General features: G+C 43.9%; 4 protein-coding genes and 1 pseudogene across 4 annotated transcripts; 2 read left to right on the top strand and 3 right to left on the bottom strand.

Moving 5' to 3' along the window:
• Window positions 1–20,968: 20,968 nt before the first annotated feature.
• LOC136538124 (uncharacterized) lies at window positions 20,969–23,834 on the bottom strand. Its single transcript, XM_066530100.1, has 4 exons — window positions 23,114–23,834; window positions 22,893–23,018; window positions 21,644–22,461; window positions 20,969–21,553 (listed from the first exon to the last, which is right to left on the bottom strand). Exons 1-4 carry the CDS (start codon window positions 23,766–23,768, stop codon window positions 20,969–20,971), a joined length of 2,184 nt encoding a protein of 727 aa, XP_066386197.1. The 5' UTR covers window positions 23,769–23,834.
• Window positions 23,835–23,868: 34 nt separating this feature from the next.
• On the bottom strand, window positions 23,869–26,149 carry LOC136538122 (uncharacterized). The gene is made up of 4 exons (XM_066530099.1): window positions 26,106–26,149; window positions 25,756–25,951; window positions 25,591–25,677; window positions 23,869–24,255 (listed from the first exon to the last, which is right to left on the bottom strand). Exons 2-4 carry the CDS (start codon window positions 25,939–25,941, stop codon window positions 24,118–24,120), a joined length of 411 nt encoding a protein of 136 aa, XP_066386196.1. The 5' UTR covers window positions 25,942–25,951; window positions 26,106–26,149; the 3' UTR covers window positions 23,869–24,117.
• Window positions 26,150–26,276: 127 nt separating this feature from the next.
• Window positions 26,277–37,675, top strand: LOC136538121 (DEAD-box ATP-dependent RNA helicase 16-like). Its single transcript, XM_066530098.1, has 15 exons — window positions 26,277–26,599; window positions 27,135–27,299; window positions 31,041–31,130; window positions 31,243–31,371; window positions 32,032–32,132; window positions 32,523–32,637; window positions 32,920–33,051; window positions 33,799–33,864; window positions 34,424–34,657; window positions 35,107–35,202; window positions 35,326–35,463; window positions 36,332–36,414; window positions 36,716–36,753; window positions 36,844–37,064; window positions 37,381–37,675. The coding sequence occupies exons 1-15, from the start codon at window positions 26,375–26,377 to the stop codon at window positions 37,456–37,458; spliced, it is 1,911 nt and encodes a 636-aa protein (XP_066386195.1). The 5' UTR covers window positions 26,277–26,374; the 3' UTR covers window positions 37,459–37,675.
• Window positions 37,676–40,284: 2,609 nt separating this feature from the next.
• Window positions 40,285–45,300, top strand: LOC136538120 (ER membrane protein complex subunit 8/9 homolog). The gene is made up of 4 exons (XM_066530097.1): window positions 40,285–40,767; window positions 40,859–40,918; window positions 44,284–44,450; window positions 45,078–45,300. Exons 1-4 carry the CDS (start codon window positions 40,393–40,395, stop codon window positions 45,106–45,108), a joined length of 633 nt encoding a protein of 210 aa, XP_066386194.1. The 5' UTR covers window positions 40,285–40,392; the 3' UTR covers window positions 45,109–45,300.
• Window positions 45,301–45,500: 200 nt separating this feature from the next.
• On the bottom strand, window positions 45,501–63,844 carry LOC136538119 (transcription factor bHLH49-like; annotated as a pseudogene).
• Window positions 63,845–71,219: the final 7,375 nt, after the last annotated feature.

Genomic DNA, 71,219 nt, shown 5'->3' with positions numbered 1-71,219 from the left:
AAAGGAGATCTTTGTGGGGAACTTTCAGGGCACATATAAGCGCCTTGAGAACCCATGGAACCTCAAAAACTACTGATAGAAGGCCGATGAAACCCTCCGTGAGTACATCCAGCGCTTCTCCCAATAGTGCAATGAGCTACCTAACGTCGTCGACGTCGATGTTATAGGAGCTTTCCTGTCTAGGACTACCTACGAGTCTTTGGTTCGTAAGCTAGGACACAAGGGCCCGTGACCACCAAGGAACTCCTGGACATCGCCACTAGCCATGCCTCGGGAGAAGAAGTGGTTGGAGCGATCTTCGGTCATCTCAAGGGCAAGGCAAGGTGGGATGAGGGCGCTGGCGAAGGTGCCTCCAATCATTCTACCAAAAGGAAGAACAAGAAGCAACAGCGCGAGGACTCGCTCGTGGCCGCTGCTGGCCATAAGGATGGTTGGAAGCCCACGGAGGGCACTCCGAACCATTTCAAAAAACTACTCGAAGGGTTGTGCCCGAGCCATGCCTTCCTGGTTAAGCATCTATACAAGGACTACAACCTAATGAGGCGATTCTTATCTAAAGGATCCAACAAAGGGGAGCAGAGCAAGGACCTTGACCCCACCATGGATGACATCGAGGGGAAGGATGTCGGCTTTCTGACACTAGATGGCTGCCTCATGATCTTTGGAGGATTGGTGTCCTATGACTCCAAATGTCGTCAGAAGGTCACACGCTGCGAGGTCTATACAACCGAGCTGGCAACACTTGTGTTCCTCCGGTGGTCCGAGTCTGCCATAACCTTCGATCGGACTGACCACCCAGAGAGCGTCCCGCATCCATGGAGATATCCGCTCATGGTCGACCCAATCATTGACACGAAATGGCTCACCAAAATACTGATGGATGGAGGCAGTGGCCTCAACATCATGTATGCCAAGACGCTCGACAAAATGGGTATCGACCGGACACGCGTCCGCCCAACCTGAGCACCTTTCCATGGCATCTTGCCCAGAAAATAGGCCATGCCACTTGGGCAGATCGATCTGCCCGTTACCTTCGTGAATCCATCCAATTATAGGATAGAAACCCTCACCTTCGAGGTGGTCGAGTTCCCCAGAACCTTCCACACAATCATGGGATGTCCATGCTACATGAAGTTCATGGCCATCCTCAACTATACATACCTCAAGCTAAAAATACTAGGGCTTGGTGGGGTTATCACCATCAGCACGTCCTTCCAACGTGCCTATGAGTGCGAGGTCGAGTGCTGCGGTCACACCACAACAATCGTCGCCTTCGGAGAGCTCGCTGCCATAAAAAAAGAGGTCACTAAAGAAGCGCCCGACACCAAGAGGTCGACCGAGTTTTTCAAGCCTGCGGAGGGCACTAAAGAAGTCCTCATAGACCCTGAGAACACCAAGGGAAAAATGGTGCGCATTGGTACCACGCTCTCCTCCGAATAGGAAAGCGCACTCGTCAGCTTCCTCCGTGCCAACAGAGATATCTTCATGTGGAAACCCTTGGACATGCTAGGCATTTCAAGGGAAGTCGTCAAGCACACCTTGAAGATCCACCCAGACTCCAAGCCAGTAAAACAATGCTTGCGTAGCTTCGACAAGGGGAAACGTAGGACCATCGGCGAGGAGATCACAAAGTTTTTGGTGGCCGGATTCATCAAGGAAGTATACCACCCAGAGTGGTTAGCCAATCCTGTTCTTGTATGAAAGAAGAGTGGGAAATGCAGGATGTGTGTTGACTATATGGGTCTCAACAAAGCATGCCCAAAGGATCGATTTCCTTTACCACGCATAGACCAAATAGTTGACTCTATCTTGGGGTGCGAAATCCTCTGCTTCCTTGATGCGTACTCTAGGTACCATCAAATCACAATGAAAGAGTCCGACTAGCTCACGACATCTTTCATCACCCCTTCGGATTATTCTGCTACATCTCAATGTCGTTCGGTCTAAAGAACGTTGGGGCTACATACCAGTGTTGTATGCTCAAATGTTTTAGATACCTCATCGGGCGGACCGTTGAGGCCTATGTTGACGACATCGTAGTCAAGTCCAAACAGGTTGACCATCTTGTTGCTGATCTTGAGCAGACCTTTGCAAAACTCCAAGCAAACAACATCAAACTCAATCCCAAGAAGTGTGTTTTTGGGGTCCCGAGGGTCATGCTGCTCGGCTTCATCATGTCCGAGCGTGGCATCAAAGCCAACCTGAAGAAAATCTCAGCCATTATGAGGATGGGCCTGATTTAGAACATAAAGGGGGTACAGCGGGTTATGGGGTGCCTTGCTGTGCTCAGTCGCTTCATCTCACACCTCGATGAACAAGGTCTCCCCCTTTATCGACTCCTAAAGAAAGCCGATCACTTCGAATGGACATCCGAGGCCCAGGAAGCACTTGACATGGTTAAGCAGCACCTGACAAAGGCCCTGATCCTGATTCCTCCCACCAAGGAAGAATCCCTTCTGCTCTACATAGCAGCCACCACATAAGTGGTCAGCGCCGCCCTAGTAGTGGAGCGGGAAGAAGAGGGGCATGCTCTTAAAGTACAGCACCCTATGTACTTCATTAGTGAGGTACTATCAGACTCAAAGACCCACTATCCCCAAATCCAAAAGCTCTTGTACATCATCCTCATCATGAAGAGGAAGCTACACCACTACTTCGAATCACACCTGGTAATGGTTGTGACATCCTTCCCCCTTGGCATGGTCATCCAAAGCCAGGATGCCATGGGGAGAACCGCAAAATGGGCACTCAAGCTAATGGATCAAGACATTATGTATGCCCCTCAGATGGCCATCAAGTCCCAGGTGTTAGCTGATTTCATCATGGAATGGACCGAGGTCCAAATGCCACTAGTGGTCGTCGATCAAGAGTACTGGATGATGTACTTCAATGGATTGCTAATGAAGAAGGGCGCTGGCGTAGGGCTAGTCTTCATGTCGCCTCTTAGGGTACACATGAGGTACATGGTTTGTCTCTATTTCCCCTCCTCAAACAATGTGGCCAAATATGAGGCGCTCATCAACAGCCTGTGCATTGCCATTGAGTTAGGCGTCTGACGTCTTGATGTTTAGGGAGACTCCTAGCTAGTCATTGATCAAGTCATGAAGGAGTCAAGCTACCAAGATGCCAAGATGGCTACATACTGCTGAGAAGTCCAACGACTAGAAGACAAGTTCAATGGCCTCAAGGTCAATCACATCCTGAGGCGCCTCAATGAGGCAGCTGATGCGCTTACGAAGGTAGCATCCAATCAAGAGCCGGTGCCAACGGGTGTCTTCGCCAATGACCAACATAAGCCCTCGGTCTGCTATGAGGGGTCGGAATAGGTTGATGATGGTCCCCTAGATTTAGCCTTAGGGGCTAACCAACCGTCGGCTCTGTATGGCCCCGAAGTCATAGAGCTCAAAGAAGACCCAGCGATAGAGCTTGAACCTCTGGTCGACTGGAGGGTACTCTACCTCAACTACCTCCTCCATGACACACTGTCGATGGACAAGATGGAAGCTCGATGGCTCGCACGTCATGCCAAGTCCTTTGTTCTTATGGAGGGCAAACTCTACAAACAAAGCCACACCGAGATCCTGCAGCACTGCATCCCCATCGAACAGGGAAAGCGTTTGCTGAGCGATATCCATGGTAGGATCTATGCTCACCATGCTGCACCTAGAACCCTAGTCAAAAACATGTTCCGACAGGGCTTCTATTGGCCCACTACAGTAGCCGACGCCAAGCAGATCATGCGCACCTGCGAAGGTGCTAGTACTACGCTCGGCAGACTCATCTCTCGGCCCAAGCACTCTAGATGATCCCCATCACATGGCCATTCATAGTCTGGGGGCTCAATTTGGTTGGACCTATAAAGAAGGTGCTCTGGGGCTACACCCACTAGCTTGTCACCATAGACAAGTTTACAAAGTGGATAGAAGCTCGGCCGATCTCCGTGATCAAATCCGAGCAAGCCATGCTGTTCTTCCTCGACATCATCCATCGCTTTGGAGTTCTGAACTCCATCATCATGGACAATGGTACGTAGTTCATCAGAAAAAAAGTTCCTTCGATTCTACGATGAATACCACATCCAGGTCGATTGGGCCACCATCGCGCACCCCTAAACAAATGGGCAAGTCAAGCGCGCAAATGGCATGATCCTATAGGGCCTCAAGCCTAAGATCTTCAATCGGTTGAACAAATTCGGTGCACGGTGGGTCGCCGAGCTCCCTATGGTACTCTGGAGCCTAAGGACAACCCCCAGTCAAGCCACCGGCTACACGCCCTTCTTCATGGTCTATGGTTCCGAGGCCATCCTCCTAACTGACCTCGACTATGGAGAGCCAAGGATCAGGGAGTACAACGAACAGGGAGCCGAGGCATCCCACCAGGATGCCATGGACCAGCTGGATGAAGCTCATGATGTCACCCTCCTCTGCTTGGCCAAGCACCAATAGGCATTGCCGCAGCCAATGAGTGTGGGACCAAGCCTTCAACATTGGGGACTTGGGTCTCAGCCTCGTGTAGAGCAACAAGGACCACCACAAGCTCTCCCCACCCTAGGAGGGGTCGTACATCATTGTGGAAGTACTCTGGCTAGGTGCCTACAAGCTAAAAACCATCGACGATGAGGTCTTCACCAATGCCTAGAACATCGAGCAGCTATGTTGCTTTTAGCCCTAAATAAGTGCATACTTTCTCTTATCAGTTTTGTCATTGAAATCCCTGATCTTTTGTGACATCCAACCCCTACAAGTGCGAGGGGTCAGGCCTCACTCAAGGGCTGGTATGAGTATATTCATCCTTTGAACATTCTCTGTGCCTGCCCTCCTTTCTCACGGTAAATCCTAAGAGCCAGAAGTTTAGGAACAAGCTCTGAGTAAAACTAGGCAGACTGCGAGGCACCTATGCCCCAGTGGCTACGGCGCCTTTGGTCACCAGCATGATCAGAGCTAGCTCACCTACACTCCAAGCTTTTATGACCTTAACTATGGGAAGAGTTGGAATGCACCAAACCCCTTTTGCAAAAAGAGGGAGAAGAGCAAAAAAGTTGTCTGCTATAACAAAGAACTTGTCCGTTTTCGCACAAGTTCGTCGCTTGGCTTATCTGCCCAACTTAATTCTCATGCAGGATACTCTCATCCTCTTCTCCCGTAGGAAAATCTTGTCTCAATAGGAAACACAAGTCGATCGGACGGCTTGGCCACTACCGAGAAATGGGTCGATCGAACAACTCAAAACCGCCGCCAAGAAATAAGCACCCTTACTTGCTTACATTACATGTTAAATTTGTCACCAAGCCTCCAACCCCAGCAACGGCAGGGGATCAAACATTGTTCGGGGGCTAGCAAGAGAGTCTACTCGCTAGACATTTCTCTTTGCTCGACCCTCCTTACATTTAAAAATTGGAGATGCGGCGTGCGGGCATAAACTTTGAGTAAAACTGGGCGAATGGCTAGAACCCTACACCCCGGTGACTACGACGTTTTTGTTCACCAGTGTAATCGAAGCCTTTGTCCCTGCACTCCAAGCTTTAGCATCCACCTTCTTGAGAAGGGTTCGGAGGGGCCTACTTGCAGAATTTCCATCAAGAAAAAGCTATCAAGTCGCCTAAACTGATCAAACAGCTTGGATCACTGCCGAGAGATGGAAACAGAAAACTGGGATGCGCGTGCAGTCTATGCCGGCCCCATCATGAATGTCGGACCCGAGCCCCGCACGGACATATACGGTAAGAGCTCCTAGAACCCATCACTCATGCCATCGAGGTAACATTACCGACCCCCGCTATTTCTTTATGCTCATTCATTCAATCGTCCCGTACATCCAAACATTGCACATGCGATTGCTGCATCGCAACGCTTCGCATTACGTCATGAAGTGGTACTTATCTCGTTCAATATGAATGGCGATAGACCGAGGTTCGAAGGCCGGCCCACGAAGAACTTGAGGCCGCCTCACGTCAAACAAAGCTAGGGGAAAAACCAAGATGAGCCCCAGCAGCCTTGCCTGACCCCGCTCAGATGTGGACAGGGACATCTCGACCTTTCTCGTTCGATTCTAACCTTGAGCCAAACCCATAGAATCTCCATCGAGGAGAGGCCAATAGGCCATCTGAGCCTATCGAATGGCTCGAGCATCTGCCGAGGGCGGGTTAAAAAATAGTGAAATGCCACATGAGGGCTCTACCGACCCCATCAGCGAATGGCGGACCCAGATTCCACTCAAACATGCCTGTTAGCGAGCTCATTGAACGCGACACTCGAGCCATCAAGGCAAGTGTCGTTAGCTCAGCCCCTCCAATTGTGAAAACCGAGGATGGGGTGATGCATGAAATACGGCCGACCCCTATCAGACCCCAAGGGGCTCGGGGGCTCGAGCCACCCGATCCTAGATCGATGGGCTGAGGTTCGAAGGCTGCCCGCAAAGGCCTTGAGGCCGCCTCGCGTCAAACAAAGCCAGGGGAAAAAGCAGATGTGCCTCAGCATCTTGTGCCCGTCCCGCTTAGAAGCAGACAAGGCCGTCTCAACCTTCTCGTTCGATCCTAGCCTCTAGCTGAGCCCATAGAATCCCCATTGAGGGGGAATCTATTGGAAGATAGGTTAAGGAGCAATGGAATTCCCCCCAAGGGCTTTGCCGATCCCATCATAGGTTATAGAACCAGATTCCATCTGAACATCCCCATTAGCGAGCTCACCGAGCACATCACTCGAGCCATCGAGGCAAGTGACACTAACTTAACCCTCCGGGTTGTGGAAACCATGGATGGGGCGATGATCACAAAAATGAGCCGATCCTTGACCAAACCTCTACTATGCACGAGGACTCGAGGAAAGTTGGACTTATAAGGAGACTGAACGCATGGTCGTAGAACGATAGCTAAAATCCTAAGGAAGGGGTACGTGCGAATACAAGAGTAGTTTTGCTATCCTCTCTTCGGCCTTCAGTAACATTCGACCCCAGCAACCGCAAGGGGTCGGATCTCACTCGGGGGTTGATAAAGGTATAAAACACCCTTTTTTGAAATAGTCGTTGTGTTGGACTCTTTCTCATGTTAAGGTTAATGACAAGGTTTGTGGGAACGAATAACCGAGCATGCCTGGTCAGACTGCAAAAAACCCATGCCCCGATGGCTATGGTAACTTTGCTCACCAGCGTAATTGAAGTTTCCCTCTTACACACCTCAGGCCCTATGGTCTTAATGAGTGGAAGGGTTGGATTGCATGAGCCCCTTTTTGAATGCAAAAAGGAAAGAAAGCAAGTTCAATCAAACAAAACAAAATTACGAACTTATTTAAATGAAACAAAATTACGAATCTGTTTTAAGATACAAAAGAGCCGACACTTGTCCACAGATTACCGATAATGTCCATCAGATCTAGTTGACTAACTATCCCCTCTAGGGGAGAACTATCTCTTCAACTTTGTCCTCTAGGTTCCACACAATAGGAGCCACCGCCTTCTCTATTTTGCCCAGCTCGGAGGCTTCATAGCCAGGCACAAAGCCAAGGCTCATCGTCTCCAAGTCGATGCTCTCGGCGTAGTGGGAGTGGGCAACAACAAAGGCTTGGGTAATCCTAGAATGAAGAGCTTCCCTCTTGAGCTGGCGCACCCGCGCCGTGATATCTATGGCAGCAGAGGCCGCAAGCAAGCTAGTTCCCTCTAGTCGTGCCACCTCTAGGTCATCGAAGACCACCCCGATGGTGGCGTGTAGGAGATCGTGCTCATTGCTCTCCGCCTGAAGGATCCCCCGTGTCTTAGCAAGCTCTATGACTAGCCTGGTGGAGATGCTCTCAGCCACTAGCCTTTGGGCTACCATAGTTCTAAGATTGGCTCAGAGGGAGCTAACCCCATGACACGCCTCATCGCGCTCTTAGATGGCTTGGTCGCGCTCCTCGTGGGCCACATCGTGCTCTAAGCGGAGCCTCTTCATAGTCTGGCGTAGCATGTCTCGCTCCTTACGTAGTTGGTCTATCGCCTCGGTATCCAAGCTTGCCCTCTACTGTAGGGCCGCGGACCTTTTCTTGGCTCCTAGCTTGAGCTCTCACTCCTTCTCCACCTCGGCTAGGAGGTCAAGGACCCACTAGCGAGCCTTGGCATCCCTCTGGAGCAGCTCGTCCTACTCCTTTTGGACTTTGGTGGCCTCCTCCTCGTCTTGTTGTGCCCTTTTCGATAGTTCCTCAAAAGACTTCTCGACGTCCTCCGCGTCCTGGCGGGCCTCAGCCTCTGGCCATCGAAGATTGTCTACCTCCATAGTGAGGGGGTCAACTAGGCCACCCTCTGTCAGAGCTAGGCAGTCACATCCCTCTACAGCCATGTCTCATTGATGAGGTGATCCAAGTCCTCCTTATGTTCATGAAGGAACTAGGATTTTTTCTGGCTACAAGCAATAAGAGACTGAAAAAAGACGGTGGTCAGAACACAAAAATAGATGAAGAAAGAAGAGGACAGGAGGCAAGATTAAGTAAATACCTAGCCAATGGGAATGATGACAACACGCAGGGCGCCCCTGGCCTAGTTCAGAGTTGCTAGCACGACCATGATCCCCTCATTGAGACTCTCCTGCTCCATGCCCTCAGCGGCATCGTCGAGGGTGAAGAGTTCCGACGATGGGTCCTACGGACTCACCCACTGGAGCAGGGTCTCGTCCCATGCAGGCGGATGGCTGCCCCCTGATGTTAGGGCTAGGGACAACTCCCCGCCGGTCCCCTCGGCAACCACCGTGGTGTCCGGGGATCTCTCGGCCGTGACCCCCTCTGTCCTGCTCACGACGGGCGTTGTCTCTTAGCCCACAAGAAGCACGAGTCACGCTGCTGCCTCGGGTGCCGCCACCGCAGCTTTTGGCTGCGACCCATCTATCATAACCACCATCGCCTTTGCCTCCATTGGCGGGACCTCATTCGGCTATGCCGCACCTACCATGGTCGACGCAATGAGCGTGGTCGGTAGCTCCACCTGCTTCGACATCGGCAGCGGAATCGCTTCCATCGCTGGTTGCTCGGTGACCACCGAAGGCACGGGCACCACCATGGGCGGCGCCTGACCGGGCGATGAGGCTGTGACACCATCTCTGCTCTCGCCCTAAAATGGAAGCGACATCGGGCGATGGCCATCGTCTTGCCTGAAGGGTGACACTCTTCTTGGGTGCCAGAGCCAAAGAGCAGCCCTGTCTGAGGATGCTGCAAGAAACAAAAGGCATAAGTCATAATGAAAACATAGAAAATAGAGGATTTGGCGACTTACGTTGGCGCTATTGGGTGGTGGAGATGTTCGGGGGATGACCCCCAGTTCCCTGCTCCACCTCGTTTGGGCGGGACAGTTTTGAGCCTGTCCCCTGCTCCCGAGCCGAGGGGCTCGCCTCCCTCACATCTGGGGGCACGGCAGCGGAGCCACTCCCCTCTCTTAGCACCTTGGGTGCGGTGGCAGATCTGGCCACCCCCACCGGCTCTTGGGGCATAGTGATGGGTCCGCCCACTCCTGCTAGCACCTTAGGAGCGGCGGTAGATCTGCCCACCCCTGATGATTCCTGAGGCACGGTGGTGGGGCCACTCCCCCCCCACTGGCACCTCGGGCACGGTGGTAGATCCGCCCGCCCCCTGATATTTCTAAGAACGGGCCGATGGTCCGGCCCACCTCCTCCAGCCTCATGGCCACACCTTCCCTTGTGTAGTACGAGAAGGGTCCATGCATAGACGAATGGGTACCTATCAGCGTATCCTCGCTCCCTAGGTCATCCCACTCGGTGTCGGCTACTACCTCATCCTCTTCTTCTTCGTCATCGTCATCATCGCTGTTGATTTCCTCCCCATGCTCCCACGCACGCAGCTTTTGCTGTTTCTTCCTCCTCTCATCCTCCTTCGCCTTTCGCTGCCGCTCGGCCATGACGCGGTTGGCTGCCATCATGGTCGGATCCTTCGGTAGTGAAGCCGGGTGGTCTTGGAGGATGAGTCTCTTCGGCTGGTCCCCCTATTTCAAAATCAGCATCAAGGGGTCAGGAGTTCGATTAAAAAGGAGTCATGAGGAAAGAAAACTTACGAAGGCGATGTACCCTAGTTCCGGTCACATTGGGGGGGTGCCCCAGTACAGAATACACAAAATCAAGGACAGCGCCGATGTCGTCCCGCGAAAGCTCCATCGCCTCCTTGATGCGCTGCGCCACTTCAAAGGGGAGAGAGCTTCCTCAGTGAGTGCCATCCCATCAAGCACCACCCTAGGTGCCATCATGTGTAGGGGAAGCACACGCCTCATCAGCGGTGCCACTCTTCGCATGTGGTAGGTGCCGATGATCCTTGACCCCTTCATACCCCTCTCCTTTAGGATCCAGATGGCGGCGAGATGGTCCTATATTCTCTTCTTGACCTTCTCTGGGACTCCCCACTTCCTCTAAGATTTTGGGACCTCCTCGATGAGGCGCCTAGTGAACTCTAGCAAGAGGGCGGCTGTGTCGTTCCTGACCTAGAACCAATGCGAATGCCACCCCTTGTTGGAGGTCGACAGATGCATCGGCGGGTACTTGTTGACCCGGTTGTTGCGGAGCTGGATTTCGGCGCATCCCATCGGCATGTTCAGCTCTTGCCTCTTCTCTCACTTCTTTAGGAGGGTGACGACGAAGAAATACCACCATAGGTCGAAGTGGGGACTAATCCCCAGGAACCCCTCACACAGGGTGACAAACACCGTAATGTGCTGGATCCCATTGGGATTAAGGTGCTGTAGCTCCACCTTGTAGTAATGCAATAAACCCCGAAGGAACTTGTTGATGAGGACATCACTACTTCTCGCATACAAGCCAAGTAGAGGAGGAGGTCTAGCATGGGTATCCAATTCATCTTTTTCATGGTGGAAGCCAAGTCCAACTCAAGTTTGAGTCCGGCTCGGACTCTAGGACTAGTCTACCTTAAACTGGTCACCCAGGACGCATTCAGACTCCGTTTTTTATGATCCATATATGGTTGGAAATATAATTTGATAAGGAAGCCAATCCAAGTGGTTTCACATCAAAAGACCTTTGGAATCAACAGGAATCATCAAAACAAGTCAGCATCCAGAATCTGCTAGGGTGCTGCGACACCGTCTTTTGGTCAGTTGGACCGTGTATCGTGTTTGAGCCCATTAGGGGGTGCATCCAGGGGGGTGACGCCCAAGACTCTATAAATAGCAGTCATCGCTCTCCTTAGAGTTTGGGTTTTGTTTAGTTCTTAATTTTCTCATAAAACAGACATCGTTTTACTGCAACTATGCCGCCAATGCTGCTTGCTGTGAACCAAGGCTCCAGTTCTTGATCTTGTTCGCCTGTGGCGATTAGTCCTTTAGAATAAAGACTTAAACTCCTTCTTGATTTCATAAGCCTCATATTTATTTATAATTTTAGATTGTGTTCATCCTGTTCTTACTTGTGTTCTCGATTCGCTTGTAGGAAAGCCTTCTCGGCGAGGTCAATCGCGTTCGCGTGGTTGATAACCAACGGAGCAGTGGTGTAACGGTTGCGGGGGTCCAAATCAAACTTGATTCGAAGTCTAGATCATGAACGTCGAGTCTCCACTAATCAATGCTACTATACCTTTCGGAAGATCAGGCCTTGTCTACATTAAGTGGTATCAGAGACCTTGTTGCCCGTTAGGTATAACTTTATTTCCCCCTTTAGATTATTACTGTTTTTGTATTACCTATAGTCTACAAAAAGCCAAAAAAAATATACATCGTCACATATTCCCTGTCCTATAGCCTCATTGTGTCATGTAATTTCATCTCTGTTTTATGTTGTTGAGTTTGTGCCCTAGGTCAAGTTCTTGTTGCTGGTTTTAGATCGTTTTTTAGTCCAGTTTGTGTTTTCCCCTTTATTTTTCATCATAATCCGTGAACATCTCCAAGTCTTGTTGAGTTTCCTTTGTATTCATCAAACCCTAGTCTACGCCATCTTATTTGTTACACTTGTCTTCACTGTTTCCATCAAATCCTTGCTGCCGTGATCAATTTTGCGCGCATTGTTCCTGTTTTGTCCTCTAATTCGGAGTCCGTTCTTAAAACTGGTCTGGTTTTCGCATACGAACTCGGATTTCGACGTTCCATATATCAAAATCGATTAGAAATTTTTTTTGGATCCATCCATCCCCCATTTTATCAAGGTCGGAGATTTTTATTTTGGTCAAAAAGTGGTCACAAGATCCTCTTTTCGTGGTCATAAGGTTTTTGTCGATTTTGAGCACGTCTTCTGGAAATTCCACAGGCCACGTCTTTCACTTGTTTAAGCTCATATTTTCTGTGGTTACTTCTTTTGTGCTCCTAAGTGAAGAAAAAATATCAAAAAATAAAAAGAAAAAGTTAAAATTTCTCAAAAAAACAACGACAGCCCAAAAATAGAAAAAAGGGGCAAAAGTAGAACAATATCTAGAGAGGCATATAGAGAGCACCATTTAAGCTGTGTTTGCGTGTGCTGATTTCTACCTTGTTCTTAATCATATTCTTGCTGTCACATCACTTTATACATCTGGTACTTGAAATATGAGTAGACCAGCAACTAAGACAAGTACTTGAAATACTTATTCAGCTTTGCTATTCAGTTGTGAATTTTGTTATTTCTTGCTACTATATTGTGCCTGTCCAAGCTCCACTTTCTTCTAACCAGGTACAGGTTTGCCTTACAACTGTTACACTCAAGCTACAACGGTATCACAGTCACTGACCGATTGCACCGCCTGTTGCTTTGGTAAGAACACTTGTAAGACCATGGTAAGACGCTTGAGAATTGAGTATCTTATTTTTCCTTGTCCATAACCTAAGTAGTTGATAGGGATAATACTATTTATGTTGTCTTTTTCTTTCTACTAACCATGTTAGGAAAAGCTGGAGGTAGCGGCCAAGGAAACGAGGACGCACCTATAGATTTTAATGACTGTGTTTTTAAGAATGAGCTTCGTGCCGTTCTTGATGACAAGTTCAAGGAGATCCTTCAACAAATCACCAATTTGGCTAAGAGGATTGAAGATGTTGAACAACGACATCCTAAACCACGTCCTGAAGATGATGATGATGATCTCTCTGAGGAGGACGATGGCGACGCGGAGGCTGAAGCCGAAACTCAACGACGTGCTGAGGATGCACGTAACCGTAATCGGTTGAACTTTAACCGACGCGGTATGGGAGGTAACAACCAAGGTAATAATGATCCTTTCTCTAAAACCAAGTTTAAGATACCTCCTTTTTCTGGTTCTACTGATCTTGAAGCATATTTAGATTGGGAGATGTCTGTAGACAAAAAATTTAGCTCCCATTAAGTACCTGAAGAATATAGAGTTAGACTTGCTACTAGTGAGTTTATTAGTTTTGCTCTTTTCTGGTGGAATGATATTTGCAATAATGCTAATACTAATGCTCAAATACCTCAAACCTGGACTGTACTTAAACGATGAATAAAATCGAGATTTGTTCCTCCATACTATTAGCGTGATCTGCGATTAAAATAGCAATGTTTAAATCAAGGTAGTAAAACTGTTGAGGAATATTATCAGAAGCTTTTAATTGGTCTAGCACGTAGTAACATACAAGAGGATGATATGGATAAGTGTTCTAGATTTTTTGGAGGTTTACGTCGTGAAATACAGGATGTTCTTGACTATAAAGAATGGACTAGATTTTCCCAATTATATCATTATGCTATTAAAGCTGAAAGGGAAGTACAGGGATGACAACCTAGGCGTTCCACGACTCCATCCGTGACTCCATCTCCATCCATTCCTTCATGTCCAACCGAGGTGAGTAAATTCTCTAATGTGCAGACACCACCAGCGCCTGTAAAGAAGAGTTCTCCTATCACACCTCCTTCCAGTGGATCTGCTACACCTTCCTCTAGCAGCTCTTCTAAAGTTGTGTGCCACTGCTGCAATGGCATGGGACATATTGCTAAAGAATGCCCCAGCAAACACACATATATTACTACTGATGATGGTGGGTATGCTAGTGCTAGTGATGAAGAGAATGAATTTGCACTTGCAACTGATCTTTATGCAGATAAATTTGCGGATAGTACTGATGATCCCGATGAGGTAATTGATAGTGTGGCATGCACTGTAGACTACAAATCAATCCATGTTCAGCATGTTTTAAGTACACAAGTTGAGCCAGTAGACAAGCTACAACGCCATAATTTGTTTTAAATGTTCCTCATTATCAATAATTTTCGTGTTCGTGCTATAATTGATGGAGGGAGCAGCAATAACCTGGTAAGTTCTGAGCTTGTCAAGACTCTTGGTTTATCTACATGTGCTCTTCCACATTCATACCATGTTCAGTGGTTGAACAATAGTGGTAAGGTAAAGGTAACACAATCTGCTCGTGTGTATTTTTCTATCGGGTCATACCATGATTATGCTGATTTTGATGTCGTGCCTATGCAAGCTTGTTCACTTTTGTTAGGCCACCCTTGGCAATATGATAATAATGCTCTACATCATGGTAGGTAAAATAGATATACTTTTATATTCAAGGGAAAGACCATTGCTTTACTTCCTTTAACTCCTACTAAAATTGTGCAATATGAAAAGAAACGTGCTGAAAAGAAAAAGAAAGGCCATGATAAAGACTTTAGCAAACCAACAAATGAACCATCAAGTAACATAAAAGAAGTTTTATTTGCTCTTAAATTTGTTCTTGCTGATCATGATGAACCATGTTATGCTCTAACTTGTACATCGTCTATATGTCCACTTGGTCCTACTCCTAGTGCTATGCCTCTTGTTGGTACTAACCTTTTACAGAAGAAGGAGGATGAATTCCCAACAGGGAAGCCACCATGGCAACCGCCTTTGTGAAGGATGGGGCGCCAAGATGAACGTCTTTTTTTGGAACTATCGTTGCTGTCATCCAATGGAGGAGACGATCTACTTCAGTCGAGGACGACTTCAATTAAAGAAAGGAAGGATGATGAGGACATCACTACTTCATCACATACAAGCCAAGTAGAGGAGGAGGTCCAGCATGGGCGTCCAATTCATCTTTTTCATGGTGGAAGCCCAGTCCAACTCAAGTTCGAGTCCGGCTCGGACTCTAGGACCAGTCTGCCTTAAACTGGTCACCCAGGACGCATCTAGACTCCGTTTTCGATGATCCATATATGGTTGGAAAGCTAATTTGATAAGGAAGCCAATCCAAGTTGTTTCACATCAAAAGACCTTTGGAATCAACAGGAATTATCAAAACAAGTCAGTATCTAGAATCTGCTAGGGTGCTACGACACCGTCTTTTGGTCTGTTGGACCATGTATCGTGTTTGGGCCCATTAGGGGGCACATCTAGGGGGGGTGAGCCCAAGACTCTATAAATAGCAGCCGTCGCTCTCCTTAGGGTTTGGGTTTGTTTAGTTCTTGATTTCCTCGTGAAACAGACATCGTTTTGCTGTAACTGTGCCGCCAAGGCTACTTGCTGTGAACCAGGGCCCCAGTTCTTGATCTTGTTCGCCTGTGGCGATTAGTCCTTTCGAATAAAAACTTAAACTCCTTCTTGATTTCATAAGCCTCATATTTATTTGCAATTTCAGATTGCGTTCATCCCGTTCTTGCTTGTGTTCTCGATTCGCTTGTAGGAAAGCCTTCTCGGCGAGGTCAATCGTGTTCGCGTGGTTGATAACCAATAGAGCAGTGGTGTAACGGTTGTGGAGGTCTAAATCAAACTTGGTTCGAAGCCTAGATCATGAACGTTGAGTCTCCACCAATTGATGCTACCATACCTTTCAGAAGATCGGGCCTTGTCTACATTACTTGTGGGCGGAGGTGGCAAATCCTTGCTCGTGGAAAGTGAGCGAAGAACACAACGTAGCCTTCGAGCGGTAACGATGCGTCCTCATTGCCGAGTAGCCGCCACTCCTTGGCGGCAATCCATGCGCAAAGAAGGCCGCGGTGAACGAGGCCCTCTAGGCGCTGGAGGGTGATATCAGATCTGCACCATGGCTCCATCGAACGATTAGGGTGGGTGGATGCGAACTTAACGGCGGCTGAGATGCGGATGCGGGAGGCTTAGGTGATTGACGGCGGAGGTTATAGATGCAAAGGCAAGGAGGCAATGTATGAAACCCTGGGGGCGAACCCTTTGGTTTTATAGGGGCGACGGATGCGAGGAAGGCAACCGTCTACCTAGATCTTTGTGCCTGCCACGATTCGCCACCATGTCACCATGCAAGATATGCGCCCCCAATCCCTATCCTTTCCCTCCAAAGTCGCACCGGATGTTTCGCCTCCCCAGGTAGACCAGGACTCTTTACTGGCAAAAGGATACGAGTCAAAAAGCGTTCCTCCAGCACGGCTAGGCCCAGGAGTTTTAGGGATGGCCCATCAACGGTTTTGACGGCCGTCCGAAGGCACCCTTACGACAAAAGGATGGGCCCACGATTGGCCAAAACTTAGGCGCACAAACTTCATGAGAGTCTTGGTCCACGATCGAGTCTCAGCCGTGTTGACTCTGACTAGATCCCCGCGAACGGGATGTCAGGATCTGAATTGAATTATTCGGATAACAAACCATCGAATTTCATAGCTATACTCGCGAAGGGTCCGAATCACCCCCGGATGATTCTGTCCGAATCACCCGGGGGCTCAGGGGCTACAGCCGATGGGTGCGCTCGCGCGCACCCTCTAGCAAGACGAATCACCCCCCGGGCGATTATGTCCGAATCACTTGAGGGCTCGGGGGCTACACCCATCGGTTACGCTCGCGCGCACCCTCTGGCAAGACGAATCACCCCTCGGGCCATTATGTCTGAATCACCCCGGGGCTCGAGGGCTACTTTCACGGACCAAATACTGGGATACCCAAAGAGGAGGAGCTAACAACCATCAAACGTTGATGTTTTCGAACAGGCAAGAACACGACTACACCTCTTGTCCGATGACCGAGGGTTAACTCCGCCTCGTCCGACCCCCAAAAGCTGGCTTCGCCTCGCCCGACGTCTAGGGGCAGACTCTGCCATACCCGACGTCTAGGGGCTGGCTCCACCTCACCCGATGTCTGGGGATAGACTCCGCCTCGGTTGGCTCCGCCTCGCCCGACGTCCGGGGGCTGGCTCCACCTCGCCCAACGTCTGGGGGCTGGCTCCGTCTCACCCGACGTCTGAGGGCAGACTCCACCTCGCCCGACGTCTGGGGGCTGGCTCCGCCTTGCCCGACGTCTGAGGGCAGACTTCACCTCGCCCAACGTCTAGGGGTAGACTCCGCCTTGCCTGACGTCCGGGGGTTGGCTCCGCCTCGCCCGACGTTCGGGGGCTGGCTCCGTCTCGCCCGACGTCTGAGGGTATACTCCGCCTTGCCCGACGTCTGAGGGCAAACTCCGCCTCGCCCGACGTCTGCACGCTGCTCCTTTATAACTACGCGCGCAGACAAGACAAGACACCCAAGTCAATCGCAATACCAAGGACCATACCATGCACGCCTGTAGGAAAGTACCGACAGTATATGACGAGATGGGTGCTTTAAGGCCCTTCCAGGCATGTCAGAGCCTGAACAGTGTTGTGGGCGCTGACATATATTTTACAGTGTTGTGGGCGCCGCCATTGGCCCTCGGGCGCGGATACTAACAGAACCATACGACAACCACTACGGTCCAAATGGAGACTCGCGTCCTCTAAAGTGACGGACATGCAGTCACTGCGCCGCTCGCTCCTCGTGGGGTTGTGGATCGACACCCCGGTCCATCGTGCCGCCCGTCGAGGCAGAACGGGACGTGACCACTTGTTGATCAAGCCAGAGCATGGCATCATCAACAGACAGACTCTTAGCATGGAGCTATCCCTAGCACCGTCTGCTATGTCAGCAGGGCTGGTTTGGAGGAAAAGGAAGATCCGACACCTTCGAAGGACTTTCTTGGCCTCTGGTTTTTCTCCTTTCTCCATCTGTAATCTCTGCTTCCCCTTGGTCTATAAAAGGGAATGCAGGTCACCCCACTAAACGGACCGATCAAGAGAACACACCACGTATCACATAACACACAGCTGAGCATCATCCAAGCTCTCAGCACCCGTTCGATCCTTCCATCAGAGACTTAGGACTTGTCCCTCTCTCGTCCGTTTGTAACCCCTATTACGAACCTTTCAGTGCTAATAACACAAGCAGCAGCCGCAAACTGGACGTAGGGACATTCTGCCTGAACCAGTATAAACCTTGTGTCTTTTAGCACACCATCCAGACCCAACGCGCAATAAATACAAATTTACTCGTTGGTGTTTACTCGAAACACCGACAATAGTGTTGTTTTAATTCAATTATGCTTGAGAGAGTATAAACTTACAATGCTGTTTTCAGCAGATTGTCACTACTTTTGCTAAGACCCGAAAGTTGAGTGGAAGAGAATGCTGAAGATCACTCAAGGCTCTGGCTGGTAGATGGAAATCATGTACGTTCTCGATATAGCTGATATGTGAATCATATTTTTAAGAGTATTATCACTGACCTTTATGGTTGAGGAAGTGTTTTGTTATTTAGACCGCATGGCGCCATTCCAATTTTTGATAGTCTTTTTGAACGAAATTATGATTTATGATAGCATCTAAGGAAACTTTTAACGACGCATGTTTTAGGTTAGTCTTAGTTGTGAGTTTTATGGCGTTGTTACCAAGATTGTCACATCAGTTTTTGTGTTAGTGTAACTGTGATTACAGGTTTTATCGAGATGAAACTCTCTAGGGCATGTTTGGAACGCAGGAATTTCACAGGAATCCCACAGGAATTTCACAGGAATCAGTTTAATTTCACAGGAAAAACGTAGGAATAGAAAAAAAATCCCGCATTCCAAACAGACCCTTATCTTTCTTCGCAATTAACTTGATCATGTGTCAGGGTATTAAATACAATGAGACTCAGATAAAACTTCCACTGAGACTAGCCTTATAAAATATATTAAATTTTAACTGCCATTGCATCATTTGTCTCTGCACGTGACTGATATGAATGTGTGATTCCTGTTAGAACAAGGTTTCTCCACTTACCGCTACTGGTTCAATAATATAATTTCTCCTGCATGTTCACTGTTCAGTCTCCCACTAGACCAGTTTATCTGTATTTGCCTAGAAGACCAACATAAGTATGTAACCTTGGGAGTTGGGAATACACCATTTTCTAAATTCTGATGCATTACGATGATCTAGTGCATCTGATGATCATGTTTCACACTTCCAAGAATTTTATGCACTCTGTAGAATTTTATAGTAATGTCGTCCTTGATTACTTGTGTGCAGTATGCACTCTGTAGAATTTGAGGTTGAACCCTGTCCCCTCCTCCCCCCACCCCACCCCACCCCACCCCAACATATGCAGCACCAAATCCAATATATAAAAGGTGGACTAGATCTTCAGACGCATTGGTAACAAATGAAATGACAGCACATCAAACTCTTTGCCGATTACTCCCTCCGTCCCGAATTAATCGGACATCTAGCGTTCAAATTTTTTCCAACATTAATCGGTCACATAGGCCTGAAGCCTTGAAACCTGGCGCACGTATGCAGCCCGTCCCAGAGTACGGAGTACGGAGTACATATTATTTTATTTGCTATTTTCGTGGACCGTCTGCAACCATGGTAAAAAAAAAAAAGAAAACCCGATGGGGCTCTCTAGATTGCTCTCGTCCACTCGTTGCCGTTCCCCACCGAGCCTCATCTGTGCAAGCGTCGAGCGGACGCCTCCCTCCGTCCCCTTTCGCACACCCCACACCAACAGCAAGATCGATCTTTCCCTTCTGTTCCAAATCTCGCCCCCTGCGTAGGCATGGCTGCAGACGGCAGAATGCGCCGCCGTAGCCGGCGGATGCGTGAAGGTAGCAAGATGGCTAGTGCCGGCGGTGCTGACCTGATGAAGCCTCGACGTGGGATCCGCTGCCTCCTGAAGTCTGGCCGCGGCAGCGACAACTCTGGTGACCGCGGGATTCCAACACCCGCCAGCGCTAGTGGGAACGTCGGCCACATCATCAAGCCAGGCGCCGTCGAATCAGAGGTCAAGCCAAGCAGCGCCGACTCAACTGAGGAGGTGTGGATCTACGTACGCGGGTGTCGAATCAAGAGGTCTGGCCTACGCTTCAACTCACAGGGCGACGTCTATGTCCCTGACTCCGAAGATGATGAGTCCGGCGTAGATCTGGCCCCTGCTGTGGCCGCGAACGGGGCTGCCGGCGCAGATCTGGCCCCTGCGGTTGCCGCGGATGGGGCTGCTGGCGTGCAGCTGGCCCCTACGGTGGCCGTAGACGGGGCTGCCGCCGTGGAGATGAACCTGGAGGTAGCTGCACGCCTGGGCAAAAAGGTGCTTGGCGAGGACCTGCACCCAGAGGTGGCTGCGCGCCTGGCCGAGGTGCTTTCTAGGATTGAACCTTTCTGCCATGAATGGTTCATCGACGCGTACAAGGTTATGGTGCCTCTATTCTTCACCCCCGCCCCCTAGTTTATTTGCTGCTAAGTATAAATTGAAATCGTCTTGATGCGAGTAGATGATGTGCTTTTGGTGTCGTTATGAACTGATGTTTGTGCGATGAAGTGTACGCTATCACTTTGTATAGCTCAAGTGATTTTGTGTACTAGCTGTAGGTTGTCACTTCCTGTACATGACGACCTTTTGGTCCCATGATGAACTACTGTTAGTGTAATTATGAAGTGTGCTTTGTGTGATCAACTGATAATTAATGTACATGTGTGATGCTGACTGCTTATGTTCTGTGATGATGTTAATAAGTCTTCATACAACTGAACTTAGGAGCTCTTAGGCAATTTTGCTACCACCATTGTTAGTTGGTAATTTTGCATTGCGGTTTGTGACTACTCTGGTTTCATAGTAGTGGCACAAGGACACATGATTAGCATAAACAACCACACATTATACGGTTTGCAAATTGAAAGCACTACCACCCATGAGTAACATGAGCAAGGACTCATGCTTTATTTATAGCATTAGCACACATGGTTAGCACTGTATTAGGCTCCCAAAATTCCCAATATCACAGCATACATGATATAATTAGTTTCCCAATAATGCCAACACATCCTCATATAGCTGCCGATCACAACCAAGGCTTGTAGGCAGCATGCCTAATGCCTCTAGCTGATCTTTGTCAATGTGAGGAATCTTGTATTTGTTTCCTCCACCATCTTTCATCACCTCAATCAAACACCCTTGTAGTGTCAGGAACACCCTGTTCAAAGTGTTTGGATTATAATTTTCAAACTCATTTTGTACGTTCGCAATCAGGTCATCCAAGTTCCTAGAGATCCTGTCATAGGTTAAGGATTGGAGAGAATTAAAGAACCCTAGGTCTAGCACATTCAAATCTGGTGAATTGGCAGGTTGGTTGACGAGTCGTATGTCTAGCCCAGTATGTCTTACAGTAGCAGCAAATTCTTCATCATTTACTGGCACATGTGAAGGGGCATTATCTTGCTGAATATAAATAGTTTTTCCTGCATATTCCCGTGGCCACCGTCGAACAATAGCGTCCAGAACTTTACCGATCAGATATGACCTCATAGTAGTCCGATCTACCTTGATAGGTTTGGTAACTTCGGCCCCCCTTCCTCTATTACGACGACTTCTTCTTGCTTGTTCCTATAGTAAATGAAACCAAGTAAGGATTACAAATTTGTAGCACAAAAACCTATGGAAGAAAGTGAAACAAGTGTATGTAATATGTTGTACCTTTCTAACAAATGGCCACACTCCTAGCTTCCCATCAAAAATACAATTACCTGCATCATCATATATTGGTCTGCCTACTGTTGACAAGAACATTACCTTGCTAATGCGATTCTTGTTGTGTACAGTCCTGTGTGGATCCTCCTCCTCGGGAAGCATATAATACTTGATGTACTTGGATGTGGTGTTGAACCACTTCTCGTCCATGTGGATGATGTTGTGCATTTCAATGAACTTGGGTTCATTTGGCAGTGTTCGGCGATCTAACATGGAAAGACACCATCGTAGCCTGTCTTTCTTGTTATCTTCCATCAACAAAGGCTTTAGTGTGCTAGAGTGGCGTCGTAGTAGGCCGTCCTTGAACCATCTATGCAGGGTGCTCTTCTTTACACCAATAGCATTAGCTAGAGATCGTATAGTCCTCCTCCTATGCAAGGGAACTCTAAGAACATCTGATAGATCAATTTGTATCCTTTTGCGGCCACAATTCTTCCTCCGTGATCTAACATCTACTGGTCTGCCTTGTGCACGGCACTGCTTGACTCTTCGCCAAACACGACGCACTTGATACCTACTGACCTGAAACATATGAGCTACTACATTCGTAGCGTTCTTTTTTAATTTTCCACGATTACTTCTCTCAAGCAATGCTTCATATATTTGTTGTCTTTCAGTGTCTGTCAGATTTCTGAACTTGTGTGAATCATTTGCGTTTGTATGTTCATCTTCTTCAACATCTGAGTCCTCCAACTCCTCCTCATCGAAGACTATGTCCACAGCATTAGCGTACACACCATAGTCGTGCACATCGTCGATCATATCTGGAAAAAAAGTGTGAGATATCAGTAGCAAAATGTTTTTTTTTCCAGATTTTGCGAAAAAAACATGCTGAAATTTGTTGCTAAAAACAGGTGAGGCAGCAGTACCCCTTCATTGTTTATAAACTGCTTGAAATAGTGTAGGAAAGTTGTTGCTGTTGTGGGGAATTAAAAATGGTTTCTATTATATGTGCTTGCTTTACCAGTAACATAGTATTGTTGATTTTTCACTCAAGATGCATTGTCTTTCTCAAGAAAAAGGGGGTGTTCGGCTGGTACACTCGGGCATTGCTTGAAATAGTCTACGAAAGTTGTTGCTAATGTGGGCAATTAGATTGTTTCGAACTTTTGAGGGGTTACATGTAGATGTCAACCTAGTGAGTCGATATGATCATTGAAATAGTTACAAAAAAACAAGTTCCATTGAGGCTTACTGTTCATTTGTTGCAGCTCATTTTGGTGATCAGCAGCTTCTAAGTTGAGGTCAAAATCATCGTGTACATGTGGAGCATCAAAGTTGAAATCTCCATCTTGTTGATGGTCGTCCTCAACAGCAAAAACTGCAATAGGGTGGGACATACAACTTTAAGTAATACAGAAAGTTATTTTTACACAGTACACTTTGTTTTAGTAAAGAAAGTAAGAGAAACATTACCTTCATGAGATTCTTCTTGTTGCCCCTCACAAACATGAATATTGAGGTCTATAGCATGCACACCATCATGTTGTTCTTTCTGGAGATAGTGGGACTGACCTTTGAGTGGATGCACTTGTGCTTCTTTGATGGGATGAAATTGATCTCCTTCATCATCAGCAGGCTGTTGATTTAGGTCTGGTAAGGGCTCTTCACTTCCTTCCTGTGGTACTTTGTTTAGATCTATGGCCATGGTTGAAGATGAAAGTGTCCTGCAGGCTATGGAGGGCTCTTCACTTTCTTCACCTGGTACTGTATTTAGATCAATGGCCATGGTTGAAGATGGACCTCTCCTGCATGCTATAGAGATTGGCACATTTGGGTTCTGGATGGCTTGCGTTGGGTTCATCAGGAGCATGTGAGCATGTGAAGCCATTTTATAGTGGGGCAGTGGCGCCAAGTTTGCTGATTCAAATTTTGGATGTGCAGGCGCAATGGCGCAAGTGCTAGAAGTTTCTGTAATAGCGTCTGAGTGCTTATTCGTGGACACGTGTTGTGTTATTGTAGCTATTCCTTCTCTCTGTGAAATTCTTTGCCACGTTTGTTTTGTGTCAGATTTTGTACTGCAAGTGTACAGAGTAATCATGTTCTGCCTATTCAGTGATTCACAGCTCATCTTTATAGGGGCAGTATAGTAATTTCACAGCCGTACTAAGTTTACCACTTCAATCCCAAACGTCCAATTAATTCGGGACTGAGGGAGTATTTTTCTGGGAACAGCTGGACAGCTGGTGCATTGATCTTCTTGAAATACACATGCATGGTGCATCCGAGCTCATGCAGTGATGGCCACTGATGGGCATGTATGAAATGAAGTGTTCTGGTCAATGAGAGCACGCATTTCACATTCTGCTCCACCAAAGGATTCCATTACGCAGATTACAAAAACTAAAATGTTCGACTGAGAACCTAAGACCTGCAGTCAGTAAAAACCTTCTAGCCTTAGTAAAGAAGCGTGGTGTAAATCATCTTTTCCTCTTGCCATGCATCTTCGATTCACTCTTTGGTTTATCACTTGCCGATGACTTGGGTGCAATTGCCGAGCTCCAGAGTGCTCTCTCAACATCTGAGGGTGTGAAGCTTTCTTCTCCTATGCTCAGTTCCTTCAGGATCAACATAATATCAGCCAAATAGCAATCAAGTACTGTGTATGCAAATACAAATTGTTCTTTTTATTCAATGCTCGGCTGATTTTTATATGAACCTGAAATCTATATTTGAAATGGCACCTGCAACCTATGAGCATCTCCAATAGTTACTAAAAATCAATGAGTTTTCCAAGGTTGCTAAAAAAAGTTAGGAGCACATTTGTTAGGTTTCTCCAACCGTTTCCAAAATCTCGGTCCTAAAAGATAGAAAATAATTTTGCATTAGGAATCCCAGACTATTTTCAAATCTCCCAACCACTTTTATACTTTTGTTTCTCTCTAGTATATTTGCATTGGGAACCTTGTCCTTACTCTCTATTTTTCTCCACGTCCTTCCACCTCCATATTGGCTGATTGATAAGCACCCTATATTTCCGCACTATTAGATCGACTTTCTCAAGTGCGGAAAGATTGAGAGTTCAGATAAGGAGTTGTTGGAGAACAGTTCAATCTTGCCAAAAGGTCAAGATTGGGAGTGAGTTTTGGGAACTCTTGGAGATGCTCTAATTGAACTAGCGTCATATAGGCCAAAGTTAGCACTGCAGAGGTTGCAAAGTTTCAACATGCAAACTGTAAAATGCTTTACAACTGTTGCCCTAGTGTGCCATCTGGAGCCTGGAATGGAAAGAGAAGCAGGTGAAAAATTGTCAGAGTGTCTTGGTGCATGATCTTCAAATTTACCAGCATACACCTCAAGTTTAATGCTAGCATTTGCAGAAGGGTTGTTAAATTGCAGAACTGTGCTGTTATTCATACAGGGAAATCGGGATCCTTTCTAGTAATAGCCCTTTAATGTAGAAATCCATGTTTTACAACAGTCCAATAATTACATTTCAAGCCTTAAAGAAGCACAATGAGCTCTTCCAATTTGTCCAGGCTGAAAGGGTTGCACAAAATTCTGCACTAAGTTAGCTATATTTAAGGTAACCTGCTTAAAAATTTCCACTTTGGTACACGGATTCTGATACTTTTTAGCTTTGGCAAAACTAAACAATGATCACTGCTTTCTTTGTTCCAAATTATAAGACGTTTTGACTTTTGTAGATACATTGTTTTTACTATGCATCTAGACATACGTACGTAGAAAAGGCCAAAACGTCTTATAATTTGGAATGCAGTATAACATAAACAAAGCATTAATCAGCTGCAAACTGCAGCCACCCGAGCACCTGACTCAAAACCGTAAGATTAGATTTAGTTGCACTGAATACTTCAGACGACCAGAAGATGTAGCTAGCTTTGCAAACATTGTTAGCAATTTGCCATCCGTCTCAAATGCAGAAGCCATACCTTCGCTTTTGCCTGCAATTTGTCAGCAAATGCAAGGTACTGCTTCAGAGTGTACTCCTTTGCATTGCCTAAGGCTGCTAGCATCGCCTACACAAGATCCGATCAAGGTCACAGCACTACATCGCAGTCACCAGACGCAGAAACGTACAAGACACCAAGGTTCACCTCGTCAGACATGAACGGTGCGACATCAGGTGCATACGCAGCGAGCACGGCGGACGCAGTGGCAGGTCCGACTCCCTTGAGCACGGTGAGCTCGGTGATGGCCCTTCTGAGGTCGGGCAAAGCCGCGAACGCCTTGCGCGACGCCGACTCCACCACGGCGTCGTCCAAGCCCTTGACGAAGTCCATTAGCCTCGGTCTGGCAACAAGAACCCAATCTTAATCGAATCGGTAGCATACTTGTGAACAAATTTCAGCAACACAAGGCCCGGACCACGCTCTAGGATCCAAAAGTTGAAGCACGGAAGAAGCTAGCAACAGCATGATAGTTGAAGAAAGCCAGACGGACTGACCTCCACTTGCCGCGTGAGAGCTTCCACTAGAGGAGGCGCACCAGCTCGGGCTTGGCGGCAGGGGTAAAATCGGAAAGCTGTTGGATGCAGGGGTAAAATCGGAAAGCTGCAAAACTCGACCCACTTGAGGTTGAGAGGGTTTCTTCTCCTCGTGCGCCCTTGTGTTGCCTCTTCAACCGCCGCCACCCCAATTTTTGCGGCGCCCCGCGCCCTCGCATCGCTGCCGCCGGCTAGGGCCTAGGGCCGTAACAGACACCCCTGAGACTGAGATGGAGACGGCGGAGGAGGCTGGGCAGGAAGCAGTCAGCGCTGGTGGGAAGGATATGATACCGGAAGCTGTGGCCTGCAGCAGGGAGGAGGGGAAGGAGGAAGAGGAGGAAGTGGAGGTGAGCTTCGATGAACTTGGCCTGGACGAGCAGCTGAAGAGGGCTTTGAGGAAGAAGGGCATCGCCAAGACCACCCCGATACAGCGGGTAGCCATCCCGCTCATCCTGGTGCGTGGTTTATGGCTTTAATGCTGCTTTTAGTGTGCTGCTTTTCTGCTTCGTGCGTATTTACTCCAGACGTTCGGCCTCTGCCATCCAATCGGCTTCAAGGCTGGGGTCTGGTGGTGTTTGCGAATGACCGCTTGTAGGATTGCCATGCTATTAGGGTGTAGTAAGAAACTAGTGGGAAATGATGCAGGAAATATGGAATTTCAGCCCCTTTTCATTGGAAGAAGTTCAATTCTGACAAGTGTGATGGTCATGGGCATACTGCAAACTGTAGCATTATTTGGATAGCCTGCATTCTCTGGTGAACTTCCGGGATTAGTGTCAGTTGCAAAAACTGCTATGGCCTATTTATTCGTCATCAAAGATGATCCTATGCTAACTTTAGTTTTAGCCAAGTGCAACACGAGAAGGATCTGGTGCAAAAACCGCTGTCGCCTGTATATTGTACAGCAGGATAGATATCTAGTTTTTGCGCAACAGATTTTGTTTTCTGTAATTTGGGCCTCTGGTCAACAACTGAACATTGTGGTTCCAGGAAGGGAAGGATGTGGTTGCAAAGGCCAAGACTGGCTCTGGGAAGACCTTTGCCTACCTTCTCCCACTTCTGCACGAGCTACTGAAGTTGTCCTCAGAAGGGCGTATCCGAAAACCTGCACCAAATGCCTTCATCCTGGTTCCTACTCGAGAATTATGCCAGCAGGTAGTGAACCTTAGCTTACTTTTCTGTGAGTGTTGAGTGTTCTATGACTAAGTTTGGGTTTAATTGTTTCAATGCTAGCTGTAATAGTTATGTTTTGCATCTCACATGGATACATAAGGATTCATATGAATTATATGCTATTCATTGGCAAAGTTTGTTTAGTTCTTGGACTATGAAACATGCATGTAGTAGCTGATTGGATTATATTTGGATATGGAATATTTTCATCTGCACCACCACTTGATATGTACTTTTCATATCGTCAACATATTTCAATAACATGTAGAACCAGACTCCATGTCATTGATTAGTTTAGTGGTATATGTGAAAAATGCACCTCAAGTGGTGCATGGATGGAGATTCCCCTTTGGATAAGTGAAGTGCAAACACATGTTTTTTTTATTCACTATTTTGATATATTTTAATTTGCCAACTATTAATATCATGTGGGTATGATATAATTTTCCTTCCCCTTGTTTTCATGGAGATGAAACCCGAAAGAAAACCGTTGGGGCGTAACCCTCTTAGCGACGCGCCATATTGGAACCCGGGTATGGTGTTAAATGGTCAAGGGCCGAGTCGGCACCCCCTTGGTGACGCACCGTGTCGCGATCTGGGCATGGTGTCAAGTGAGCAAGGATCGGCTCGTCGCTTCCTTAGTGGCGCGCTACATCGGCGCCCGGGTGTAGTGAAAAATGAGCAAGGGTCTTCACATCTGAGTTGATGGGTGCAAAGGGTAAGGAAGCTAGTCGAACCAACTAGGATCCGTTTAGATAGTTGTAATGTAGGGTCGCTTACTGGTAAGTTAAGAGAATTAGTTGATACCGCGACAAGGAGGCATGTAAATATATTATGCGTTCAAGAGACTAAATGGAAGGGTCAGAAGGCGAAGGAGGTGGACAATACAGGTTTCAACCTTTGGTACACAGGGACAGTCGCGAATAGAAATGGAGTAGGAGTTTTGATTGATAAGAGCCTCAAGAATGGTGTGGTGGGAGTGAGAAGGCAAGGAGATATGATTATCTTAGTCAAGCTTGTCGTTGGTGATATGGTCTTGAACGTAATTAGTGCGTATGCCCCCCAAGTATGCCTTGACGAGAGTGCTAAGAGATAGTTCTGGGAAGACTTAGATGACCTGATTAGAGCTGTATCTAGTAGTGAGAAGCTTTTTTATAGGAGGAGATCTTAATGGGCATGTGGGTACTACAAGCGCAGGTTTCGAGGCTATTCATGGAGGTTTTGGGTATGGTAGTCGGAATCAGGAGGGGGAGGAAGTTCTAGACTTCGCGGTAGCTTTTGACCTGATGATAGCCAACACTTTCTTTAGAAAGAGAATCTCATCTAATGACCTTCAGTAGCGGACAACACTCTAGCTAGATTGACTTTGTCTTCGCAAGAAGAAAGGACAAATGAGCATGCTTGGGTTGCAAGGTGATACCACGGGAGTGTGTTGTTTCTCAACATAAGCTTTTGGTGGCAGACTTTCGTTTTTAGGTGCGTGCCCGTAGGGATAAACAAGCTAAGATTGAAATAACAAAGTGGTGGAAACTGAAAGGGGGTATCGTCAGAGGTATTTAGGGAAATGGTTATCAAAGAGGGCTCTTGGAAGGAAGAATAGGACATAAACAACATGTGGGAGAAGATGGCAACCAACATTCGAAAGGTGGCCTTAGAGGTGTGTGGGGTAACCAAAGGAAGTGGAGGCGAGGCTAAAGATACTTGGTGGTGGAATGAGGAAGTCCAAAGGGCTATTAAGGAGAAGAAATAATGCTATAGACGCTTGTACCATGACAGGAGTGTGGACAACATAGAGAAGTACAAGGTGGTAAAGAAGACTGCAAAGCGAGCTGTAAGTGTGGCAAAGGGTAGAGCGTACGAATATCTTTACCAACATTTGAGTACGAAGGAAGGAGAGAGAGAGACATTTATAGGATGGCTAGAGTTCGTGAGAGAAAGACAAGGGATTTCAACCAAGTTAAGTGCATTAAGGAAGAAATGGAGCATCTCTTGGTGAAGGAGGATGAGATCCGACATCGATGGCAAGAGTATTTTGATAAATTGTTCAATGGTGAGAATACGAACACAACCTTTCAGTTGGACGACTCTTTTGATGACACCAATAGGCGCTTTGTGTGGAGAATCCAAGAATCTGAGGTCAGAGAGGCGTTGAAAAGGATGAAAGGAGGTAAGGCGATGGGACCGGATGGTATCCCAATCGAGGTGTGAAGATGCCTCGGGGACATAGCTATAGTATGGCTAACCAAGCTGTTCAACCATATTTTCCGATCGAACAAGATGCCTGACGAGTGGAGGAGAAGTATATTGGTGCCGATCTACAAGAATAAAGGGGATATTTAAAGTTGTACTAATTACCGGGGAATTAAGTTGATGAGACATACTATGAAGCTATGAGAGAGAGTTATCGAGCATCGCTTGAGAGTAATAACGCGTGTCTCTATAAACTAATTTAGTTTCATGCCCGGAAGGTCAACCATGGAAGCCATTTTCTTAATAAGACAAGTTATGGAGCGGTATAGTGAGAAGAAGGACCTACACATGGTTTTTATTGACTTAGAGAAGGCTTATGATAAAATACCAAGGAATATTATGTGGTGGGTTTTTACAAACTTAAAGTCTCAACGAAGTACGTCGGGCTCATTAAGGACATGTACAACAATGTTGTGACTAGTGTTCGAACAAGTGATGGAGACACGGATGACTTCCCGATTAGGATAGGACTACATCAAGGGTCAACTTTGAGCCCTTATCTGTTTGCCTTAGTGATGGATGAGGTCACAAGGGACATACAAGAGGACATCCCTTGGTGTACGCTTTTCGCGGACGATGTAGTGCTAGTTGATGAAAGCCGGACATGAGTGAATCAGAAACTGGAGTTATGGCGGGAGACTTTGGAGTCCAAAGGTTTTAGACTCATTAGAACTAAAACTGAGTATATGAGATGTGACTTCGGCACTACTACTCAGGAGGAGGAAGATATTAGTTTGGAAGGTCAAGTAGTGCCTAGGAAGAATACCTTTCAATATTTAGGATCAATGCTACAGAGAGACGGGGATATTGATGAAGATATTAGCCATAGAATCAAAACAGGGTGGATAAAGTGGCGCCAAGCATCATCTGGTGTCCTATGTGATAAAAGGGTACCACAGAAGCTAAAAGATAAGTTTTATAGGACGGCGATTAGACCTGCTATGTTGTATGGTGCAGAATGTTGGCCTACGAAAAGACGACATGTTCAACAGATAAGTGTCGTGGAAATGCGTATGTTGCGTTGGATTTGCGGTCATACAAGAAGGAATCAAGTTCGGAACGATGATATACGTGATAGATTAGGGGTAGCACCAATTGAAGAAAAGCTTGTTCAGCACCGGTTGAAATGGTTTGGACATGTCCAACGGAGACCTCCAGAGTCACCGGTGCGTAGTGGAATCCTAGGCTAGGATAGTAACGTGAAGAGAGGCAGAGGAAGACCGAAGTTGACTTGGGTAGAGGCAATAAAAGGAGACTTGAAAGGATGGAATATACCCAAAGACTTAGCCTTAGATAGGAGTGCTTGGAAAACAGCTATTCACGTGCCTGAACCCTGATTGCTTCTGCCGGGTTTCAACTCTAGCCTACCCCAACTTGTTTGCTTGTTTGGAACTTAAAGGCTTTGTTGTTGTTGTTGTTTTCATCTTTGCTAGACAGGAAGCTAACACTGCTGTCATCACTTCCTTCATATAGGTTTATAACGAGGCATTATCTCTCCTTGAGTTCTGTACATGCAAATTGAGGGTTGTGCAAGTTACCGCGAGCATGTCGAATAAGGATATTGTGAGACAATTCTATTCCGCTCCACTGTTATTTTCTCCACTTGGTGCCCATGTATTGTTATTATTGTTATGTCTATTAGCTCAAGTAACTAACTTTTGCCTGTTATTTGCAGACTGTTGCATTGTCTGGCCCCCCTAATATTCTTGTGTCAACTCCAGCTTGTGTTGCAACATGCATATCAAAGGGAATTATCCGTGGACCTTCAGTTAAAGAGTCACTTTCAATGATGATTCTTGATGAGGTGCAATTCAGTTGTCGTTCATAATTTATTTATTTTTACTTACATTTTATTTCGTTTACATATTTCATGGGCCCTGCAATATAGAGAAGAATGCCAGCATTGAATTTATGATTCTATATTCTCTTTCACAGTCTATATAATAAAATAATAAAAAGTAATCGCTGCTATTCCATTTTTCTTAATTGAGTTAGTTTAATTTTTTTCCCATGTATTTGTGCATATGATGGTTTTGATTTGTGCCATTTTAAAGACTAAGAGATCCTACTTCAAATTTCTGGTGACATTTTATTTAAAGCTGCATTTCCATATACGTCCTCTGTTTATTATTGTAGGGTGTACTTTGGTATGTAAAGTCTTCAAAAGCATATTTAACCTTTGAATTTTTTTCACAATATATTTTCAGTTACTAAAAAACACTTCATAATTATGAATGCATTGATATGACTTTATACTCTAAACATGCATTTAATTTGACTAACTGTTGGTCAAAATTACAAACTCTTTTTGCATCAAAATATGCCTTAGAAGGTTGAGGGAGGGAGTATAACATTCTTCTTTGAAGTGATGTATATCAGATTCCACACCTTTTATGTATTAATCATAATGTTCAGGCAAGTTCCTTTTGAAGAAGTTACTAATCTACCAATGGTTAGTTCCCAGGCTGACCTTCTTCTATCCTACCGCTGTGAAGATGACTTGAAAGCTCTCATCCCACATATCCCGCGAAGGTGTCAGTCCATTCTGATGTCTGCAACTTCAAGGTCAAATCTGGTCAATGTTCTTTCTTTTTCTGCAGCTATCCATTAAATCTTGATTGCCCACCCTACATTTACGATTTCTCTGAGCATTTCATTATTTTATAAATACTTGGCTCAGATGGTTTTCTCTTGAAATTGTGAATTTTTTGCTGTTTACAATTTTTACCATGCTGATTAAGTGGGTGGTTGCTGTTAGACCTGTTTGTGCTGTTGCTTCTCTTGATGGGACTCTGCTCATAGTTTAATAATTATTTAAATGCATCTGACATGTAAGTGTTGGAGGTTGAATCCATGCTATTGTTTTCCCTTGGTAAGAGAGAACATTAGAAACTTGGGCCCTTGCTTGCATTTGTCCCATTTTTTTGGTGATACTGAAATTCGACTGTATGGCAGCTCTGATGTCGACAAATTGACAAAGCTACTTCTGCATAACCCATTTATTCTAACTCTTTCGGAGGTTGGTCAAGCAAAGGATGACGTGATCCCCAAAAATGTTCAGCAGTTTTGGGTAAGTATCTTCTGCTGCCTGTTCTTTTCGCATCATGTACTTGTTCTCCTTTTCATATTACCATTGCAACTTGGAGGTTCCAAAAAACTTTTACTGGAAAACCAAAAGTTCTCATGCTTGATAGGGTTACATCTTCCTGTCTGTCCCTTATCTGGGGCCATTCTTAAGCTATGGATGTATTTTAAATAAAAAAATTGTATTCATTTTGCTGAAGTTACTTGGCCTTTTACACATCTATTTCTTCGTCCTGCTCATTACATATCATTCATTTTTTTACCACAGATCTCATGTGACGCTAAGGATAAAATGCTTCATATCCTTGCACTTTTAAAGTTTGAGCTTATTCAGAAGAAAGTTCTTATATTTGTGAACTCAATTGATATGGCATTCAGATTACGACTGTTCTTGGAAAAGGTAAATCATACCAATGCCTTGTATCACTACTCGCTACCCTAAAAACGTGATTGGTCATCTAGATCTGTAAAAAGGTATTTTAATTTACTCAACACCTGAAAAAAAAACTTCAACATATCCTGAAATTGATTGATTCTTAGAATTCCTGTTTGACATAGCGTGGACTTTATGTGTTGCAATTATTGACCTTGTGACCTACTTTGGGGCCAACTACTTTCTTTGTTCCTTCTGTATTTGATGTTATAAAGTTGAGCATACAATCATGCCACAGTTGACTCTTTTGCTATGTCATTAAGTTCATTTGTCTCTTCAGATAACCATAAGTTGAGCATACAATCATGTCACAGTTGACTCTTTTGCTATGTCATTAAGTTCATTTGTCTCTTCAGATAACCATAATACCAGGTTAGGCAAGTCTTGTAAAAAATAACTGAAGGATCGGCGCTACATCTTTTTTTCTCGAACACGCAGGAGAGTTGTGTATCATTATATTAAGAATAAGACCAAAGGGGGGAAGAAAACAAACTTTGCCTATGGATAATGCTATATCTTGTACTGCCATTTTAGGATAATGCTATACAAACTTTGCCTATGCTATGATTGTTTCTATGAGTATACTGTTCACTTAACTGCTTTTGTTCACATACTATGTTGTTCTGCTCTTGCTTCTACCTCGTTTCTATTTTTAGTGTACACTTCATTTGTAGTATTAACAAACTTATGATGAATATGCTTTGCTTTATACAGTTTGGGATAAGATCTGCGGTTTTGAACGCTGAGTTGCCACAAAATTCCCGACTACATATTATTGAGGTATCATTTTTGCATGGCTTTTATCAAATTATTTGTAACTATAAAGAACTTAATAAATGGATAAATGAAGCATACAACTTGGTCGTTGCAAGTCGCGGTCTCCTCGCATTACACAGGCGAGGGTAAGGCTTGCCACTGACACCCTTCCACAGACCCCGCACAGAGCGGGAGCTCTCTGCACTGGGTACGCTCTTTACAACTTGGTCGTTGCATGGCTCCTGAGTTAGGTTCCCTTCAGCTCCTTAGATTGCTTGTTAATTATGTACCTGTGCTTTGTGATGGCACTTGTCTCAAACTCTGCCATTGCTATTTGTTTCTAACTATTGGCAGTATATGCCTCTATTACGTGAATAGCAATATCTTTCCTGTGCTCTGGTTTAGTCTTGGACCCTTATTGTTGAGAAACAGAAAAAGTCATTGATATGGAAGGTTACCAGTTAAACAATATCTGAAACTTTGATATCGAATCTTTTGTTAGAAGTTTGCACAGATTACTTCCTTGTGCTGACAAGGTGGCCCCATATAAACAATTTAAATTGTTTTGTGTATTTCTTTTTAGGCATTCAATGCGAGGTTATTTGATTATCTGATAGCAACGGATGACACTAAAACAAAGGAGGAGAAGCAAACCAATAAGGAAAACAAGAAAGAGCCAAAGATATCCCGCAAACGGGAGAAGCAAACCAATAAGGAAAACCAGAAAGAGCCAAAGGTGTCCCGCAAACATTTGCAACAGACTTTAGATGCCGAATTTGGAGTTGTCAGAGGAATCGACTTCAAAAATGTATTTACAGTAAGTTAATATATTGATCTAACAATGGTCAGAGATTCAGAGGCACTGTATCACCATTACATACCTTGTTGCGATTAAGTCAGTAGCGGAGAACATTTCTTAGGTTAACTGCTGGATCAATATGTGTTCTGTTTTGTTGGCAGTTTTATTATATTATCTTGGAGCTCACAGTTATATCACTCATCATGAGCAGTAGATGCTGAATTTTATGTAGAGAAATTGTCATCCTATGTTCTCTCCGAAATAAAAAAGGATTCAATTTGAATGTCTGCTGTATGGTTCATCAATTATTCTCTTTAGAAAGATCTATAAAGAAATTTGGATTTTGTCATCTTTGTTTATGGCTTAATAGCTCGAAATTTGGATAGTCACTCAGAAAATGAAATTGTGACTTCATGGTTTAAGTTTTGAAGAGCAGGATTGACCTTTATCTTTAACCTTTTTTTTAGGTAGTCAATTTTGACATGCCTCTGGATGCTGCTGGGTATGTTCACAGAATAGGGCGAACAGGTAGAGCGAATAAGACTGGTGCATCCATATCGCTTGTAAGTTTAATGTTACATTATTTATATTCATATAAATTTATCATCAGAAATAACTGACATGTAGCGAAGTTCCTACTTGTTCTGATATTTATGTCCAATATGTTTTGGCAATTTCTTCTTTAGGTTTCACCAGAGGAGGATAGTACTTTTAAAGAGATTGAGCATATGTTGCAAGATGTTGAAAAGAAAGATATGGACTGCATTTCACCTTTCCCATTACTTACGAAAGATGCTGTTGAGTCTCTACGGTATAGGGCTCAGGTCTGCAATTTGTTCCGGATTATATATTTGATTTTTTTTAGCATATTCTATATTTCTGTTTGAAGGGCGGGCCTGGTGCAAGCGGTAGAGTCTTACCGCCTGTGACCGGAAGGTCCCGGGTTCGAGTCGCGGTCTCCTCGCATTGCACAGGCGAGGGTAAGGCTTGCCACTAACACCCTTCCCCAGACCCCGCACAGAGCGGGAGCTCTCTGCACTGGGTACGCCCTATATTTCTGTTTCTGTCCATTCTATGCAACTTGATGCTAGCACAGATTGTATGGAACTTATTATTTGTGATGATGTGCTAGTATTTGAATGAGGCATGGGTTGCCTGGTGAGGATCTACTATATTGTGGTTACTGGAAGGCTAAAAGCTGATCTGGTAATAGTGTCCAATGCAGTTCGCAGTGCGATTTTCAGTTGATTCTTAGTTCATTTATTATTCAAGTAAATACTATGTATATAAACCTTCGTTGCACTACAGCCTGGAGCCTGGATATGTGGTCATGTTCATTAAATATGAAACCTTGCTCAGGTGTCTCTGTTTGTGTGTTAGTCTTGAGCTCTTTGCTCTTTCTTGCCTGGTAAGGGAAGTTCATTTGATTGGTAAAAAACTACTGTTGCTTTTTGCCTGGGCAAGCTAGAGTAATCACTAAACAGGCTGATATTCTGAATAGTTGGTACAGAGCATGATTTCTTGAATCTGTACTTGAGCTTGTGCTAATGTGCTAGCTTCTAGCAAATGTGGTTCATTTTTGCAGAAGTTTTTAGACAATTCTTGCAACTGGCATGGTTGCTATTTTTTTTTGTGTACTCAAGCAGCCATACGGATTTGCATGGCTATTGTTAACTGGCACTACTCTCACAGGATGTTGCAAGGAGTGTGACAACACGTGATATACAGGAAGCGCGTCGCCAAGACATAAAGAATGAAATCCTCAATTCTGAGAAGTAAGATCCTTGTTGCAACTAAAGCAGCTAAATTGTTGGTAGAATGCAAATTGCATAATGATAGTTTAATATCTTGAAAACAACCTACTGGCTCTTCTCGGAAAAAGAGAAGGAAAAAAAACTCTACCTGTGGCCGGTATACTGCTAGATAGTAATAAATTGTACTTTCTTGCTGAGAACCGAGAACATCCAATATATTAATTTTTACATTTTTTTTCATGAAACAAAAGATCATTTCATTTCAAGCCATTTCTGCTCCAATAATATTTTCCCCTAATAGTGATGCCTTTTTACCTTGTAGATTGAAGTCTCACTTTGAAGAGAATCCAAGGGACCTTGGTAAGATTTACAAGTTTTGTGCAGAATAGTTGTGCTTGTATGTAACCTGTCTAAGCAATCATGCTGGATGTTTCTTTTTCTCCTTTCCAGATTTGCTCAAGCACGATAAGTTGCTAAGCAACAAGGAAATTCCTGCACACCTGCGTGATGTCCCTGACTACCTAATTGATCCAAAAACAAAAGAAGCCAGCAATGTTGTCAAACTTTCCAGGGCTGCTATGGGCATCGACAAGCCCCAAAGGCGGAAAAGACAGGGGTTCAAGGGAGGATCAGGGAAAAGCAGAGACCCTCTTAAGACTTTCTCTGCTGAGGTGCGTTTACCCATTCAATGGCTTCAAAATTTCAGATTAAACTTTAATGACATTTCTTGACACCAAGCATGTTGTTATGCTTTCCTGAACTGCCCTGAAAGTTCAGTTTTGTGGCTGTTTCTTCTTTGATCATGAGATACTGATGCCAGAGTTGACAGTTGCTCAAACTTGCTACAAGCCCTATAAGCAACTAGAGAAACATATATAGAGCTAAAATAATCTTGACAGTGCATCTGGATCTGGTCTTTTATTCTATATCTGTTGAATGATGCTCCAACGCAATCCTTTCATGTTCTGATTTCTTGTTTGCTGGCAGGGCAAACGAAGGAGACGGAGGAAAGAGAGAGAGGGAGAACCAGATAGAAGGAAGAGGAGTAAGAAGGCGGAATGTTGATTTTGCAAGGAGTTTGCTATCAAGCTCGCTCAATTTTGTAGGCTTCTTGTTTTAAGCCACATGACAGACTGTTGTATCGGTGACACTCTAGCTAGGGAATTCCTTGCTAGCCATTAAAAACATTGTAATTTTTTGTGAGCCACTGAAAAAGTTTGACGGACTTCAGCGCCACTGCTTTAAATTTTTTTTTTACCCTTCATACCACTGCCGTCAGATTGGGCTCTAACGGTGTCAAACTGCAGGTGTAGAAAGTCGAAAATATCTTTATGTCTAAATATGTCATTATTTTTTTTTTGACTATCTTAACGACTTTAAATAGAAAAACTTAAAACTAGAAAGCTGTAAATCTTATCGAGATTTACAATTTTTATATAAAAATTATTTTTATTTAATATTGCTAAAAAGATATGATTTTTTCTAAGATATATTAATCATATCAATCTTTCGGTTGATGACTCTTTTGATGACATCGATAGACGTTTTATACGGAGAATCCAAGAATCTGAGGTCAGAGAGATGTTGAAAAGAACGAAAGGAGGTAAGGCAATGAGATCGGATGGTATCCCAATCGAGGTGTGGAGATGTTTTGGGAACATAGCTATAGTATAGCTAATCAAGCTGTTCAACCATATTTTTCGATCGAACAAGTTGTCTGACGAGTGGAGAAGTATATTGGTACCGATCTACAAGAATAAATGAGATATTTAAAACTGTACTAATTATCGGAGAATTAAGTTGATGAGCCATATTATAAAGCTATGGGAGAGAGTTATCGAGCATTGCTTGAGAGCAATAACGTGATCTCTATGAACTAATTTTGTTTCATGCCCGAAAGGTCAATCATGGAAGCCATTTTTTTAATAAGACAAGTTATGGAACGGTATAGGGAGAAGAAGAAGGACCTACACATGGTTTTTTATTGACTTAGAAAAGGCTTATGATAAAATACCAAGAAATATTATGTGGTGGACTTTGAACAAATATAAAGTTCTAACGAAGTACGTCGGGCTCATTAAGGACATGTACAACAATATTGTGACAGTGTTTGAACAAGTGATGGAGACACGGATGGCTTTTCGATTATGATATGACTACATCAAGGATCAGCTTTGAGCCCTTATCTGTTTGCCTTAGTGATGAATAAGGTCACAAGGGACATACAAAGGGACATCCCTTGATGTATATTTTTCGTGAACGATGTAGTGCTAGTTGATGAAAGTCGGACATGAGTGAATCAGAAACTGGAGTTATGACGGGAGACTTTAGAGTCCAAAGGTTTTAGACTCAGTAGAACTAAAACTAAGTATACGAGATGTGACTTCGGCACTATTACTCAGGAGGAGGAAAATATTAGTTTGGAAGGTCAAGTAGTGTTTAGAAAGGACATCTTTCGATATTTAGGATCAAGGCTACAGAGAGACGGGGATATTGATGAAGTTGTTAGCCATAGAATCAAAGCAGGGTGAATGAAGTGGCGCCAAGTATCTGGTGTCCTTTGTGATAAAAAGGTACCACAGATGCTAAAAGACAAGTTTTATAGGACGGCGATTAGACCTGCTATGTTGTATGGTATAGAATATTGGCCTACGAAAAGACGACATGTTCAATAGATAAGTGTCGCGAAAATACATATGTTGCGTTGGATTTGCGGTCATACAAGAAGGGATCGAGTTCGGAACGATGATATACGTGATAGATTAGGGGTAGCACCAATTAAAGAAAAACTTGTCCAACACCGGTTGAGATGGTTTGGACATGTCTAACGAAGACCTCTAGAGGCACCGATGCATAGTGAAATCCTAAGCCAGGATAGTAACGTGAAGAGAGGCAGAGAAAGACCGAAGTTGACTTAAATAGAGACAATAAAAGGAGACTTGAAAGGATATAATATACCCAGAGACTTAGCCTTAGATAGGAGTGCTTGGAAAACAGCTATTCACGTGCCTGAACCTTAATTACTTTTGTTGGGTTTCAACTCTAGCGTACCTCAATTTGTTTAGGACTTAAAGAATTTGTTGTTGTTGTTGTTGTTGTTGTATATTAATCACATAAAATGATATCTTTTTTTACGAAATTAAATGAAGATAATTTTTATATGAAAAATGTAGTTCTCGACGAGTTCTATAACTTTCTAGTTTTAAATTTTTTATTTGAATGTGTTAAGATGTAAAAAAAATTAATGGCATATTTAGACCTAAGGATACTTTCGATTTTTCACACCTGGAGATCAACACCGTTAGAGTCCAGGCATGGAGGGTAAAAAAAAAATGTTAGAACAGTGGTGTTGAAATACGCCGAACTTTTTTTTAGTAACTTACGAGGAATTGCAATCTTTTATAATTGCTCACGGGAATTCCCTCATTTTTCATTCCCTGACAGCAACTCTTAGTTTCAGTGTACTCTATCCTTGCTAGGAGGTACCAATTACGTTGAAATTCCATTCACCAAATCGGGTGCTTGGTTTTCTTGCTCGGGTCTGTACTGACCTTGACAAGCCAGGATATCAGGTGCTTGGTTTTCTTGCTCGGGTCTGCACTGACCTTGACAAGCCAGGATATCAGGTGAGTGGTGTGTTTGGAAACCAAGCTAGCTTTTCTAGGGACTTGTGCGAGCGCCGGCGAGGTGAAACAACCAAGCACGCCCGTAAATTCCCCCCAGCTAGAATATTCACATTAAACTCGCCCGTTCCCCATGGGCCTGGCCCAGGTGATGCCGCGTACAAAGTAGCCGGGCCTGGCGCCTGAGACTGGTCCGCGGCCGTTTGCAACGGCCCAACAGACGCCCAGCGTCCTAGCCTAGGCCAGGCAGCCTGGGAGGCGGCACCGCTCGGCCGCTCCAGCAGTCCAGCTCCTCTGCTCCTACGACGCGCGACCAGACGCTCGCCCTCGCCTGTCGCCAAAAATCATCCTTCGATCCGAATCAGCGGCGGCGGAGATGGGCGCGGAGTGCCGGTATGAGCTGGCGCAGGCGGCGTACATCAAGCTGGCGCTGCACGCACTGAAGTACCCGGCGACCGCCGTCAACGGCCTCCTCGTCGGCCGCCTCGTCGAGCCTTCGTCCTCACCGGCCGTCGTCTCGGTCATCGACGCCGTGCCGCTGTCTCACCACCCGCACCACCTGCCGCTGCTCCCCACGCTCGAGCTCGCGCTCACCCTCGTCGAGGACCACTTCGCAACCCAGGGCGAAGGCCTCGCCGTCGTCGGATACTACCACGCCAACCCGCGCTGCGACGACACCGACCTCCCGCCAGTTGCCAAGCGCGTCGGAGACCATATCTTCCGATACTTCCCCCGCTCCGCCGTGTTGTTGGTGAGCTACGTTTCTTTCGTTCTTTTTATCTCCGATCTGCGCGGCTTAGGAGGGGGTTGCAGATCTCATCTTTCTTTTATTGATTGGTTAGGTCGATAACAAGAAGCTGGAGGAGGCCGTCAAGGGGAAGTCTCGCGACCCGATGGTTCAGGTACGTTTCCAAATCTTTCTCAAATATACCTTCAATACTTTTTAATTGGCACCAGGAGATTAGCAGTGCTAAGACAGGCACAGTACCCCGATATTAATAGTGTTCTATGTTTATCGAGATGTTAGAGTTTACAGTGAGCTTGCAAGGGGTAGCCAAACTATAATTTGTTATTTTGTTTTAGACGGATGGACCACAGGCCTGTTCCATTTTCCATTGAAACCAACTTCACGGCTGTTGTTAAAACTTGACAAGCCTTCCAAAAAATAGAGACTTGCATAGAGTAGAGTTGATTTGAGCAAAGCTGGGAAGATCATCATTTTGATATCAGATTTTTTTTTAACTGAAACTATATTAGAGTTGGTTGCAGAATTGTTGTAGTAAAACCACATGATATTGTATTGATACAACAGATTGGCAATTTTTTAGTCTAGTTAGCAGGGTTTTTACTGCCTTACTGGTCCTTTGCTTATGATGCACAAGAATTGCAAGGGTATCAGGTTGCAAAGTAGACGTGCCCTAATTTTATGGTTACCAACAGGTTCATTATGCGATAGCTGAACATTTTTCCTTTGAACTGGTATCGCATCAAGGTTGTGTAGTTCAGACTCAGGAGGGTCCAAAAAGTTTGGAAACCTTCCATGGAGACTTGCTTGTAGTAAGCTTGATTTATGCAAGTTTGAAAAAATCATTTTGAAATAAGAGATATAAATGTTCCTGTTCATATTAAAACAAAGGACTATTTTATTTAGAGAACATTTATACTTAAACCACATGACATTGAACAGATGGCTGTAAAAAATGCACTGAACTGTAAAAAGTAAAAGTTGGTCATCCGTTGTTTAGACGAAAAGTGGGCTACATGGCTCATTAGTTGGACTAAACGGCCATTTAATCAACTAATTGGCCATTTAGGCATAAACAGCTGACTGGCTTGTAGTGTTTACATGCCATCTAGTCAGCCTCAACAGGCATTTTGGTGAGCCATGTAAAATTGTAGACTGTACATGCAGACAGATTTTTTATTGCTGGGAATATTGGAGTGTAATATAATATATTGTCACTCTAGGTCTCTTAAGTAATCTGTTATTGAGCCTAGAATCTGTCTTGTATATGCCTACTACTATTGGGCGGTGATTTATGGCGCGTATATGATGGTGTTCTATGGTAGGTATTTATATTAACAGTGATATGGGAATTTCACCTAACCACCAGTTCATCGTTTGTTCCATTTCGCAACGAATTCACCACACAGCGGCCACTTGCTTTATTTTCACCATGTCACCCCACTGCTAGCATGTAAACAAGCAACATAGAAGAAAATCGAGGGCAAAGAATGGCTGTACATCCACATAACTTACACAGTTAACTTCCAAGATGCAATATATTCCCTTTAATAACATGAAAAATGCTATCTTGTCTAGTGCAGAATCAACAGTTAAAGCGATTATGTTTTGGCTATTATGCTATGAGATCTTACATACCTATGTAATATTGGATGAAGCTAGAACCAGGCTTTAAAAGGCAAGAAACTTCTAGAAGATAAACTAAAATAATTTTTATTTGCATATCCTTAAAGATTTTCAGTGTCACTTAATTGTTGTATGACATGACTTAAGAAGCAATTCTTGAGCAATATATATGCACTATAAGATCAAGAAGTGTCCTGGATTCAGCTTTATATGGTCACTCTAATTTGTTAAGCTTTGATTTTGAGCTGTATTTGTACAAAATACGCAAATGCACTAATTTTGTATCTTGACTTGATGAATTATTCTGGAAGGTGATATTCATATGAAGCACAAAGTGTTTATCCTGATATGCGTGAGTTAGCAGCAAAGTATATCAAAGATTAGTGTAGTTATCAATTCTAGTTTGTAGCATTGCCATGTGAAAATATCAAGACCATTTTTTTCTTCTTTTTTACGTTCTGCATATTTCATCGATGACACTATGAATGTTCTGTATAAATGTTTGTAGTCTACCTTGATAATGCATGATTTCTGGCCTGAAGTTTGTTAGTGTTTCATAGTTAACCAGTACTAAAAAAAAAAGGTCGTTCAAGACTTACAACAACAACAACAACAATAACAACAACAACAAAGCCTTTAAGTCCCAAACAAGTTGGGGTAGGCTAGAGTTGAAACCCAGCAGAAGCAATTAAGGTTCAGGCACGTGAATAGCTGTTTTCCAAGCACTCCTACCTAAGGCTAAGTCTTTGGGTATATTCCATCCTTTCAAGTCTTCTTTTATTGCCTCTACCCAAGTCAACTTCGGTCTTCCGCTGCCTCTCTTCACGTTACTATCCTGGCTTAGGATCCCACTACGCACCGGTGCATCTGGAGGTCTCCGTTGGACATGTCCAAACCATCTGAACCGGTGTTGGACAAGCTTTTCTTCAATTGGTGCTACCCCTAATCTATCACGTATATCATCGTTCCGAACTCGATCCCTTCTTGTATGACCGCAAATCCAACGCAACATACGCATTTCCGCGACACTTATCTGTTGAACATGTCGTCTTTTCGTAGGCCAACATTCTGCACCATACAACATAGCAGGTCGAAACGTCGTCCTATAAAACTTTCCTTTTAGCTTCTATGGTACCCTTTTGTCACATAGGACACCAGATGTTTGGCGCCACTTCATCCACCCTGCTTTGATTCTATGGCTAACATCTTCATCAATATCCCCGTCTCTCTGTAGCATTGATCCTAAATATCGAAAGGTATCATTCCTAGGCACTGCTTGACCTTCCAAATTAATATCTTCCTCCTCCTGAGTAGTAGTGTCGAAGTCACATCTCATATACTCAGTTTTAGTTCTACTGAGTCTAAAACCTTTGGACTCCAAAGTCTCCCGCCATAACTCCAGTTTCTGATTCATTCTTGTCCGGCTTTCATCAACTAGCACTATATCATCCGCAAAAAGCATACACCAAGGGATGTCCCCTTGTATGTCCCTTGTGACCTCATCCATCACTAAGGCAAACAGATAAGGGCTCGAAACTGACCCTTGATGTAGTCCTATCCTAATCGGGAAGTCATCCGTGTCTCCATCACTTGTTCGAACACTAGTCACAACATTGTTGTACATGTCCTTAATGAGCCTGACGTACTTCGTTGGGACTTTATGTTTGTCGTTCAAGACTTAACGTGATAGAATATACTTGGCTTCATATCATTGAGTATTCTTACACGATCAGCTGCATGACCAGGCCCCTAAATTACTTATGAAAATAGCTAGAGTGGTCAATCTTAGTTACTTACAAAGCTGGTTCACATTGATCCAATGTTCTTGTAGAAATAATGTAGTTAGCTTGTTTTGATCTTGCATGGTTCATGACCCATAGTTAATGGCATATGCAGTTATACACCAGGGATTCATCAAAAAGTTGGCGTCAGGCTGGATCAGATGGAAGCAGTCAGCTGGTTCTGAAAGAACCTTCTACCAATGTTGTCCTAGCTGATCATGTTACAACAAAGAAATGGGAGAAAATTGTTGATTTCGACGACCACCTTGATGATATTAGCAAGTAAGTAAAATGCTTCCTTAACAGCACTTGGAGATTATGCCCAAAAAATGAAAAAGAGAGAAAATATTGGATAACATCTAGGAGAATCTTTGGGGTGGGGGTGGGGGGTTGTATTACATTTAAAACTGAATAAAATTCCATTCGCTGTCATGTGTAATGGTTTTCAACCATTTGATGGACAGCACTTTTGGCCAAGCAGTTTATAGTCATTTCTAGCCACAGGAGGGGACGTTTGTCCACATATCCTTTAGCAGCATTTGTGGTCGAGCAGCATAGGCTGAGAAGTCGTATCATGGGCATGAGACTACAAATTGCATGTCAATCTAGCTTTTAACCATCATTTGCACTTTTACTTTGAATACATGAGACCAATCTTTCCATATGTGTGATACAAATTGGCATCAAAGAGTGACGTTACCATAAGAAACTTGGAGGAAATTAGTGGGAAAATTAGACGAGCATTATAGCATCATTACTTCAGTTGTGTTGTCACATGAAAAAGACAAAAAACGGGACATTAACACGTAAATAAGTGAACCATAACATACCTGACTTTCACGCAGTTTCTTTTTTGTGTGCGTGAAGTTTTGCTGACGTTTCCTACAATAAAAAAAATACGTTTTGCAGGGATTGGTTGAACCCAGGCCTCCTTGACTGAATTTTCACGATTGATCTCTCTATACTGTATTGGAACTTTGCTAGAAATGAGGTGGTGAAGCTCGTTCTGCTGTACTCTGGAGTCTGTACTTTGCTCAGTCGCAATGAGTTATAAGCATATATTTCAATTTATTGTAAACCAGTGATTTTGTAACAGTTACAGTTCAAAATGCTAAAATTGACGTTAAGATGATATATTTGAGTAGATTCATCCCTGCGGCATATTAATTATGCAAAGGCCTCGAGATTGTTCAACTATCATGACAATTATAATGACTTGTCAAAGGAAACTTCATCATATATAAATTTAAGAGGCTGTTTGGATCCTTTCATTTTGAAGCAATTGGAATCAAATCTTCAGAAAAAGAAGGGAAAGAACAGGATTGGGTTGCCGCCCAGTGCAGCGGCTGCTCGCACTAGTTGATTTCGTAACAGTTTTACTGTTTTGATGATAACATAAATATAACAATCTCCTACCATTTCTACTAAAATTATGACCACACGTTTGAAAAAAGAAGTATTAACAATAATGAGTCTCCTTCCATTGCATGATGAAACCTGTTGCGATACATTGCATGTTCCATGGAATTTCTGACAAAGCCACTGGCTTCAAACTCTGCATTTTTTGTACCTACGATTCCATTCTATTAGTACTCATTTAGGCCCATCAGCATTCAGCACCTGGTCCCAAGTCCCAACAAGCTTCTGTCCTTGGATTTCATGGATGATACTAGGTTTCCATCCCAATTTCCACAGGCCAAAGCACAACAGAAATTTACAGTGGAATCAGTTTTTCGGCTCCAGCTGTACATGATCCTTCATATGCCATACCATAAACAATGTGCCGTACATTATGGGAGCAACAGAAGGAAACCGGCATGAATGGTTAGGCCTCCAGCTATACAAAAAAACTTCATCCGGCAAGCGCTTTACGATGATTCAGTGATTCAAGAACAATTTCGGAGCTATAGACAGCAGCTCACTGTTCGATCTTCATGGAGCCTGTAGAGCACAGAAGGAACATTTCTGTAAGATGGATGGATTACTAGGAACATTTGTTTTTTGAGGAAACGTACTAGGAACATTTGTATTTTTCAGGGAGAGAATAGAGAGGATCATATAGATACCAGAGTTGTTGGTGCCGCTATCGGCTGCCACACCAGGGTTGAAGTTCATCTGAGGCATATTCTGAAGTCCTTCCCACATATAAGGTATCTGGATTCAAGGTTCACAGAAGTCCATCACCTCTTCAATCAGATAATATATGTGAACCCGAATATCATGAAATAAACTGAAAATACCTGGTTCATTGTTGACACGTCGTGAATAGTTCCGTGCAAAACATCGACAGGATTGGAAATGTTGCACATCATTTCTGGCTGCATGATTCCTTGGTTGAATGGAGCAGTAAGGCTGCTTGATCCTGGATCGACTCCATAGAAAGCAAGATGTCTGTCTTGTGAAAGCATCACCTGCAAACAACAATTTAAATTTAACAAAGCATATCTAAAATAACACCTAGAGTGAGACATAACAATCAAGTGGGTGGATTTACTTGTTTGGATATGATCTGCACAATGTCAAAGCCAAGCTCGGGGTTAACAGTTGCAAGTTTCATTGACAAGAACTGCAAGTTCGAAATTGTATTAGAATACTGGATTATATACTAACAAGATGCCACACATATTTCAAAACAATTCAACTACAAATGCACTAACACTACCTCGACTTGTCGTTGCAATGACTGCACATAGTTGATAATCTCATCGAGCATGACTGCCTTGCCAGTGATCTGTTCGAAAGAAATTTGTAATGTGTGGACTACAGGAGTCTTTGAGAAGTTGCTCGCACCAAACAAAGGAGAGGTTACCTTATTGCATCCAGGAACAAGATCTTGAAGAAGCTTCATTCTCTCACTTATCTTCTTTCTCCTCAGCTGCGGAGTTTCATTAACTTCAAATAGTAAAGATAATAAAGCAAACTGAACTGGTAGTTACTTGCTACAAGAGCGAAATTTACTCTTTCTGCAAGGCTGTGGCTGTTAGTGGCTTGGCCTCGCTTTGCCCGGACATGAACATAGTCCTCTTTAGTACCATCACCATCAGAAGAATCTTCCTTGCTTTGCATTTTGGGCGAAATCTTTCTGTTCCCCCTCTTCCATTGAATTCCTTTCTGGCTGAGATGAACCTTCTGTTTGTTGATCACCTGCATTCTATAGCCAACCATAACAGGACAGTTGGTCATTACTGTAACAGAATCGACCAATTATACGAAATTAAGTAAGAAAATCATCCGCAAGAGCAGACGATTTAGCAAACTTAAGCCCGTATAACCCGGTAGTCCGTGAAATCACGAAGGATTTCAAACCAACTTCCATTCCAGCCAAGATCGTAATAAGTTTAGCGGTCACCATCACATATTACATAAAAGTTCGCAATCTCAGATACATCAGAGTTTCAACATAGTTATTACAAAACCAGTTCGAATAAAAATAGCGGAAGTCATTTGTTCAAACCACACACACACTCACGCGGAGTTCAAATATAGTGCCAGCGAATGATCATCTCTAACAAAAGCATAAGACGAGACGTAAGGAATGACCATGCCCATGGTCCTAAGCATCACCCATCGCATGATAAAGGCAGTTGATACAGTAGCCATAATACATCTGCCCATCTGCAACAAGTGGGAATAAAACCCTAAGTACGAGAAGGTACTCAGCTAGACTTACCCGACATAATCGAAAATAAATGACACCAAGGATTATGAAGGGCTTTATAGTAGGGTAGCTGACTCATTTACAAAAAGAAGCATTTTTAGCATTTCAAGAACCTTTCTAAAAGCATTATTGCCAAGTTCATTATTATTAACCTGTCGACTAGATTTGCACCTATACTAGAGTAAGCATGTGATTAAGCAGATAATGATAACCAATGATCATTAAACAACTTCCATACTGTCATATTCATTATAACTGTCCAAGTGTTCCATAAACATTTACTACGATGAAGTAACTCAAGTCAAGTGCTCACTATCCAGGAGCGATGACGATTCGAATCGATTCCTAACCAGCTGGTGATTTATTCCTTACACAAACCTCACTCACCCGCTAAAGTGAGATATTGATCACCGAGTCAACTTTCCAGGTATCTCGAGTTTGTCAGGAACCACATGTACCCGGGGGCCGACCGACTGCACTTTGGTCTTATCATCCCGCCCCCGTGTCCTACCACACCTACTCCGGCATAGTGCGTTGCGGGCAATCTACTTGGCCCAAAAAATCTCCCAGCTTCGCGGTCGGAAGGTACTTTATCCGGCCAGCTAAATGTAAGGTATGCGTTCAACATGACTCGAGGCCCAACAACGGTCGGTCCTTAATCGACACAGACGGAAAGCACTACAGTCCAAAACTCTGCAAGTCTCCGTCCGGTCTCAATTTCATTTAACACTTAGTTATACCATGACTTCATAGTCATCCAAGCAGATCCAGGTAACCATCTATAGCTCGCAGGTGACAGGGAATCACCCGACTTCTACCGGTCTAAGCCAGCTAAGCATTGACTCGACTGCGGATACCCGGGTAACAAGGATATAGTATAACAAAGGTAGACAAGGTATAATGCAGCAACGGTTGCAAACAACTCCTGAACGTAATGCATCAATTAAAGTAAAGCATTTAATTAAATCATTGCAAACCGGGAGAAAAATGCTCCGGGGCTTGCCTCTCTTGAAGGAGCTCGGACGGTGATCGGGGCACTCCGAAAGTTCCTCAACGTCCTCGTCGGCTTCGGGCACTTCCTGCGGCTGCACCTCGAGCTGCTCCTCAGGCTCCTCGGGTATGACGACTGGGTTCTCGGTTTACGATCCTATATGATGCAATGCGCGTAAGTGCTTATGCAATCGGTGCATCGGATGAGATGAATACAAGGGATATGTTAAAATGCAAGGTAGTCAACATCATCCAAGAAAATATACTACAAGCACATGTCATCTACTGCATTCTCTTCTACTACTAATATGTTAAGTCAACATATCTTATTAAATGCTTCAAAGATACACCAAAGCTTCACTAATTTCTTAATCACACATAAAGCAACACTTAATTAAACTCTAATTAATAATAGGTTTGAATAGCAACCTCTATTTTTATTGCTTAGAAAAATCTTAGAAAATTACCATAGCACATTACTACCCTAAGTAGTCTATTATCAGATTTTTATGGTATTTGAATGAGTGGATTAGCCTACACAAAAATCACAAGCTATGGCAAGATTATGAACATAAAAATACTTTGAACTGTGAAAAGTGTCAAATGACAGAGTTAGTATTTTTCCTAGGTTCTTCATAGTGTACAATGACTGTACAAAAATTATCACATGCATGTTCTATACAAAGTTTGCCCTTTAGCTAAAATAACAAAAATCAGCCATTAAAGGTACTTGAACTACACCTCAAAATTTTCCCACAACACATACATGAAACATATTTTTCCTAGGAAGTACATGACATAATAAGATTAACAAACTTGAAAATCATATTTTTCTGAAGCCTATAGATTTTTCTACATATTTTTCAAATTATCAGCAATATACATGATTAAATAAAATTCTACGGAAAAGTATCTCAAAAATGACATGCAATAATTTTCCCAAGTAGATCTGATGATAAGGAACCTAGAAAAATTTATTTCAACAGATTTGGAGCAACTTTGAGTATCCAAACATTTTTCAAACCATTAATATTTTTAAATAATAAAGAAAAAATAGAAAACAATTCCTTCAATCGCTACTGGGCCAGCCCGAACGGATTAGGCGGCCCACGACTGCTTTTGGCCTGCGCGGCCCGAGCGCAAGGAAGGGAAGACGGCCCGGCAGGCGTCGGCCCACGGCCTGGCTCGGCCTGGCTTGGCTGAGGCAGGGGCTACGCCGGCGCTTGCGCCGACGCGGCGGCGCGGCTCGACCACGAGGCCAGCGGCCATCTCCGGCCATGGCAGGGCGAGCTAGCGGGCGCACGTGATGCGCGAGAAGATGGCGAATGCGGTAGGGTAGCTAGGCGGGGCTGGAGAAGAGAAGGAAGAGGCCTTCCATGGCGGCCGAGCACGGCGACGCCATGGCCGGCGTGGCGAGGCTTGAGACGGCTCTACCTAAGCTCGGCAGGCGGCGCAAACGCGAGCACAACTTGAAGGAGGGCAAGACGGAGCTGCGGGCGCGTGCTTGCTGGCCGAGGTGGAGGAGCCGCGGCGAATTTCGCCGGCGGGTGCGTGGCGCGGCGAGAGGCAGAGCTACGGGCGCGCGGTGCTTGCAGAGAGGCGAGGCAGCGCGGAAGTGAGCCAGTGAGCGCACCAGCACCAGCAGGTGTAGGCAGGTGCGTGGGCGCAGGCACAGGCCGGCTGCGACGCGCGGCGGCGTCGACGGCGCATGGCCGCCACGCGGCGGGCAAGCTCTGCCGCGGTCGGGCGCGCGGCGCGGCGCGACAGCGGGCAGGCGCGCGGATGCAGGCCAGGCGCGGCACGGCGCTGGGCTGGGCCGAGCGAGGCGAGGCGCGCGCGGGAGGCTGGCTGGGCCGACTTCGGTCGTGGGCTAGAAGTGAGGCGGCGGCCCGCGAAGGAGGAAAAAGCCTTTTTCATTTGTATTTTCAAGGAATTTTTACATACCATCTTTCAAATATTATTTTGAGCAAGAAAATGACATCCTTTAAAAATGTACCAAAAATGAAAATTGACTAGAATTTAATTCTCTACAACTTTACTTTTATGACCAAAGCCAAATTCTTTCTAGATTTTGAATTGTAAATTCAAAGTCCAAGTTTAACTCAAAATCCTAATTTTTGGGAATTTATTTTTGAAGCCAAATTTCGAATTAATTTGAATACAACCTTGCTCCAAAAATTTGAACTAAACAATCCTAGATGATTTACAATAGTAGCCAACCATGTTTTACTAACGTAGCAAGCAAAATCAGGGCAAAACAAGTCTAACAAAGGTATGCAACATTCAGGTTTCACACATGTTTCAAATGTTTCGAAGCAGTGTTTCAATTGTTATTTACATGATTAGGCATGTGTGATTAGAATGCTTGATGATGCATGATATGTATGATTTGCAGTGCCTAAATGCAGGCATAACATCGGGGTGTTACAGCCCTCCCCCCTTATAAAAATCTCGTCCCGAGATTTGTGTTACAAACCATTTGTTATAAAAATCTTCATAAGCTTTTTATAGATACTCTCCTGTTTCCCAAGTTGCATCTCCCTTATCATAATGATCCCACTGTATCTTGTATGTTTTCACCACACTATTCCGAGTAGCACGTTCCTTAGTGTCTAACACCAGGACTGGTTACTCACGATACACCAAATCTGATTTGAGTTGGATACCTTGAGGTTCTATTCTTTCCTCCGGAACACGCAAATATTTCTTAAGATGTGATACATGGAAAACTGGGAAAACGATACTCATTGTCTCAGGTAACTCTAACTTATAGGCTACCAGACCTCTTTGTTCCAAGATCTTGTATGGTCCTACGAATCTCGCGGCAAGCTTTTTTCGGACTCCAAACATTTTCTTCATTGGCGTGACTTTCAGATAAACATAGTCACCAACAAACACAAGGGGTCTCCTTCTTCTGTCTGCATAACTTTTCTGACGTGATTGGGCCGCTTTCATATTCTGCTGAATAATATAAACTTTCTTCTCGGCTTCTTCTACAAAGTCAATGCCAAAATACCTTCTATCTCCAGGCTCGACCCAATTTAATGGTGTTCTACATCTTCTACCATATAAAGCTTCGAAGGAAGCCATCTTGATGCTTTCTTGATAACTATTATTATAAGAAAACTCAGCTAACGGTAACCATGACTCCCATGATCCCTTAGAAGACAATACATAGGCTCTTAACATATCCTCCAAAACAGCATTCACTCGTTCAGTCTGACCATCTATCTGAGGATGATAAGCGGTACTGCAAATCAAACTAGTTCCTAAGCCTTTGTGTAAATGTTCCCAAAAGTGAGCCGTGAACTGTGAGCCTCTATCAGATCTGACAACATACCGACAGGTTTCATGTGAATTGCTTTCACTCGACAACATGTGTCACATCTGACAACATATGCTGTAATTTCTTTCTTCATTTTGGTCCACCAATAGCGAGATCTTAGTTCTTGATACATCTTACTACTTTCGGGATAGATAGATAGCTTAGAAAGGTGAGCTTCATCCATGAGTTTATTCCTAAGCTCTTGATCCTTGGGAACCATAAGACGGTCGTCAAACCACAACACGCCTTGTTTATCCACTTTAAATTGTTGAGACGACTTTTCTTTTATTTTCTCTTTGATGTGGAATATCCCCTTGTCGGTTTTCTGGTCTTCTATTATCTTACTCTCCAAAAAGCAACTAATTTGAATACTATGTAACATAGCAGGATGCATTAGATCAAACCCATCTTCAAGTAATGGCTGCACATTCAAGTAATGTGACTTTCTACTCAAAGCATCTGCCACTACATTGGCTTTTCCAGGATGATATTGCACATTCAAGTTGTAATCCTTGATCAATTCCAACCATCTGCGTTGTCTCATGTTTAACTCTGGTTGGGTAAAGATGTACTTAAGACTCTTGTGATCTGTGAAAATGTTGCACACATTACCAAGTAGGTAATGTCTCCAAATTTTTAGGGCGTGCACAACTGCAGCAAGTTCAAGATCATGTGTTGGATAGTTGACCTCGTGCTTTCTCAATTGTCGTGATGCATAAGCAATGACTCTCCTTTCTTGCATAAGAACACAGCCCAATCCAGTCTTCGATGCGTCGCAAAACACATCAAAGGGTTTCTCGATATCTGGTTGTGCTAGAACAGGAGCAGTGGTCAACAGTTTCCGCAAAGTGTGGAAAGCTACTTCACACTCCTCTGTCCACACAAACTTGTGATCCTTCTGTAGGAGACTTGTCATCGGTTTGGCAATTTTCAAGAAATCTAGTATAAAGCGACGGTAATAACCCGCTAGTCCTAAGAAACTTCTAATCTCAGGAACTGTGGTCGGTGCTTTCCAATTTATAACTTCTTGCACCTTACTTGGATCGACTGAAACTCCATTCTCTGACAGAATGTGACCAAGGAAAAGAACTTCCTTCAACCAGAATTCGCATTTGCTAAACTTAGCATACAGTTGATGATCCCTTAGTCTGGTCAAGACAGTTCTCAGATGCTCTTCGTGATCTTTCTCGTTCTCGGAGTACACCAGAATGTCATCGATGAACACTACCACAAACTTATCCAATTCTGACATGAAAACTGTATTCATAAAAAACATAAAGTATGCAGGAGCATTTGTCAAGCCAAAGGACATGACAAGGTACTCATACAACCCGTATCTGGTGGAAAATGCAGTTTTCGGTATATCCTGTGGCCTAATCTTGATCTGATGATAACCGGATCTCAAATCTATTTTTGAGAACACCTTGGCCTTAGATAATTGATCAAACAGAACATCAATATGAGGCAAGGGATACTTATTCTTGATGGTTACAGCGTTGAGTGGTCTGTAATCTACGCACATTCTCAACGTGCCCTCTTTCTTTTTCTTCACAAACAAGGCGGGACATCCCCATTCAGACTTGCTTGGCCGAATAAACCTCTTTTTTGATAAATCTTCTAATTGCTTCTTCAGCTCAGCTAACTCATCTGGAGGCATCCGATAGGGTCTCCTTGAAATCGGAGCTGTTCCGGAGACTAACTCAATTCCAAACTCAATCTCCCTATCCGGCGGAAGACCAGGTAGCTCATCCGAGAATACATCCGGAAATTCACACACTACCGAAATCTGATGAATAGGAATGACTGTCATAGCACATGTAACACTTATAAGGTCTGTTCTTCGAGGCAATGGTACTTGGAAAGTACCCTCACCCAGGGGATCCTTAAGGGTAAGTACTCGACTTCCAGTATCTATGACTGCTCCCCAATCCTTCATCCAATTCATCCCTATAATGACATCCAAAACTAATCCAGGCATAACTATCAAGTTCACTCGGAACTTCCTGCTACCTAATTCAAGGGTTGCCCCTCGAACCATCCGGTTGGTCAAAACATCAGCCCCTGCTGAACTTATACGATAACCATAACCCAATTCCGTGCATAGTTGTTCATGTTTCTGTGCAAATGCTTGACTCATAAAAGAATACGATGATCCAGAATCAAATAGAACAACTGCAGGGTTTTCGTTGACAGGAAACTTACCAGCAGTGACGGGCTCTCCCTCAGAAATTTCATCCACTATCGTACTATGCACTCTAGCATTATAAGTCTGCTGCTTCTTCTTGAGCGGGTACAGACAAAACCTCGAGAAATGGCTGGGTTGATCACAGTTATAGCAGGGTCCTCTCACTGTCTCGGCAGATCCCACAGCTCCCTTGGAACTGCCTTGTACCGCAGTTGCGGCTGCTTTGTTGGGCTGTACTGCCATCTTGTACAGCTTCTGAGGTCCATGGAAATTCTGACTTCTTTGCTGAGGTGGCCGGAATCTAGCGCCAGGTGCCGATGGGCGATAAGGAGGTCGACCTCCCATAGGTGCTCTAGCTTGCGACGGCCCACCTTCAAAGGCTCTCTTGCGTGTCTTGGCTGCAGTGCTGGCGTTGTTATTCTTCTCCTGCTTCAGACAGTCACTGATGAAGTCATTGAATCTAACGCGATTGTTGGTACCAACATGCTTCATCATTTTTGGATTGAGTCCTCTCTTGAAACTGGCTATCCTTTTAGCATCTGTGTCAACCATGTCGGGAGCATAGCGACATAAGTTGTTGAAGGCATGCAGATATTGCGTCACGGTTTTGGTGCCCTGGTTCAACGCCAGAAACTCTCCCAACTTCATCTCGGTCAGCCCGGGTGGAATATAGACTCCACGGAAGGCCTTAGCAAACTCTCTCCAAGAAATCTGAGCATTTGGAGGGAAGGTGGTGCGATGGTGCTTCCACCACATTCCCGCTGGTCCTTGCAATTGAAGTGCAGCATACTCTGTTTTCAGAACCTCAGTCATCCTCAACACACGGAATTTATCTTCCATCGTGTTGATCCATTCCTCAGCATCGAGTGGCTCTGTTGCTTCCATGAATATTGGCGGCCTGGTGTCCATAAAATCTTTAAAGCTGCTATATTGGTTCACTCCCATGCCACCGCCTTGATTATTACCACGTTGAACGTTGTTGGCGATGGTGCACAGAAAATCCTCCATGTTCTTCTGAGATTGTTCCGCGTTGCACTGACTCCCGAGCAGCTGTGCGAGGAACATCTCAGGGGTAAACGGAGGAGGAGATGGCCAATGCGGTTCATGGGGAGGTTCATTGTTGTTGCCGTGGTTTCCACCACCACCACCAGTCCCCGCACCATTAGCACCGGTCTCAGCGGCCTCATACGTGGTTCGGTGAGTGTTTGTCATCTGCATATTTCAGCAACAAGTAATGATTGAGTGAAGCTGTAATAATTGCGAGTGAAGGAAAAATTATGCCGTACTAAATTTACTGGAGAGAATAAATTCATACAATAAAACAGAGGCACAACAATCGCATCCCAATTAAAACAACAGCACTTAATCAAATTACTTCAACGGCAAACATCGCGTTCATACAATCAAATTGCCAGCATACATACACTGGATTTTTTTATGCGTTCAGATATCGCATTCGAAAATCAAGTTCCAACCACATGCCAAGTCTCATCCGTTCGAAGCAACATACAATAGGTTACATGCCAACAAAAGAAAGGTCACCATGGCAGGACCTAGATACTAGTGCAAGGCAACTAGCCTAGTCCTCGGGGCCATCGTCGGGATCGGAGACGTCACCATCGCCTCCAGGTGAAACTACAGGCTCTTCCTGGTTGTCGTCATCGATATCCATGCCAGCGGCGTCTAGTGGAGCATATGGGCCAACCCCATTGTAGAGCACGTGAAACTCCTCGTGCAGGTTGCCATTATATTCCTCTAGCTCATCGACCCTCTGCAGCAGAAGGTCCCTCTCGTCCCAGGCTTTATTCCTTTCCTGAACCAACTGTCCAATCATGCGGTCTGCATTGTTGTTGGCTTGAGTTAACGTATGCACTCGCTGCATAGCTCTATCACCTCTCTCAACCGCCTGATCTCGCTGTAAGTTCATATCAGCCAACTGCTCCTGCAAGCTAGCTATAGCACGTGCCTGTCTCTTCTTCTGCTTTCTCCCCTTGAGCTTATCTTGACCACGCAAGCCAGTCAATGTCCAGTAGGTACTCTCGAGACCCTCATACGCTCTAATGGCGGCGAACATAGCACTCATTGCCTGGTTGTCGCTAGCCTGTCCTTCAGCTGGACCTCTGACCAATGCACTTCCCTAAGGCTGAACCCAAATGGCATCACGAGGATCATTTCTAGGAAAAGTGCCAGCTAGAGCTACTGCAAGCTCACTGGGAAATCTGCTCATAATGTCCCTGATGACATGAAAGGCTGCTCCCTCCGCACCCTCAGCTGGAGTGCGACCCTCAAACTCCAAATGCCAAGCATCCCAGTCTGGAGCATCACCGAGAGCAGGAACCGTGATCTCCACCACTGAAAGTTCATCCTCTGCTAACTGGCTCTTATTCCAAGAGTACACCGGTTCTTAACCCTCTGGGTACCCCACATCATGGAGCACTCTCCAAAGCAAGGTCGGCATGCCAAACTCGCTCAAGGTGTCCGTGGTGCGGTGCTCCCTCAGGGCCAACGGACGTCGAGGTGCTCTTCCTCCGGTGGACTTACGAGCGGTCTGCTTTGTGCGGACCATCTATAGCAAAAGTTCTTTTATTACCTCGGGGAAACATATTTTAGGTGATACAACTTTTATCAAAATGAGATAATCAATTTATAAGGGGAGGAATGCATGACATGAATGAAATGCACAAGTAACATGATGTATGTACGTGCCGTACGTTCTCACAAACTTAGGAGATAAATACTTTCTAACGACTAATTCGGTGGCATACAAACGATCTCTCAAATACGTAGCTAATGCGTTCTACACGATAGCATTATTATGTACCTACAGAAGATTCATTTCAGCCCAATTCCCAATGAATGCATAAAAACAGTAAATTTTATCTACACGCTCTACACAAATCCTCAGATACATGTACAACGGTAGTAACTACCCGAACCATCGTCCTATTGATGGCATCGCCTCAACAGACGAAAGACCCATACATGAGATGCCTTTGTAAAACCTGCGTAGAACATGTAATTACTCCAGCATCTTATAAGCATTCACCCTAGATCGGCAGTGTATCCGATCATGCTCTCACAACTCACACTTACCGAGGCGTAGAGGCAATTGATCCATACATTACTACTCAAACAAGTGGCACTCATACAATAGCACGCCGTATGAGCGACGAAAGAGAAATATGATGCAAGAACCCCAAGTCAGTTTTTAATTAAGCCACCGAGATTCCTTAACTGGGCATAGAGGATATGACCACTGGCACACTTTATGGTTTGGAAATCACGTTTTTCAAATGCATTTTTGTTTTAAATACACTTGTGAACAGTAACACGCTAAACCATACTCTGATGCCAGCTGTAACAGAACCGACCAATTATATGAAATTAAGTAAGAAAATCATCCGCCAGAGCAGATGATTTAGCAAACTTAAGCCCGTATAACCCGGTAGTCCGTGAAATCACGAAGGATTTCAAACCAACTTCCATTCCAGCTAAGATCGTAATAAGTTTAGCGGTCACCATCACATATTACATAAAAGTTCGTAATCTCAGATACATCAGAGTTTCAACATAGTTATTACAAAACCAGTTTGAATAAAAGTAGCGGAAGTCATTTGTTCAAACCCCACACACACTCACGCGGAGTTCAAATATAGTGCCAGCGAATGATCATCTCCAACAAAAGCATTAGACGAGACGCAAGGAATGACCATGCCCATGGTCCTAAGCATCACCCATCGCAGGATAAAAACAGTTGATACAGTAGCCATAATACATCTGCCCATCTGCAACAAGTGGGAATAAAACCCTGAGTACGAGAAGGTACTCAGCTAGACTTATCCGACATAATCAAAAATAAATGACACCAAGGATTATGAAGGGCTTTATAGTAGGGTAGCTGACTCATTTGTAAAAAGAAGCATTTTTAGTATTTCAAGAACCTTTCTAAAAGCATTATTGCCAAGTTCATTATTATTAACCTGTCGACTAGATTTGCACCTATACTAGAGTAAACATGTGATTAAGCAGATAATGATAACCAATGATCATTAAACAACTTCCATACTGTCATATTTATTATAACTATCCAAGTGTTCCATAAACATTTACTACGATGAAGTAACTCAAGTCAAGTGCTCACTATCCAGGAGCGATGGCGATTCGAATCGATTCCTAACCAGCTGGTGATTTATTCCTTACACAAACCTCACTCACCCGCTAAAGTGAGATATTGATCACCGAGTCAACTTTCCAGGTATCTCGAGTTTGCCAGGAACCACATGTACCCGGGGGCCGACCGACTGCACTTTGGTCTTATCATCCCGCCTCCGTGTCCTACCACACCTACTCTGGCACAGTGCGTTGCGGGCAATCTACTTAGCCTGAAAAATCTCCCAACTTCGTGGTCGGAAGGTACTTTATCCGGCTAGCTAAATGTAAGGTATGCGTTCAACATGACTCGAGGCCCAACAACGGTCGGTCCTTAATCGACACAGACGGAAAGCACTACAGTCCAAAACTCTGCAAGTCTCCGTCCGATCTCAACTTCATTTAACACTTAGTTATACCATGACTTCATAGTCATCCAAGCAGATCCAGGTAACCACCTATAGCTCGCAGGTGACAGGGAATCACCCGACTTCTACCGGTCTAAGCCAGCTAAGCATTGACTCGACTGCGGATACCCGGGTAACAAGGATATAGTATAACAAAGATAGACAAGGTATAATGCAGCAACGGTTGCAAACAACTCCTGAACGTAATACATCAATTAAAGTAAAGCATTTAATTAAATCATTGCAAATCGGAAGAAAAATGCTCCGGGGCTTGCCTCTCTCGAAGGAGCTCAGATGGTGATCGGGGCACTCCGGAAGTTCCTCAACGTCCTCCTCGTCGGCTTCGGGCACTTCCTACGGCTGCACCTCGAGCTGCTCCTCGGGCTCCTCGGGTATGACGACTGGGTTCTCGGTTTACGATCCTATATGATGCAATGCGCGTAAGTGCTTATGCAATCGGTGCATCGGATGAGATGAATACAAGGGATATGTTAAAATGCAAGGTAGTCAACATCATCCAAGAAAATATACTACAAGCACATGTCATCTACTGCATTCTCTTCTACTACTAATATGTTAAGTCAACATATCTTATTAAATGCTTCAAAGATACACCAAAGCTTCACTAATTTCTTAATCACACATAAAGCAACACTTAATTAAACTCTAATTAATAATAGGTTTGAATAGCAACCTCTATTTTTATTGCTTAGAAAAATCTTAGAAAATTACCATAGCACATTACTACCCTAAGTAGTCTATTATCAGATTTTCATGGTATTTGAATAAGTGGATTAGCCTACACAAAAATCACAAGCTATGGCAGGATTATGAACATAAAAATACTTTGAACTATGAAAAGTGTCAAATGACAGAGTTAGTATTTTTCCTAGGTTCTTCATAGTGTACAATGACTGTACAAAAATTATCACATGCATGTTCTATACAAAGTTTGCCCTCTAGCTAAAATAACAAAAATCAGCCATTAAAGGTACTTGAACTACACCTCAAAATTTTCCCACAACACATGCATGAAACATATTTTTCCTAGGAAGTACATGACATAATAAGATTAACAAACTTAGAAATCATATTTTTTTGAAGCCTATAGATTTTTCTACATATTTTTCAAATTATCAGCAATATACATGATTAAATAAAATTCTACGGAAAAGTATCTCAAAAATGACATGCAATAATTTTCCCAAGTAGATCTGATGATAAGGAACCTAGAAAAATTTATTTCAACAGATTTGGAGCAACTTTGAGTATCCAAACATTTTTCAAACCATTTCTATTTTTAAATAATAAAGAAAAAATGGAAAACAATTCCTTCAATCGCTACTGGGCCAGCCCGAACGGATTAGGCGGCCCACGACTGCTTTTGGCCTGCGCGGCCCGAGCGCAAGGAAGGGAAGACGGCCCGGCAGGCGTCGGCCCACGGCCTGGCTCGGCCTGGCTTGGCTGAGGCAGGGGCTACGCCGGCGCTTGCGCTGGCGCGGCGGCGCGGCTCGGCCACGAGGCCGGCGGCCATCTCCGGCCATGGCAGGGCGAGCTAGCGGGCGCACGTGATGCGCGAGAAGATGGCGAATGCGGTAGGGTAGCTAGGCGGGGCTGGAGAAGAGAAGGAAGAGGCCTTCCATGGCGGCCGAGCACGGCGGCGCCATGGCCGGCGTGGCGAGGCTTGAGACGGCTCTACCTAAGCTCGGCAGGCGGCGCAAACGCGAGCACAACTTAAAGGAGGGCAAGACGGAGCTGCGGGCGCGTGCTTGCTGGCCGAGGTGGAGGAGCCGCGGCGAATTTCGCCGGCGGGTGCGTGGCGCGGCGAGAGGCAGAGCTGCGGGCGCGCGGTGCATGCAGAGAGGCGAGGCAGCGCGGAAGTGAGCCAGCGAGCGCACCAGCACCAGCAGGTGTAGGCGGGCGCGTGGGCGCAGGCACAGGCCGGCTGCGACGCGCGGCGGCGTCGACGGCGCATGGCCGCCACGCGGCGGGCAAGCTCTGCCGCGGTCGGGCGCGCGGCGCGGCGCGACAGCGGGCAGGCGCGCGGATGCAGGCCAGGCGCGGCGCGGCGCTGGGCTGGGCCGAGCGAGGCGAGGCGCGCGCGGGAGGCTGGCTGGGCCGACTTCGGTCGTGGGCTAGAAGTGAGGCGGCGGCCCGCGAAGGAGGAAAAAGCCTTTTTCATTTGTATTTTCAAGGAATTTTTACATACCATCTTTCAAATATTATTTTGAGCAAGAAAATAACATCCTTTAAAAATGTACCAAAAATGAAAGTTGACTAGAATTTAATTCTCTACAACTTTGCTTTTATGACCAAAGCCAAATTCTTTCTAGATTTTGAATTGTAAATTCAAAGTCCAAGTTTAACTCAAAATCCTAATTTTTGGGAATTTATTTTTGAAGCCAAATTTCGAATTAATTTGAATACAACCTTGCTCCAAAAATTTGAACTAAACAATCCTAGATGATTTACAATAGTAGCCAACCATGTTTTACTAACGTAGCAAGCAAAATCAGGGCAAAACAAGTCTAACAAAGGTATGCAACATTCAGGTTTCACACATGTTTCAAATGTTTCGAAGCAGTGTTTCAATTGTTATTTACATGATTAGGCATGTGTGATTAGAATGCTTGATGATGCATGATATGTATGATTTGCAGTGCCTAAATGCAGGCATAACATCGGGGTGTTACATTACCATAAGAAACCATCAACATACAATTTCACACATCTAGATTAGAAGAGGAAGTGAGCTCAACAAGAAATCTTACATGCAACAACGTGACACGGTCCTCCTTTCCTTTCCTCTTCTTCACACCTCCGCTATGCTCATCACTCATTTGGATGTCCTGACTATGTACCTGCGGGAATAAGTATTGTTTCTATTAACTGCAGAATTGTCGCCTTCAGAAAGATCTACCTGGCAACATGATAAAAAAAACTAACCAGATGAAGATTGATACAACCCCGGTCTATCTTCTAAGCCCATGCCGTAAGATCCAAACCCATACTGTCCACTATAAGCCATCTTTTGATGCATTGTGAAAGAATTCCAATTTGCCTCGGAGAATTCTCTGCCACCATTTGCACTAGGACCATGATCAGATTGCTGGCCTGAGTACATCTCCAATTGTCCAGAAACACCAAAGTTCCTCAATCACCTATTCGAGATAAATAGAAGGTAAACACTATGAATGAAACTACCACTACATTGCCTCAAAAGGACACATAAATTCAAATAGCGCCTCGCACAGGGCGTAAATATTGATCAACTGGTTTGTTTGAGGTTGAGGGAAAACAGTATCACCTCAACTGGTAACCCTAACAAAGTTGAAAAGCAACTAGTCCCTTCAAGAATAACCACGCTATCCCAAACTACAGATAAAAAGACGGGCAAAAGAACCACCCACCGTCCAGGCAAAGGCCTGCTGGAACTGCATTACAGCTGGAGAAGACATGCTTCATCCATAGCCTTTGGGAACAAACCAAATCTGCAACAGTCTAAAGAAGCACATAGTCCAGAAAGTGAAACTTTAAACCCAGGGCATAAGGTTATCTCCAACAACAACAACACCCAAAATACAAAACCCATTCGTCTTTTGGGTAGCGCTCCTGGCAAAAGGTTAAATATCTATTCGACGTCTTCTCCAACAACCAGACCCAAAAGAGAATCATTTCTGCAAATGGGTTTCCAGGAGAGATGATCCCTATATTTGGGTTGTGCCTCTCAGGAAACCCCAAAAGGTCTTCCGTATAGGTACTCTGTTTGAGGCTGATTTTGGATCAACCCCATCATTAAGCAAACAACACTCGCTAACTGAGTCTTTTGGAGCAAAGTGTATGAGATGGGAGGAGAGCCGGCTCTTCCTAAAAGACTAAAAACACCAAAGCTAATTGGGAACAGGAAAAGCTACCAAATCTTCAAGAACCAGGCATGTACCACACTAGTACCATGGAGCTTCAAAGAAAAGGGTCATGTTTCACCAGATGAAGAACACGCAAACAAGTTTGGAACCAACCAAGAAGTGTGGTCTCCTTTAGGATATGGCTAGGCAGTTGCCCCTAATAAGAAGCTAAAAGAGCGCTAGTAATTCTGCCGGGAATTTAAACTAAGGGACCTACTTTTGAGTAAAATCACAGGACCAGGGCCTTGTTTAGATTGAAGAAAATTTCAACCCGATGAATAGTAGCACTTTCGTCTTATTTGGTAAATATTGTCCAATCGTGGACTAACTAAGTTCAAAAGATTCATCTCGTGATTTTCAACTAAACTGTGCAATTAGTTTTTTTTTTACCTACATTTAATGCTCTATGCAAGCGGCTAAAAATTAATGTGATGGAGAGAGAGTGAAAAAACTTGGAATTTTGGGGTGATCTAAACAAGGCCTAGCATCTTCAGGAGCGCACGGAAAACATGAAGCTGCCTCCAAGGGCCATCGATCACTTCATAATTTCTTCATAATCTTGGAAAGAACAGAAAATGTGAAATGAAAGCTTGGAGAAATACTTTCGCATCACCAAAGCTCACAGAAGGAAGGGGGCAAGAAGGCAAGCTGAACTGGTGAGAGCGTGAGGCTATTTGAATGCGTAGATGGCAGGAGTAGGATCTGCAAGAAATAACTAAGGCAGTGCTGAAAGCTTTCCGAGAGCAGGGGAGCGAAAGCAACCACTTTTGACTACTCCATCGTGTAATGAGGTGGTGTAAAGATCTTGAAAGGAACAGGTGCCAAGATGTTCAAGAAAATAACTACCTGAAAATTACCCCACCGCGGAATCACATGAACCCTTCAACTTCAAAGAGGCCGGCCACCAATTTCACCTGCAAGCGGAGACGAACACCTTGAAGTAATCCAAAAACTCAATAGCTGCTAGATGATTTTTTTTTCCTGTCCTTTTTTGCAGAATTACCTGACGTTGGTGGGCATCGGAGAGAGAGCTCGGTTTCTTGGCCCTCCCCAAGTACAGTGACGCTCCTATGATTTTAAGGTCCCTCTTATGGCGCACGTTCTGAACTCACGATCAAAGTGGATTATGTGATCAGAGTGAATTATGTGTAATATAACTCCTCGCTTCCTCTATACTCGAGAGCCGTGGGGAAAAAAAACTTAGAAAAAAATATCAATGTTATTTTTTAGACCGCCTAACCAATTTTATATCTTTCTTCTTATTAGTTTACTAATACATAATGGACTATATAATCTAAGGATTTGTATATCTAGACTTAAACCCCTCCTCTAGGGCGCTCGGCCATCGTACCTCGTGACCTCGGCCGGCGCTGCCAAGTATGGATCGCAAATTTGACCGCGACGGGAGGGGGTGGTGAAAGATTTTAAGGGCAAGAGGCGGAAGCAAAGGGCAAAGACCGAAGCAAAGAGCCTGCTGCTAAGGTGAAATGATTCCTTCTTGCGCTCTGGCAGAGGGTTGTTAACCACTGCAACTGCTCCCTTTCTCTCTCTATCCCTTCCCTTCTCTCTCCTCTCTCTAACATTTCCAAAACCTTAGCGTAAGCTAACAACACCTAATCAAAGTTAACAGCAGACTAGTGTACTATTAAGAGTAATTTACTGCTTCCTTTACTTTAGTACACAAAGATTAGCTGTAGTAAGGAGAAAATAAAGTAGGGAGTAAAAAAATAGTGTATAATTCTCACCTGCCCAGCCTTGCATACCCTCAATGTCCTGTGGGCCCCAGTTTGCCTGTACACTGGTACTATTGAATATTTGTATATTAGCTTGTTATTTTATTCTTTATCCAATGGATACATAGCAGCAAGTTTGAACCGAAAGAAAATGATTTATCACCAGGTAGCAAGGCTAGGCGACTGTAAACAGCATTTGAGGAAAAAGTGCACAAATGTGAGTCAGATCATTGAATTGCTTTATGGAGTTTACTTTAAGCTTTATGGTATGCTTGAATTTGTAGGTGTAGCACAGCAGCACTGTTGCTACTGCTACCACTTTACAAGGAGTAAATTATGATGGCTTTGTTTATAAGGGTATGTAGGGGGTGCTTCTCTTCCACACCAAGCTTTGAATGAGCCATCTCTCTTTCTAACTGACATGCTGCCATCTATTTGTACACTTGGTCTTTTTTCTCATCTCCGCCAGCTTACCTACAGCCATCCTCTCTCTCTACACACACCCAAGGAAAAAGAAAGAACGATAGAGAGAGAAAGAGAGGGAAAAGGTGAGCAAAAACATAAGGAATCTTGTAATCTTTTCACCTTCTTGTCCTCTACAGTCTGAAAATGCAGGACACTAGGGTCTTATTTAGATTGAGGTCAGAAATCACTATTTAACACTGTAGCATCTTCGTTTGTATTTGATAATTATTGTCCAATCATGGCTTAACTATGCTCAAAAGATTCGTCTCGTAATTTATAATTAAACTATATAATTAGTTATTTTTTTATCTATATATAATACTCTATGCATGTGTCTAAAGATTTAATATGATAAAGAGAGAGTAAAAAAACTTGCAATCTAAGGGGGTGTTTGGTTCCATGGACTAAATTTTAGTCCATGTCACATCGGACGTTCGGATGCTATTTAAGAGAACTAAATATGAGTTAATTATAAAACTAATTACATAGATAGAGACTAATTTACGAGACGAATTTATTAAGCCTAATTAATCCGCCATTAGCACATATTTACTGTAGCACCACATTGTCAAATCATGGACTAATTAGGCTTAAAAAAATCGTCTCGCAAATTAGCCACAATCTGTGTAATTAGTTATTTTTTTCATCTATATTTAATACTTCATGCATGTATCCAAACATTCGATGGGACAGGAACTAAAATTTCTGTGTAGTAACCAAACACCCCCTAAATAGGCCTAGCTGGATTTGAGGGATATGGTCAAAGCATGCACTGTAAGGCATCCTGCTGCTTGCTTGCTTCCATCTCCGCAAGATCTTTCCCTCTTTGCCTTTCTTTATAGTACAAAAAAAACTTACTGGTACATAAGTGATGGAATGACTTCGGCATCAATCAAATCACACAGAGACACATGATGTTTGCCTTGGACTAAAGTTTACCAGGTGTTCATAAGAAATCAGATACTAATTAGAAGAACTAAACATGAGTTTAATTAAACTTGATAGATTTGTCTCGTAAATTAGTTTTAATCTATGTAATTACTTTTATAATTAGTCTACGTTTAATACTCTAAATTAGTGTCAAACATCCGATGTGACAGAAACTAAACTTTAACAAGAAAATTCAAACAAAAGTTTGATCACCCTCCATGTCACCAAAAAAATGATTTTGGGAGAGAAATGAGGTGGAGCAGGCCCTGTTCGCTTGGCTAAAAAGTACTGTTGGTTGATTTGTTATGAAAGAAAAACATTCAGTCTATTCGTTTCGGCTGAAACGATCGTGGATTATTACTGCTGGCTGGTTTGGTGTGAGAGAAAAATATCGTTCGTTTGGCTAGGCTTGCTCGTAAATTTTCAGTCGGAATAGTATTTTTCTCTCACACCAAACTAGCCAGCAGTACTTCTTCACGAACCAGCAACGATCTAACCCAGCCAAACGAACAGGCTACTAGTCTAGAGGGTTTTCTGTGCTCCTATACACGGGAGTACATGTACTAGGCAATTAAAAATACCTATGTACGAGGCTTTTGTATTCGGAACATGTACAATGTGTTGCTCTTTTCGTTCAGTAAGGGCCTGTATCCCTGTTCTTTCAAGAAAAAACAATGCTGCACTCATGAAGACTGAAGAGGATGGATAAGATCTTGAACAATTGTTTTTTGTTAGACCTTAGATTTATCTAATTTTCATTATATTTTTTCCTTCCAAAAAGCAACCGGCAAGATATTTACCGAGCATGTGTTAATCTTAATATTATGTGATCCTAAGCTTAAGAGAGATACTTAAGCTTAGGATTCAAGTAAGCATCATTTCCTCTAATCCGAAAACCTGTCTAAAGCGCATTTAACAATATGAGGGCTTCATTCCAAATGTGTTGGGATGATGAGGACGTAGTTCCAACAAGTCATTTAAGCTGAAACTGATTCAACAAACAAATAGAAATACTTTTACTTTGAGTTAAAAGGAGATCCCAACTTGAGAGGATTGCAACTACTCGACAATCCAAAGCCTGGGCACTAGGAAGAATCAAAGATAATGAGAAGAAACTGGATCGGGTGTGAGTGTGACCTGCTGGTTAGCAATGCCCCATCTTTGAGTACAAGACTGATCTATTGGTCTATCTATTTGGGATGGACTATGTTCTCTTTTTTTTTAAAAAAAAAAGGGATAGGACACTTGCAATTGGTGCTTCTTCTACTCTTACAGGCTTTTGAACTATCCGTCTCCCTTTATTTTTTTTTCTTCAAAGATTGGTTGAATGCTTCACAGGTACTCCTCCATTCCTTTTTAACTATCATCTGGCTTACCGAGAAGTCAAACATATTCAACTAGTCAACTTTACTAAATATATACAAAAAATACTAATATTTATAAGACATAATTAGTATCATTAGATAGATCATTAAATCTATTTTCGTAATAAATTTATTTGGAGATATAAATATTGATAATATTTTCTATAAATCTAGTAAAATTTAAGAAAGTTTGACTGGCACGTTCCTATAGCGAGGAGTAGACATAAAGGTGAATTGATTTAAATACATGTCTATAGAGAAATACGCCTAAGATCAAATATTTTATAGCTAGTTTTCATGAGAAATTCTGACCGTCTTTTTAAGTTGTGATTATATAAAAACATAAAATTTAAGCTAAATATACATGTCAATCAAATGCCAAATCATTAAGAGCATACTGCGAGTAGGAAGTGGAATTAATACAGTAAATTCAAAAGCATCAAACCTATCATTTTTAAAAGAATTCAAAAAAAGTATTAAAATGATATCAGCTATACTTAATATAATAGAAGGATTTGGTAAAAAAAACATGTAAAATTATCTCTTTTCGTAAATTCAAAAGCATCAAACCTATCATTTTTAAAAGCAACGACGTAAACCTGGCAAGATTTTTATCAGAATTATATTAATTTTCAGTCTAAACTCAAAAGAAACAATAGAAAAGGGGATAAAGACTGTTCAGATGACGCCGCAACAGTGCACAAAAACAACAACAAAACCATAAAAAAAACTCAAACCCTCAATACAATGGCATCAACAATAAGACACAACATAACATCCGGATATTCACCCAAACATTGGCAACCTAACGCCACCCCACCCAGAGCGACAAATAAGCATAGAGGTGTTCCACCACAAGTCCACAACAATGCCTCCAGATAGGAAACCGACATAAGTTCTTTTCATTAGATTGCTAGAATCGTTTACAATGGTTGTTGTGTGCACTATGTTTGGCAGAACATTTGCTTCTCTAAAGTCAATTTTCTCTAATGTGTTGAGCCGTTTTCGCTTCGAGAAGCATGATCTTCCATACAGCTGCTAAAAAACAGGGCCTCTACTCAGTGACGGAGCCAAAAAAAAAAATTATAGGTGGGGCGAATTGTAACGAAGAAATGAACAAAAAGACACCATATTCACAATGGTGCCGTACTACAATCACACAAATCATTGCGAAACCGCTGCAATCACATATTATGAAGAAAAGTAGACAAGAAACACAAGATGTTACCTCAAATTGAAGAATAAACTAGTAGTTCTTTATCAGTTGATCCATACATTACAAAATACAAATAACGAATGGATGAACCCATAAATTGAGGTGCTGCCGCTGATACTCTCTAGCTAGCTGTCCATGACCGCGGCTAGCCCCAGTGCCGGGTACACCCTCACCCTCTTCGTGGTGGACCTCCTCCTATCCTCCTCCGGTCCTCCCTACATCGCAGCAGCCAGTAGAGAACAGAGCAGCAGCAGGCCAGCAGGCAATAGCGGCCGGCCACAAACGCAGCGCCGCAACGGAGGGGGGCCGGAGCCGGGCGGGTGGCGCGGCGAGGGCCGGTGGGCGGTGACCAGCTCTCACAGTCTCTCCTAGGGCATCTGCGTTTCGTCGATTCAGAAATTGGGGATGGGGATAGGGAAAAGATTCCAACGGTGGGCTTTGATGGGCCTCTCGCCTCTACTGAGCTGAAGTGAAGGAAAAGGCCTCCTGGTTTCTTCTTCTTCAGTGCTGCAGTCGCTCTGCCCGTGCTCGGTTGCTCGCTCCTCATCGCCGCGACGCCGCCGGGGACCGGGGTTAGGGAAGAAGCGGGGGTCCGAGGGTCTGGTGCGAGCTCGCCGGTAGGTGGGGCGGTCGCCCCACCCCGCCCCTAGGGTGGCTCCGCCAGTGCCTCTACTTACAATAGCCATCCAGTTCCAAGGCCTTCGCCTTCCAAATCGCAACTAGAAGAAAACTCCATCGTTGGCCATATATGGAAGAAAGCTGATTGTCCCTCTTTGCAGTGGACAGGGTGAGACATTAGTGATTGACCACACTGCTAATTAACCACTCACGATTAACTAGGGGTTTAACCATACGGTGAAGTGTATGATACGGCACCCGCACGCGGCACGCGTACAGGGGGGGCGTCATCATCGCCGCCTCTTCATCAAGGCCGCCGATCGATCATCGATGGATCGTCCCGGCGCGCGCGCGCGCACGATAATCAGGTGAGATCGCAGGAATGGAAAGTGCGGCCGGTGTGGCTCAGTGCAATATATAGCATGCATGCCGCATGCGCATGATGTCGATGGAGACCTGCTTTGCCCCTGCAATGAGAAATGTGAGACATAAGAGTGCTGTCCGGACATCGATCTTTCATTAGATTAGTGTGTGACAATCATCTGGTCGGGTTTAGCGACCACGAGATGGAACCAAGTCAATTGATGGCGCTACTTTTACTATCTACTTATATGTCCTGTGTATAGAACTACTTGTGTAAATGTATGTGTTTTCTTTTGAATAAAGACACAAAAAATACCTCATATCTTTATATTCATCAAGAAGTAAAACAGTGACTAACTAACTACCTAACTGCGAACTGGTCATAGATTAGTTTGTTGGTTCCTTGTGGTGGAACCTGTCCATCCGAGTTCAAGTCCTCGTATTTTTCTGAATTTGTCTTTCGGATATGCTCATAGGGGTAATGTTTGCGATGTGTACTCATAGGGGTGAGCGTGCGTGCATGTTGGACGTAATTCTAAAAAAGACTAACTAACTAAAAAGTCTGTCATCTGTGTATAAGATATACACTAGCTCCATCTGATCATACAAACATGTCGTTTAGATCAAGGTTAGTCAAACCTTATAAAAAGCAAAATCATAAATAACTTTCAAATTATTCAGTTCATGTACGTTACATGTAATTTATATTGAAAAACATTTGCAAAGTCTTAAAGATTTGGAGGATTTTAAAGTTTAAACACATGTTCTAGGATATATTCACAGTCAAAGATATGCATCGAGTGAAAACTATGCAAGTTAAATATGTGAGTACTTTTTTTGGCCAGAGGTAATAATGTTAAAGATATGCATCGAAGCCTAATATGCATTTTCGAACACTATGCTTTATATATGACGATCGACAACATAAACAATGTGTCAAAATAGTTGTGTTTCATTTACTAATCGAATTATGCAAAATTTACATAGCAAGTTTTTTTTTTAAAAAAACATAAAAGTAGCTGCTGCACTATAAAGACCAACCACACTTTTTTATTTTACTAAAAGTTTGTGTATGTTCAAATCTCTTAGCAAACTGTCCCTTCAGGCACAGACTATCTAAATATGTTCTTAGTGCCGGACCATTTTGTTTAATTTTTTTTAAAAAAAGAATAGTATTTATTTCAGCCTCTCATGCTCACCCAATTAAACAAAATTGCAAGTTTTAGGCTCTGGTTACAAAATAAAAACTACCAAATTGCAAGTTTTAGTTCCTCCCCTAAAGTTTATTCCCTATCACATTGGATGTTTGACACATACATGGAGTATTAAATATAGACTAAAAAATAACTAATTATACAGATTGCGACTAATTTGCGAGACGAATTTTTTAAGCCTAAGTAATCCATGATTTGACAATGTGGTGCTATAGTAAAATGTGCTAATGACAGATTAATTAGGCTTAATAAATTCGTTTCGTGAATTACTGGGGACTTCTGTAATTTTTTTTATTATTACTATCCGAACACTCACATGTGACATCCCGATGTGACATCCCTAAACTTTACTACCTGCATTTAGGCCATGTTTAGTTTCTCCCCTTAAAGTTTACTCTCTATCACATCGGATGTTTGACACATACATAGAGTATTAAATATAGACTAAAAAATAACTAATAGCACATATTGCGACTAATTTGTGAGACAAATTTTTTAAGCCTAATTAGTCTATGATTTGATAATGTGG

The sequence above is a fragment of the Miscanthus floridulus genome, chromosome 2 (genome assembly GCF_019320115.1).
Source record: "Miscanthus floridulus cultivar M001 chromosome 2, ASM1932011v1, whole genome shotgun sequence".
NCBI classification, from domain to species: Eukaryota; Viridiplantae; Streptophyta; class Magnoliopsida; order Poales; family Poaceae; genus Miscanthus; species Miscanthus floridulus.
This window is presented reverse-complemented; position numbering and strand designations above follow the sequence as displayed.

What these genes read in the sequence shown, in the direction of transcription:
- LOC136538124 (XM_066530100.1), bottom strand. Translation starts at nt 23,768, where the DNA reads ATGAGCTGTGAATCACTGAATAGGCAGAACATGATTACTCTGTACACT. An exon ending in TGAGCTGCAACAAATGAACA is followed by an intron (nt 22,462 to 22,892) that starts GTAAGCCTCAAT and finishes CTTTTTTTCCAG; the next exon opens with ATATGATCGACGATGTGCAC. An exon ending in TGTGGCCATTTGTTAGAAAG is followed by an intron (nt 21,554 to 21,643) that starts GTACAACATATT and finishes CATTTACTATAG; the next exon opens with GAACAAGCAAGAAGAAGTCG.
- LOC136538122 (XM_066530099.1), bottom strand. Translation starts at nt 25,941, where the DNA reads ATGGACTTCGTCAAGGGCTTGGACGACGCCGTGGTGGAGTCGGCGTCG. An exon ending in CACCGTTCATGTCTGACGAG is followed by an intron (nt 25,678 to 25,755) that starts GTGAACCTTGGT and finishes GATCTTGTGTAG; the next exon opens with GCGATGCTAGCAGCCTTAGG. An exon ending in AATTGCAGGCAAAAGCGAAG is followed by an intron (nt 24,256 to 25,590) that starts GTATGGCTTCTG and finishes TTGATCCTGAAG; the next exon opens with GAACTGAGCATAGGAGAAGA.
- LOC136538120 (XM_066530097.1), top strand. Translation starts at nt 40,393, where the DNA reads ATGGGCGCGGAGTGCCGGTATGAGCTGGCGCAGGCGGCGTACATCAAG. An exon ending in CCCGCTCCGCCGTGTTGTTG is followed by an intron (nt 40,768 to 40,858) that starts GTGAGCTACGTT and finishes TTGATTGGTTAG; the next exon opens with GTCGATAACAAGAAGCTGGA. An exon ending in CTCGCGACCCGATGGTTCAG is followed by an intron (nt 40,919 to 44,283) that starts GTACGTTTCCAA and finishes TGGCATATGCAG; the next exon opens with TTATACACCAGGGATTCATC.
- LOC136538121 (XM_066530098.1), top strand. Translation starts at nt 26,375, where the DNA reads ATGGAGACGGCGGAGGAGGCTGGGCAGGAAGCAGTCAGCGCTGGTGGG. An exon ending in AAAATGTTCAGCAGTTTTGG is followed by an intron (nt 32,638 to 32,919) that starts GTAAGTATCTTC and finishes TTTTTACCACAG; the next exon opens with ATCTCATGTGACGCTAAGGA. An exon ending in ACTTCAAAAATGTATTTACA is followed by an intron (nt 34,658 to 35,106) that starts GTAAGTTAATAT and finishes CCTTTTTTTTAG; the next exon opens with GTAGTCAATTTTGACATGCC.